The 60948-nt window shown below is 32.6% G+C and overlaps 1 protein-coding gene across 3 annotated transcripts; it reads left to right on the top strand.

Annotated features, from left to right (window-relative positions):
• Positions 1 to 4783: 4783 nt before the first annotated feature.
• LOC124362395 (deleted in azoospermia-like) lies at positions 4784 to 54629 on the top strand. 3 transcript variants are annotated; one of them, XM_046816839.1, is made up of 9 exons: positions 4784 to 4948; positions 15385 to 15473; positions 16660 to 16965; positions 21671 to 21730; positions 22077 to 22248; positions 22573 to 22682; positions 35326 to 35568; positions 37489 to 38355; positions 46715 to 54629. In XM_046816839.1, exons 2-9 carry the CDS (start codon positions 15450 to 15452, stop codon positions 46916 to 46918), a joined length of 1986 nt encoding a protein of 661 aa, XP_046672795.1. In that variant the 5' UTR covers positions 4784 to 4948; positions 15385 to 15449; the 3' UTR covers positions 46919 to 54629. The 3 variants fall into 3 exon arrangements, with proteins under 3 accessions (XP_046672795.1, XP_046672796.1, XP_046672798.1); XM_046816842.1 differs by having other exon boundaries at positions 4785 to 4948; positions 38185 to 38355; XM_046816840.1 differs by lacking the exon at positions 15385 to 15473.
• Positions 54630 to 60948: the final 6319 nt, after the last annotated feature.

Raw genomic sequence — 60948 nt, forward strand, 5'->3', positions numbered from 1 at the left:
ACACTAAATTCCACTATTAAACTAACTAAATAATAGAGCTCACTCAAGTCCTGTTTCAACTCAAAGCAGACGACACTTTCACTCGGGATCAATGAGGATAATTGCGATTACCATTCCCCTTCGACTTCCTCGTCGGTCAAAATAGTATCCAGGTTGGTGGGTTTGGGATCTGATGCAGACGAAGCTAAGGTTAGTAATGAAAATATGATTTTGTTAATAGGGGTGAACAGCCAGTTTGTTGGTCTGAAGAACAAATTGTTGAATTTAAAGCTAAAAATCCATGGTTAATTGTGAACAGAGAACTAGGTTGCAACGTTGCCGTAGTGTGAGTACTCTAGGTGCAGAGAAAACGAAGGGCCTAAAGATTAGCGAAGAGTGGGTTTTAGGAACTGTTACCGCTTATGGAAACAATAAAAAAGACCAGCAATCCTCTCTTAGGAAAAAGATATTTTTACACCGTGGGTCTCGAGCTCATTCTTTAGCTGAAAAAATACTCATTGAAGCTAAGAAAGATACAATGAAAAAAGCTGTTGCTTCTATGCATAAAGAGCAGCAGATTGTAACTGAGCGCATTTTCCGCACGGCTTATAAGCAAGCTAAACTAAATAGGCCATTTTTTGAGTTTGAAAAACTGAAATTGATCTTCAAATAAATGAATGGCTTAGATAATGGGGCGAATCCTACATTCAAATGTTGCTTGCTCCAATATAATTCATCATATTTCTGATGATAATGAAATCAGACTTGATAAATGGCCTAATCAAGTCAGACTCTAAATTTTCCCTGCTTTTGGATGAAGCCACTTCAGTTTCAAACAAAAAATGCTTTGGTGGGTTTATATCAGAACTGTTCTAAAGGGAATGCAAAACCCTGACAGTGTTCTTAACACTTTTTGAGCTAATAAGCACAACATCAGCTGGTATATTACAAGAACTTTTAAATCAGTTTACAAGCATAGGTCTAAGCTTTGAATTCATGAAAGACCATATGATTGCTCTAACTTGTGATGGTGCTTCAGTGCTACTAGGCAAGAAATCTGGCCTTGCTATACAGCTTACTGAAACGTTCCCCAACTTGTTCATTTGGCATTGTTTGAACCATCGTTTAGAGCTTGCCGTGCACGATGCCCATAGAAGAAGTAAGCTGGAATCAATCATTTTAAGATATTCATGGATAAAAATTAGAAACATGTTTAGTTGTTCACCGAAAAACAGCAGGGAGTTGGCAGAAGTTGCTAAAGGACTAGAGGAGCAAATGTTTGAAAATCGGCCGTGTTTTAGATACTCGTTTGGGTAGCCTCCAGCTTGGCGGTGAAGCAGTTTGGACAGATTTTAAAGCTTTGTACAATCATTTCATTGAAGCATCTGAAGACAAACAAAGGGACTCGAAGCAACGTTCAACTTAACAAAGGGCTTTGTAGTACATTATCTTCTACAAACTTTTGTACACAACCTGGCATTGATGTTCGATGCTCTAGAAGTTATCGGATTTGTCCTTACAGCTTCAAAAAATCAAGCCTCAACCTTATCCAAGCCCACAGTGATGTAACACTGTTAATCAAAGTGTTTGAAACCGAGTTGAAAACATGGGTAGACGTTCAGTGGAAGCTAAAATTGCTATTGACGATTTGATGTTTCAAGATGTTTAAACTTTGTGTAAGATCAAGATACCCAGTATTCCAGAAAAACAGTTCTATCGAAGCCTCGCTAACAACTTGACTTCAAGGTTGCTATCATCATCTTCAAATGCGGCTGAAACACTACACCAAAATCATGAAACATCAAAGTGATCCACCCCATGTATTGGCCAAAAGACTTATCCATCACCTACGGAGAATGTGAGATCCAGCGAATCTGCGATAGATTTAAGATTAGCAGCTATCAGGATATAATTAGAGACTTCAGACACTTCAAGCAGGGACTGAAGCCTATGTTAAGTGGAGGAGAAAACCTACTATTCTAGAGCAACCGCCGTGTTTAAGAAACTGATTTTCCTATCATAATAGTATTGCAGTTCTGCTGAATGTGAACGTGGGTTTTCTGCAATGAATCTAATTATGTCTCCTCTTTAGATCTTCACTCTACATTAGCACTGTTTGCGATTTATTGCGGATCAGGCTCCTAGGACCTCCTGTGGCTAGTTACAATCCCGAGCGACACGTCAAAAACCTGGCTGGCGAAGGGACACCAATTACACTTTGACACCAAGTTCAAAACAACGAGGGCAGAAAACTTACCATGAAGACAGCATTGCATTGTGGGAACTTTTTTCCTAAATATGTTGTTTTTAAAAATCTTTTAGATTTAGAACATATAAGAAAGTTTTCATTATTAAATAACTAGCCTATGCCTAACTTATATTTGTTGTGAACTCGAACTCAGTTTTCTGAGTTCTTTTTTGTACTTACAGTTAGTTTTGTGTATTGTTGTTTTGTTTCTTTTGTAGTTTTCACTTTAAAATATTAACAAACAACTAAAACTAAGTTTACCAACAGTCTTGGCATTGCCTTACAATAAACTACTACAAATCCGTACATATTTGTTAAATAACTAATAAGCAAATAAAATAATCAACCTTAACTTTTTAAAACTACACTAAATTTTAAAAAATGAAACCGTTGTTTACTCCACTCTGTGTTCATTTATTTTGTGTGTAATTAAACGCTTCCTTTTCCTTTCCAAGAAGTTGGTTTATTTGAATGTTATTAATATTGTTTTGTATTGTAAAAAGTATGCAATTTTTTTGTTAAAAATATGCAAATAATAAAACCTGTTAATTTTAAAACTACTGTAATGTGTATAAAAAATAAACCGTGAATAAGTGTAATTATTTGTTTTTACTTTTACCATTCATTAAAATAAAACTGTGAATAAGGCTCAATTTGTTTGTAAAATGGTCAATACCAAACCAAATATTTCAAAATTAAAGTATTCAACGAAGGTGTTCAATGGAGTAGAGTAGAGTGAGAGTCAATAATTTAAATTCATTGGTTTCTTATTAATGAATCAAACCATTGGGAAATTTAAAGTAGGCAACAAGGTGTTAATGGAGTAAGTAGAGTAGAGAGTAAACTCAATTAATTTAAAATTCATGTTTTATTTTCTTACATCCTAATCAAAGAAAATAAACAGCATTAAAATATCACTTGGTATTTTATAAAAATGAATTATTATTTGTCTGGGTGGCCTATAAAACAAAGGTTTACAGTTATAATTTTCAAAAGTTTTCCTGGGTGAGGGCCCCCCTCCTTTCCTGGGGTGTATTCCATACCCACCGGTCTGAGCTTCCCGCTTTAAGAGTTCCCACACCTAAAATTTTAGAAATTAAGCACTGCCCATACGATAATATTACCCTTATACCCTTAGTACATTAAACTATTCTGCCCGTTCGGGAAAACCTTAGTCAACTGCGGTTAGAACACGGGCAAGATTTATAACCGTCTAGTACTACTGGAGTCATACAGTAGCCGTGTCGTCCTTCCGGCTCAGTGCCCAACATTTCCAAATGCACGCTTTCATACAATTTAGACGATTTTAGTTGTTTGAGCGCTGTACCTTGCAGTGTGAATTTGTTTTGATTTTAGGTTGTGTTTTAGCTGTGTCTTCTGTTTGTGTGTTATAGTAGCTTATTTTAGCTTATCTAATATTATGGAAGGAACTGTCGTTGAAATTTTGATATCGCTAGTTGAATCAAATGGTATTTATTTAGTGGAATTCGTCAAAATAAGCAACTGACATACAAAAGTATTAAAAATGTTTTGTTGTAACTTCTCGGGTTTTAAAATAATACGTAGAAGGTCCTGAATTCCTCACGTCTCTGATTAATTGGACGAAAACAGAATCGATTGCACCTTTTCTTTTCCGCCGACGAGAAAGTGGCCATAATGCAATGACGTGGTCACGATCCATATTAACAAGGCCGCATCTTCAACAGAACTGAAGTGTTGTTTTAGATTTGTCAGATTGTCTTTTTCCTGTCCAGGTGTAATCGTACAGTGTGAAAATCAACTACTAGGATTTAAAACCGTCCGGGTTTTCTATGGACGGGTAGAATCGTGTAATGTGCAAAGGACCTTATGTTATTAACCGTGTGTCAATTGTGGGGTGGTGTTCCCCACAATCCCGCATCTCACTTGTCACCATCTGACCCTAACAGTGTAAGCCACGCCTTGGACATCACATAGCACCAGGGGTAAATAATTGCATAATATTTGTGTATTCAAGATATTAGACCGGAAAAAACTGTTGCAATCGTTGAATTTAAGTTACAAAAACTCACATACAAAGAAGAAATGGAAAACAGTTCAAATAATGTTCTACAGTATTGAATACTAGTTATATATATATATATCAAGTTTTTTTTATATCATAATCGAACATTACTTAAAATGTTAATAAAGTTTACAAGTTCGAGTGCTTAAAAAATTTATTACTTTTGAGGATTTAATAAAACTCAAATATATACTGTATAGTGTTTGAATATTAACACAGAAACACTGCTGGATCACTTGGTCTACAATTCAGTGGCGTAACACATTTAAACATTAATTTTATATTTACAAATCTGTATTTTCATCGAAGCATAGCACATTTTATAAGTAGCACTATATATAAAAGTGAATTTATTTAAATGGCTGAGAATTATTCACTTCAATTAAATATATATATATATATACACACACACACATATATACATACATACATACCCGTTTTCACCCTCACATACTATTTTTCTTCTGTTTGTTGGTTTCCACTAGCTGGAAATAATAGAGCTCCTGGGGTTCTCTAAATTGCTTGCCGCCATTTTAATTCTGGAGCTGTGTTGAGTTTCGTTCAACGAACATTAGATAATGGATTTGTGAAAAATTTTAAATAATTGTAATGAACATCTAACTACGTAGAATCATCTTTATTTGCTCATCGTTTGAGCCAAATAATCTGAGCTAATGGTAAGTTCCTTGTGTTAGTATTAGTATGTCATAGTGACATGTCTTACAAAAATAAATCTAGTACAGATTGCCCTAGATTTTCAGTTCAACCTATGATAGTGAGTAGTTCAATTTATTCAAGTTTATACTGTTTCATTTTGGTAATTCAACGCAATGCATTGTTTCAGAGTTGCTCTTCAAAGCCAAATTAGAATTCAGAAAACTTATATTAACATTTATTTTATCAAAAGTTATTGCCTGTTGTAATAGGAAAATTGATCTAGCCTGATGGCCTCACTTGGACAGGATGCTGAGATGTGTTGACATTTTCTTTAATTAGTGCATGTAGAATTTTTAATTGGTAGGCTTATTTCTAAGGATTAAAAAAGTTACTACTTTTTGCTAAACATGTATTTAACTTATAGGTAACCAATTTGATTTGTACATTCCTTGTTTCATAAGGAGTTGCACCCAGAGATAATCTGGGGGTGTTTATGACAGACATTATAATTAACAGGTACTGGCCTAGACCTTAACTATTAGTTCTCGAAATAAGGTTCTAGAATTTTTCTTCAAAGGTTTTTCTAATGACACTGACTAATGGGATTTTTACTGTAATAGCCTAAGGTACAATGGACTGCAGTTTAATAAGCGGCACAATCCGATCATGAATATCAAATGATATCCAATTATCAATATTTATGACCCTCCAACCATCTAAAAATATTGAATATTAATTATGGAACCAAGTAACGTAATAAATATTTCAAAGAACAATTTAGATTTCTGGGTTTAAATCTTACAAATTAGGCCTAACATAGGCAGCCTATATAAAATATAAATTCAAAGATAATTATAATTAATTTAATTAAGAGCAAAACAATACCATTTACTTACTTTTAACTATTTTCAAGGACAAACATGACTCCTTGTGAAATAAAGAACACATCCTACGTCATTGTTCTTGCTATTAGTCAATAATCAAACACTTTATTTCACTTTGAATGTATTTCGAATCTTTACTTTGAATACATTTTGAACGATGTTAAAGTGAATTAAATTTCAGGTTTTAAAAACTAGTATAGAGAAGCTATGCTTTGATATGTAATAGAAATGTATATATTTCAAATTGTGTAAAATAACTGTGTGTAAACTACTCTTGAGTCGTGTAATACTTGCAATTAGCCTACTTCACAGGGTGTACATTTGTGAGAGCATTAAAAAATCCTCAATAGATCACCACGAATAATCATTACTTCTCGTCGATATGTATATTCTGCAAGATGATCAACAATTTAATCAATTCTGACACTAGTTTTAAGGATTTCTTTGTAGCCTAGCTCTCTCCAATTAGATTCTATAGTTTGGGTGTTTGCAGAAGTTAGTGAATCTACAAAGTTTATATTTAAAACATTGCTCAATGTTTAAATATACATTTTGGGCCAATATCTGCATATTCATTGCCATTGTTTCTCTCGTCACCAACCTACTACATAAGAAAAATAATCTACTCAGCACGTAATAAAATAAAAACAGCTGGCAATGATGAATAAATATCGAAAGGGCAAAGTTTTATTTGATAGTATTATTAGTTAAAATCGACAATCGTGATTCAATTGTGGTGGTGGCCGCTTATTATACTGCAGCCAACCTAATGCGATACTGCTTTATAATGCGATTTTGTTTGTTGTCTTTTAATTTATTTGTATTGAGCTTGTTATCCCTTTGAGTGCCGCAGCGGTTTTCTATATGATATGCATAAAATGCCGAGCGAAAATGCGTGATTCTGCAAGGGTCTGGTTAAAAATTCATAACAAATTTATTGGTATAATGTCTTGGGTGTTTGTTTTTTTTTAGATAAATATATTTTCTTTATACATATAATACATTGATCACTTATTTAACGGGTACTTTGGGATTATACCAACCACACCAGTATGAAGAACACAAAAATATAAATTTATAGAAATAGACATGATAGAACGAAAAAACAACTCTTTAATTGCAAAATTACAAACTTACAAGCATTTCCAGGTATTGTGATCGGTATTTTTGTCGCTGTTATCTTATCGGTATCAATTTACAAAATCGTGACCATGGAAAGGTATGTTAATTTTTTTTTCCTGAAAACTACAATTTTTCCTGAAAACAATAGTGAAGAAAATATTCGTCGGCAACGAAAATCAAAGGAGTTACGATTTTTTGAAATCCTCTGAAAACTCTGTTTTTGACAGTACCTCTGGCAATTTTACTGAAATGATGACGTTAATCCTGTCAACGATGCCTGCCCGCTGCGCAGTGCTGCGCACTGCTTGCTCTTTTAGAAAAAAAATTAACTCGAGCTTGCAAAAGTCGAATCCCAGATCACGTGATGCCCCTGATCCTTAACCCTCCAAGTGTTGTTCGACAAAATTTTGTCGGTTATTTTCCATCCTTAATGCAATAATGGCCGAAAGGCATCAATATAATACAATGATATACTTTCCCCCCAGTTTATATGCACCTGTGATAATAATACTTGGCTATAAATGCCCAACCCATGAAAAAAAGTCCATTTTTCATGGTCACGGTATTGTAAATAAATACCATCTTATCTTTCTGGAGAATCCCGATTACGGCAGGCCGCGCGGCATCACATGATTTGCACTGTACATAATTGCCTTTCCATTACAATTCAATTTATATTTCTGATCAGCCCCTCTAGAATTTGATATTTTACTGATAGGTACTATCTCGAGGGATGTTTTTCTTTCCTTGACATCAGCGCGGGGCAGCACCTTCGGCCGGAGGCACTCGCATTTTGGGTGGCGGAATGTGATCAAGAATAAAAACAAGTTTTGAGTGTTTTTTCAATAAAGAGTTTAGTTTTAGTTTGGTAATGTTCGTTTTTGTTGAATTTTTGTGTTTGGAGAAATGTAGAGGTAAAACACGGAAGTACAACAAAGCGACGAACCAGCTGAACGGGCGGCGAGACTCTGCAATCACGTTATCTACTAGACCACTCGACTTTGACCTCTATCTGAGGATGGGGAGGGGTTTGCGATAAGACAATTCCTGTTTTATATTGACGAAATATTGTTCTACGCTAATCTAGTAATCAGTAGAAGCAAAATGTCAAATAACGATTCATGTCTGGGTGTGGTCGGTATAATCCCAAAGTACCATTTAACGTTTTTATACAAATAAAAAAAAATCATTAACAAAAAGTTTATGAGCAAAAACATTTTGTTTTTAATTTGACACAACTTAATGTTATTGAAATATATTTTTTTTCACTTTTAGTTATTCTATCTTATACTCCTTTTAATTCTTTACAAAAAGTCATATAAATTTTTTTTATACTTATAAATAAAGTTTGGAAAATAAATATGAAAATATGAACCACTACAAAACTAGAACTTTTCTAACCTAACCTAACACTCTGTGTATTGTCTACATTGCTAATGCTTAAATCTAATGCCTGCAATACTAGGTCTTCCTTTTCAGCAATGTGTTTACGACTCATTGTTTATAAATATCACTGAACAAACACAAAAAACATAAAAACTATACAAAAGTATTTAGTAAAGTTCTAGCTGATTATGATCGCCGCAATTCACGGTCGTCATTGTTCTACTTACACACAGACTAGAACAACATACACACAAACAAAATAATTTGAAGAACTAACACTACAAACCCATTTACACTTAAAAACTTTCAATATCATATGTTAAATAAACAGCAGCGCAAACAAAACATGTGACGGGTCGTCCGCATAGCGGTCGATTCTAAACTCGACTGACGCACTCACTTTACAACCGCTTTAAAAATCAGAAACTAAACAGAATGCAACAAAACCTACATCAAAAGTTACGTTGAAGCCTTTGGAATGCGTATGTATAATCATTGAGCCAATTTAGATAAATACTATATAAAATTTATGCGTTACTGCAGAAGTCGCTAAGAGCGATTCTGGCATTTCTTGCATATAATGCGGGATCGCTGACAGCTATGCTCCGGCACTCAAAGGGTTAAATAGGAAAAAATTACGCTTTGACTTTTTTTACTCCCACCAATTTATTAATAAAGCCCTTGCCCTATTATATAAATGTAATGTAAAAATATATTGACAGTTTGATAAATGTGAAAGTAACAGCCGGAGCTGTAAAATTTGAGTTTCGCGTTATTAACTTATAGGAAACGTTCTACTGACTAAAACAGTATAAAGTTTTACAGGGTGGAAATGAGAAATATCAAAGTTGTAGAACATGGAAAATGGAACCCCTTTTGGCGTCATGTGACCTTTTGTGGCCGTGATTCAACCTCGTGATGACGTCATCGGATACGCTGCCATCTTTGAAATATATATTTTTGTTTAGGAGGATGAGCAGAACACGTTAATAACGTCAAATTCATGATTTGCAGGGTCAGCCTTTAACCTCATAGATACCAAGAGTTTGACCTAAATCTATTCATCCAGGGAGACTAATTTTTTTAAATATTGGAAGTGGAATTCCTTTTCTTCCACAGCTCATTGTGTAATGGTCATCATTGACCTTTATTTGTCTTGTTATCTGTTGGAGTAATCCACACCAAAATAGTCCAATGACATTTGTAGGGGTGTAGTAATATTGTTGCTAACCACTACCTTTTTCCCAATGACGTGGGATTTACTGTTTGATTTACATGTCTGTAAAACAGATGAATGAAATGAACCGATGTATGCTTGTTTATTGTTAATTGTATAACACATTAAACATGTTATTTAAAGTTAAATAAACACAGTAAACAATTAATAATGTTTACAAATTTATCAAATAATTACAACATATCACACAAGTATCTATGAATAAACATTGGAAAATACCTTTTAAAATATCAACCATTACTGAAATCGTGTTGGTTTGTTCAACGTCGTCTAAAGGTTGTTTCACACTTACATCCATGGACATCTGCATATGGGAATAATTTAAAAAAATTGTTTAGCATGCAAAAAATGGGGCCATTGATACTGACTAATTGGATACTGACATGGACGTCTTGGATGGATTGCTTGCATAGTGATCGGCTTTCAACATCTATGTGTATGCATAATCAATGTTGAATTGGTGTAGAAAGGAGGAAATGTGTGTTGAATACACTCTCTTCAAATCTGTTCACAGTTAGTTTGAATTAGCATTTCCATGGAAGTCAATTGGCACTGTAACTTCTAATTCCAGTATTAAAAGGCCTTCATGTTGATTTAATGATTTATGACAGTTGTAAACAACTTCAGACTGAGAAAAGAAATAGTTGTTTTGCTTCTTTGTGGTCATTGAGAAATGGTGATCTGTTGTCATTAGGTATTTTCTGAATTCCATTATTATATTTGAAGTGACTTCTCGTCCAAAAGTTTTCATATTTTTTATTTGTGTTTATAACATTATATAAATTAATATAATGTTCGTACAGAAAAAGTATCTTTAGGTTTAGTAGGTAAAAAGTATTAACAAAACTTCAAACATTATTTCTTAACTTGCATCGTTGAAGTTACCGTGAGAATTTGTTATGGGTTGGACAGCATGTTATGGTAAAGACACAAACACATTCGATAAATACTGTTGTCAACCTGTACCTGATCCCTTGCCACAAACAGTTAATTAATATTACTTTATTTTTAAACTCTAAATAGTTATATAGATTACAAAATTATAAATTAACCCTTTTGGAACCATTACAAAAAATGTCCTTTGTACTGAAATTGTACACTGCCATTTTAGGGATATGCTCCAAACTGCATAGAGGCCTATGTTTTCTTAGAGTTGTATAAAAATTATGACTAGATAGAAAGTCCAATAAAGATACAAAGCAATTTTTACCTAAATCTACAGAAATAATGCTTCAATAAAAAAAATGTTAACCTTTAAAAAATATTAAATATTTACAATATAAAACATACTGGGTTTCTTAAAAAGTCCCCCTCCCCCTATTAACTTTCTTATGAATAGAAATGGAGTGATTTACTTTGGGGGATGTTTATATAACCAACGGAGGAGTTTTTCATGTATGAAAATTTTAGATCCCCTCACTCCACCCCAAATATTGGGTGTTTTGGAGATAAGTAAACATTTTAAAATAAGAATCACTAGCGGCAAGTGATACTTCTTTTTGAAGGTATTATAAGAAGAAGAATGGCACAAACTAATGGTCTCTAATGTTACTCTATCAAATTTGATTGCCAATTAATGTTTGAATTGTTTTATAAAACCCCCACAAGTTATATTTAAAGTTATTGTAAGGCAGATAAAAATTCACCCATTAGTTAATTTGAGAACTTAACGACACGAAATCATAAAAAAAGTTATTACAAGAATTATTAACAAACATCAACAACCAAGAATAACATTTCATTTATTAGTTTTTGTTTTGTCTGTCTGAGCTCAGTAGTAGAAAGTCCTGGGAATACCATTGGCTGGTTTTGCCATGTTATCTCTTATTATTTACCAGTTAGTACATAAGACACATCAGTCCAGTTATTGAGTCCCCTGGTAACCATTAAGAGATATCATTTAAATCACTTCATCTCTATTCATAAGAAAGTTAATATAAGAGGGGGGGAATGTGACTTAAATGACACCCGGTATACAAGAAATGAAAGTTTTTGTAAAACATTAGATGATACAAAATATTCATAAATTTCCAGAAACCTACTAGAAGTTCCGGACTTTATTATTATATCATATAGTACATTCTTGTTGCGACTAAGTACTCAATTCATGGCATTATATGGCAAACTATCAATTGTTACTGGTCTTTCTCTTTCACTGTCTCTTGTTGTGATTTGTTTCATAGCAAAACAAACTAGACCTATGCAATTATTGTTTGTCAGCACGCTCTGCCAGCTACTGCACAGTTTTTCTAGTTGCTTGTTTACATCTTGCTGCTTTTGTGTGTTTTGCATCTGACTTACAAAAACATACCTATAACACAAATTAAAATATTAAGTAAATAAAATTAAATTACCTTTTAGGGTTTAGATGTCTAGGATACTTTGATTTATTGAACTGTCTGATCATAAACTTTTGAGTTAAAAAGGCAAATTGATCGAACTTCCACATATAGAGATCCGCATGGCTAGAACTTGGAAGTAACATAGAGTTACAATTCTGCACTTTGATTATTGAACTTTAGTATTCATTACAGCACCACGTAGTTCATATTTTGGGTTTTGTACACCAAACTTGCTGGGTTTTTTGTATCAAGTTAAAACATTTCTCATCATGTTCATGAGCACTTTAACTAAATTAAAATAAACATTAAAATCTGTATAATGGCTTAAATAGTTATAAACAATCAGTATTAACATTTAAATTAAACATCTGTTTATTATTTTAAAGAAATCTGTTTTATATTAGAAATATCATTACTCTAATTATTGGTTATAAATTATTGATCATTTAGAGTTCCACAGTTCCATGTCGTCATCAAAGCGCTGTGCCGCAAGCCACGTCTTAATTGCTGGAAACAGGTGGTAGTCGCTGGGTGCAAGTCTTGGACTTTAAGGCGGATTTGGAAACACCTCCCACTTAAAAGCATCTAGGACTTCACGAGTCCAATTTGCCATGTGTGGTCGGGCGTAGTACAAAAACGTTCGAACCTAATTGTCCTCTGCGCATGTTTAGTATTGCAAGGTTTCACAATACCTCGCAGAATTCAAGATTGTCACGTTCTAAGAAATCAATAAGAACTCCTTTCCTGTCCCATAAAACAAGTGCTATAATCTTCCGTGCTAACATTGTTTCCATGCATTTCCTTGGTTTTTTGGGGAAGTGTGTGGGTCCCCACTCCATAGACTAATTTGGTTTCGCAATTCACGTATTTTAGTCATGTCTCGTCTCCTGTAATGATTTGATTGAGCAGCGAGTCACTATATTTTTTGTAAGTGTCCAAAAATGCCACCGAAGTAGCCATTCGCTGATTTTTATGGATTTCTTTTAATATTTTCGGTACATATCTTGCTCAAAATGTTTGAAAACCTAATTTCTGCTTCACTATTCTGTGTAACAAATGGCTTGTAATTCAAGGAAAACTAAGTAAGAGTTCTGTTATTATGAATTGGTGGTCTTCTTTAACCTTCTCATTGTCTTAAGAGACAATTTCATTGGTCACAATACTTGCCTGTTCCCTTTGTTCGTCATTATGCATATTAGTTTGGCCATTTTTAAACCTAATGCACACCTCTAGTAATCACATGTCCCCATAAACTTTACAGAGTTGGCGATAAATCTCAATTGGTTTATTATGCTTAGCTAACAAAAACCGTTTTACCGACCGCACTTCACAACTCATGAGAATTTTAATAGCGTGACACTTATTTTAAACTTCTATTGTAAAACAACAAAGAGGGAAAGTAACCTCTTACTAGCACGGCTGGATACCCACTGAATGGAGAAATGCCCTGATATCAAAATCAGGGCTTATGCTCATCGCATAATCAATTTTCGGGATAGCCCTAGTACATTGTACCTGAAATGGTGTTACTGTGACCTAGCAGTTAGAAATTACCCACATTTTGAAAAGAGGATTTTATGTCAGGATACACATTTTGTTCTTTTACTTATATTTCCTTATTTATGAATATTTTATCCTTTAAAATTTTAAAATTGAAACTGTATTATTATAATATAATTATGTTTATACAAATATATAACCAACACTTAATAAAAAAAAAAAAACACTATACACTTTAAATTTTTAAAAAAAGTTGAAAGAAAATGTTTAACACATGTTTTTTAACATTTAAAAAGAAGTATATAACCTTTTCAAAATATACCTATAATGTAAAAAAATTAAAAATGAATAAAACAAAGCAAACATTTCAGCTCTTGGTCTTGAATAAGCGGATTTATGATCGTTTAAACAAATGTTAGCAAATTAGTGAGTTTCTCCAAGCCGTTTTTCAGTTGTAACTTGTCAAGTTGGTATCTTTCAGACAGCAAATTGACTTTGTGCTTGGTGGTCATTGCGCTCTAAGTTGCATATGTCTTTGGTTGTAAAAAGTTAAATAGATTGATCCAGACAAAGCTGTTTTGCAAACATATTTGCTGTGAAGGCAATCGGAAAGATACCTAGGGTCTTGGAAGTCTAGAAGTTTGATCCTGTAAAACCCAAGCCCACTCCTCCATCTTTTATTGATCTACTCCATGTATCAGATCTGTGCTCTCTTCTAAAATGAGAGACTACTTTACGGCTATGCTTGCTGTTCTGTAAAATCACCTGGAAAAGATGGTCAAAGCAGAACTTTCGACATAGTGTCCGAACAATATGTAAAGATATATGAATTTTATAGATTATTTATTATATCATATGGCCAGTCAAGTAACTTGGGTTCATCCCTTGATGTGATCTTGCAGTATTAGGGACCGACTTGGCCTTAATGTACAGGTAAAGGAAAGACAACCTATACAAGACTTAAAGAGTTGCAGTAGGACTGAAACACATGGCTAGATGCTGAACACCATGTAGCACAGTCTTTGTTGCTTTATGCTCCACCTTTTGCCACCAGACAAAGCAACCATAGAGGATCATGGGTCTAACAATGGTGTCATAAAGCCAAACAACAAACTGAGGCCACATGCACCCAGTTATACTGATACTGCAGAACTGTTTGCTTGTATAGAAAGCAATTTCCTCTAAGAATGTAATGTACTGTCAGCTGTACATATACTAGTTTTGGTGTAGGTCAGAATGTAAGGATATAATAAGGATTAAAAATACCATATTATAAATTTATTTGTTTTTCATCTTAATCTCTTTAATTGGTACTAATAATTTATTATTTTAGAGTCTAATCTCAAGGTTGTTTTTAAGCGTTTGTGGTGTAATTTCGATACTCACCAAAACTATCGTGACTGGCAATAGGTCCTTTAAGGACATTCCTATATCGGTTTCGTTATAGGAATTATCTGTATTGATTGACTCCAATACAATATTATCTCCAATATATTGAGATATAAATTGATATCTAAGGATTTAAAACATTTAACCAAGTATTTACTGTAGCAAACCATAAAAAAAAAATTATATGGGTATTCTCAAATGTTTTACAAATTTTGATTTTATAACATAAGTTATTTGTAAAATTAATTTGACAATTCTGAACAGCACATGTTGCTAGAAAAATTAGCACTTACAGTACATAAAACAGTATAAGCAGTTTATCTTCCTTCAATGAGGCAACTAGTCTCTTCTCCCAGTACCATCAGTATTTTATCTTTTACCTTTTTATGGCCACCTATTTAGAAACAATATCCCGCTAGTAATACATTGTGATTAAGTTTAAACCAAGCATGATGTACCAGTTTTGAATGTTTTTTTTTAATTTGTCAGTGCAATCTGGTTTAGTACTAATAGTCTATAATGTCGCATGTAGTTTTATTAACTGTTATGATTGTTTGCTTTTTGCTCTTACACTGAATGCTTTTCCCACTTTTCAGTTAAGCTTGGCAATTGGTTGATGCCTTTTGGCTCTTATTTAAAAAAGTCCTGAAATTTTAATGAAATGGCGACTTACAGAAGAAACAAGGTAAGGACTGCTTATTGTTTAGTACATATATCTTAATATTGATAATTTTATTGTAGTGCATGTTTTTAAGTGAACTTAATTTTTAATGTTCTGTGTGTAAAAGTTCATTAAAATAGTACTGAATCGTAGTTGCACCAAGTTTAATTTATTCTTCCTAAGTAATAGAATTTTGTAAGTAACATTTTTGTAATAATCCCTGTCTGATAAGCTTTTAGTGCTGCTTGCATTACATGTCATATTCTGCTTTTGTTATAACAAGCTATTGTAAGTCATAAATTAACATTTTTTTCAAATCTATTGTTTGTAACTTACAACTTTACAAAATACAAACAGGAGTATATATTTTGAACTACATACTCTTATAATATTAACCCTTCCAGTTGCTCATTTATACTGTCAAGCTCATTTTAACTGATGTACAATACGGGTTTTAATTGATATGAAATACACACACACACACACACACACACACACACACACACAAAACACACACACACACACACATGTGCGATGTATAAAGGGGTCAACCCATATTGATGGGATTTGGTTTGAAGGTAGTCCTCATATAGATTAGGGAAATTGTCAGCACAACACAACATACTTTGTCATAAAATGTTGTTTTTTTTTTTTAAATAAAATTCCAAATTCAGCTTTTTTCAAAAAGTGGAATTTTGAAAAAATTTCTATAAATAGTTAATATTTTTGGTAGGCGAGACTAATGGATTCATAACTAATAATAATTTCGAAAAGGATGTTCACAAGTTTATGTTAAAAGCTCATAATGTGTATCCTCACTACCAATTTCATTATTATGGCGATTATTATCATAACTATAATTTGAGTACTTAAAAGAGGGTTACCCCTAAGACAGCAATTTGGTTATATCATTAACAATTACATTACAATTTTTATTATAATTAATCATTACACTCATAAGATAAAAGTAGCTTGTACCAGTCTCTTTGCACATAATGCTCATAAAGACTGACTAGTGAACAAACCGAGCTACTGGCCAACAATTGTGGAGTTATCAACAATTTGGTGTCTAATTGGTAATTGGAATAGAGAGGTTCTGCTCTAACTACTATTTTAAGACATTTATTTAAATACGGTCAAACATTTATGTTATATAAATATTTGTAGCCATAGCTTGCACACTAAATTAAGTAAAACACTTCTATTTCAGTCTGGAGGAAGCCAAAGTGAAGGTGCGAGTAATTCTGCCTCTCCAGCATCTTCAGTTGCTCTGTCTAACCCTAGCTCTGCACAAGGCATCAATAACAATGCTCCGAAATTTGGAACCTTGGTGCCTAATAGAATTTTTGTGGGTGGAATTTCATCAAGCACCACTGAAGCAGAGCTATGCCATCTGTTCTCAAAATATGGTAGTGTCAAAGCCACAAAAATTATAGCTGACAGAGCTGGTGTTTCAAAAGGATATGGTTTTGTCACATTTGATACTGAAGAAGAGGTTAAAAGTCTCATCCAAGATGTAAGTTTTATGGTTAAGTAGTAATTAATGTGTATATATATATATATATATATATATATATATATATTATATATATATATATAGATATATATACATTTCACGTTTCTAGAGGTATAACATTTCAAATGTTCTTTTTTGGTGGGGATATTATTTTTTCTGATTGTATGTTATCAGAAATAATATTTACTAAATTTAATTGTGATTTCAAACTGTGATTTATAAATTTATAAAACTACATAAGATACAGGCAAAAAATGTGGTTGAAGGTGAATGTATGATGATGGAATCGTATACAATTGGTAAAACTGTATGTCAACTCAATCAGACTTTTATCACAAAAAGAAATATATCTGAAGCTAATCTTCATTGGTTGTAATAACTTTATCTTGAGATTGTTCAACATTTTTCATGTTTTTCACCTTAACAACAGTGTTAGTGCAACACTATATATTTTACATCCACAGTTTACCTTCTTTTCAATTTGTTAACTAAAGACTTTTTAAAAATGGTTTAACTTTATGGATTTATTTTGTATATACTGAAAGTGAATGTAGGTAAAAAATATCAAGGTAGTGCAAAATTAAAATTTTTGTATCTATTCCAAGAAGTATAGCAATATACATGTGTTATTACACAGAACATTTGTATTTTGGTTAGGGCATTCCTGATATGGTAGTAACCTCCCAATGTAGGTACTCATTTTGCTAGAAAGAAAGTGCCATTTGCCTAAAAGTCACAAGTTTTATATATCCTATTTCCAACTGTTTAAACAATTAGCAGGTAGTTTTTTTGACCATCCTGTGTATTGGACATTTTACTGAAAAATTGTCAAAGTCGCTTAATAAAGAGTTTAATAATTTAGTTTGTAACGATTTAAGTTTGTATATTAGATCTGTATACGGACAGAAGATATCTGCTCAACCTTGAAATGGATCATCAATACTTTAAATGTGTTTCTCGTTACTTTATGTGCTGCTGAAGTTCATTTACCTAACATTGTATTTACCATAGATAAAATTATCCTTCTCTTAGTAGATGAATTATTGGCAGCTGAAAAACACAATTATGTATATCGGAATCAGTCAGTCCGGAATGCCATACATCCAATCAGCTGTGAAGTAGTGTAATTGTAGATAACTTCAGTTCCAAAGTATATATAAAGAAAATAATGGTTTACAATTTGAGCAATTAATGGTTTAAACTAGTAAAATCAGTAAAACGTTAGATTATGGCTAGTTCAGAGTGTTATGAAGCTAAATATATTAATGTTTTAGAAAATATTTGGATTTAATTTTATTTAAAAATAAATTGTTAAATTTCGTGAACTGACCCTTAATGAAAGCACTTAAAGCGTGGCTTACAGATGTATACATACCATTAGAATTGCGCTAAATATGGCATATGGGAATATCCGTATAGTGTTTTATTTTGGTTCTTTGCTTACATTATAATTTATGTGTCGAAATGCATTATATGTATTGATTTATGTCTTTCGGTAAGCAAAATAAATATATCAGTAACCAGTGTTATATTTTTATTGTCATTTTGTCGTAACGATACATGGCGTGGCATTCTGGTATATTTTTAAAGTGACGCTTTTGTATATGGCGCATCTACTCGTATATCGCTGTTGTCAGTACTGGTAGAGCTCTTTAAAAATCTTATTCATGTGCTTGTTATTTCTTCCAAGAAATAGAAAGTAAAGTTGAATTTTGACAAAAATTATATTTTTGAACAAATTTCTAAATGCACACCGCTATAAGTGTTGCATTCTCTACAGGGCATTTAAAAAAGGACTTTACAACTTTGAAAATTCATATAAATTTTATTAAACAAGGTACAGAGCTGGTTTTGGTGTTATTTTAAAGGAATAAAACTTCAAGTTTTTTTACCTTAAACTAAAGATGTTCTATGTGGCTTCCGTTGGTTATTCTGCAGACATCCCATCGGTAGTCGATTTCTTCCCAGACTCGCACTAGCATTTCAGGTGTAACTTGCTCAGCAGCAGCGTAAATTCATGCACTAAGTTCAGGTAGAGTGGCCGGCAAAGGAGGTACGTACATCATATCTTTTATTAAACCCCAGAAGAAAAAATCTAGCAGTGTCAGGTCTGGGGAACGGGGGGGGCCATGCAATTGGCGCATCATGGCCAATCCATTGACCTGGGAAGCGGTCATTTAGAAAATCCCGGGCGTCAGTCAGATAGTGTGGTGGTGCGCCATCTTGCATAAAGAAAACATTTCGTTCTCGGTCATCCTCATCGATCTCTGGTATTAAAAATTGTTGCAACATATCAAGGTACACTATCCCATTGATGGTTCTCTCTTGGAAAAAAAAGGGGCCGTACACTTTCCTCTTGCTCAACGCACAAAAAAACGTTCACTTTAGGGCTATCACGAACATGTTGTAATGTTTCATGTGGATTTTCGTTGCCCCAAATCCTAAAATTATAAACACACATAACCTTGCCACTTAAGTGAAAAGTGGCCTCTTCAGAAAAGATTATGCTGTCCAAGAAATGTTCATCATCACCCACTCGATTTAACATATCCACACAGAAGTTCCTACGGGCAATCTTATCATTATCTTTAATTGCTTGTAAAAGCGAATATTGGTATGTTTTCAAGTGCAAACGTTTTCTTAACATACGCCAAACCGTCGTATGTGGTACTTGCAGCTCACAAAATGCACGCCGGGTCGATTTCGTAGGGCTATTTATAAAACATTGTCTCACTTGCTCAACGACTTCGTCAGATGTGCTTGGACGACCTGAAGATTTTTTTTTGTTTCACTGAGCACCCTGTTTCTACAAAACATCTATGCCACTCATAAATTGTAGGCCTACTAGGAGGATCTTTAGCGTACTTGGTACGAAAATTACGCTGAACCGTTGTCGCAGACTTCGATTCTTCAAACTAAAACACACAACTAGCACGCTACGGTCCAGTGAAGACAGCCATGTTTAACGTAACTGTCACTAGCGCTTGTGCGGCACGATTAGGCACTAGCGGACTACGCGAGTCAAAACTTGAACTGTTTTCCTTTAAAACAACACCAAAACCAGCTCTGTACCGTGTTTAATAAATTTTATATGAATTTTCAAAGTTGTAAAGTCCTTTTTGAAACGCCCTGTAATGCTATTCACCGCTTTAAGCATTAACGAATAGCTTAATAATAAGCTTGAACAATAATTTCGTGTCGTTTCATATTTAGTTAGCCTATCAAGTACTTAAATTTAACCAATAAATTACTTAATTTTAACCCTTAACCCTTTGAGGTCACATTAAAAATCGCACAAACTGTCCACAGGTCATATTTATTTTCTTCTATGTTACATTATATAAACCAAATGTTTTAAATACTTTTTTCTGTAATATTTTTTATTTTTATAAAGAAAAGTTAATAATTCCAAAAGAGCCTATACATTCCTTTAAAATATTTTGTTTATAGGTAATAATTTATTAAATATTCTAATTTATAACATTTCTAATCTATTCTAAAAAATACAATTTTCAGAAGAAATTCACTGTAATTCGATTCAACCTCACTATCCCGGTCTTCTCAATAATGTGTTGTTAATTATTGAATTCTAATATCACTGTTAACACTCTCAAAATTGTTTGGTTAATTTAAAATTGATCATCATCAATGAAACTTCTGGTAGGATTGGCCATGTTTACAAACACAGCGAGTGCAGATAACATCTGAGGTAGTGTTCTATTTTTCATTTTGTGTACCTCATGTATCATAAATAAAGATCAAAGTAGTATACATTTAACAAAAATAGAAGTCCAAATTGTCTATAACTCACATGCAAAACAACAATAGTTACAAAAAAGTAAAAACACTACAATATCTGGTTAACCTATAGCACGAGCATTCATCAGAAATACCACGTTCGACCTATAGTTGACAGCCGGCCTCAAGCAGTTAAAGTGCTGAAGGAAATTTGGCCTCGGTTCAATAAATAAGCATGCGTTTAGAAATTGTTAAAAATTTCAGTTTTAGCCAAAGTTGAATTTATTTATTATTTCTTGGAAGAAGAAATTACAAACAAAAAAATTTTTTTATAAAAGCCCTACCGTTTTGTATGTATACCCACCATAGACGTGGGCATGCCATACAGTTATTTTCGCATGCCATGTCTCATATTTTAAGATGAAATGTTGATAAAAGAATAGCTGTGTTTTTTTATTGATATTTTATGTTATATGCAATCCAATTTACTTCTCGATGGTTAAAAGTCAATACATTTATGCATTCCTGCACATTCACAGCATTTTCATGAATAATAATGTAGGCCTACACAATAAACTAAAATATGGCAATATGGATATTACCATCTGCCATGTGTTCCACAATTCTGATGGTACAGACATATCCGTATGCTGTTCTATAAGGGTTAATGGCCTATTTTATAACTTTCTTGGTCACCCTGGAAATATGGCTAAAGATCACTTTTGTTTGCACTAAAATGTTCACTATTAATAGACCTTTAACTACAACTCATGTTTACATTTGAAAATGCCTCAAAAAGCACCTTTTCTCTGATTCTGAGTTGTGAGTACATGAGAAAGAAAAAGTGTTAAAAGTTAGTGTGACAGCTTTATATGCAGCACGGGTGGTCTGTCTTAACCTGTATCTATTGTTGGTTCTGTTACATGGTGAATGAATTGATTTTGTTAAGCAGTTTTTGTTTTTATAGGCCCACAACATTATTTTGAAAGAGCGAAGGCTGAACATTGCTCCAGCAATTAAAAAACAGGTATGTCAAAAATATTAAAAAAAAATAGAATGCCATTTTTGTTGTTACATTTTTTGTAATTCAACATTCAGTAGACAATAATTTCTAGAATTATAACTGCAAAAATATATTGGCTTGGTTTTAAACTATAAAGTAGTATTTAAAATAAAGAATGCCATTATGGTAGTGCATGTACTTATGTTGTTATAGTATTTGTATTTTTGATTTGTTGTTTGTACTTCTGGACCAAATAATAGTATAATTAAGTAGAGCCACAGATAAAACTTACTTAGAAAACAGATATAACCAGCAATTATTTCCATTTTGTGTTATAACCTGTTTATTATTTTATTTAATATTTTGACAGCCATCCAGTCGACCATTTGACACTTCTTCACCCCCACCAACTGCACCAAATTTATATTTCCATAATGGTGTTCCGTACACGTTTCACAATGGGATGGCATTCTTCACACCAACAGCTCACCAGCCAACTCTAGCACCATTGCCTCCCTCTGCAGACCCATCCATGTATCAGAGTAAGTTTATAACATTAATCAACAAATTGGGCAGTTTTGAAATAGATACTTTATACATCCCTTGAAACCTTTTTTCTTTAAAGAACAGTTAATATATTTTTAACACTTAATGGTAAATAATTTTAATTATTATTGTATTATTCTGTAGTTTTTGCTGGAAAAAAGATATTTTATACGTTAAATCTGTTAGTTGTTATGTATTCTTATTGTTTACTTTAAATATCCTTGCAAAAATCTTAAAAACACAGCACTACATCATATGCATAGTCATAGCATATAGTCAGCATTTGCAAGGTTAAAAATAAATTGTATTAATTTTTTTAGCTTATGGGCCAGCACAGAACGCTGCTCCTGCGCCTTATGGAACGCCGGTTCTAGTACCCGCTCCTCCTCCTATGTACATGCCTCAAAATTACTCATATCAGCCTATGCCGGTGAGTTAAGCTATGATAAATGTGTCTCTAACTTTTACAATAATTACTAACTAAATATAAACTATAAAATATATTCAATGACACTAAAAACTTGGTTGGGCTAGTTCTAAGTTTTTTAAAGTTGTGTAAAAGTTTACTATTTCCAAAAATGAGCCTATAACCTATTAGTATAATATTCAATTTAGAATATATGTTATACAGGCTTGTGCTTCCTAGAAATTCTGTTTGATGTTCAATCTCCACATCCGGTATGTTTGGAATTTAATCTCCTCTTCTGTCATATCCTGTTTTAGTTTTACTAGTATCCACAGCTGTTATTTTTGTGGCAGAATTGATAGGCATGTTGAGTGCAACAAATGAGTCAATTGCTAGTGCTTCTTTCAACTCTCTGGCCAACAGTATGGTTGTATCATCAGTAGTTTGCAGTATTTTCAAGATATTCTGGCATATCATTTCCCAGTAAAATAAAAAGAACAGGACCCAAAATATGGAACCCTGAAATACACCTTGATTAGTTTGAAGGAGTTTGGACTTCACCTCTTGTGTTGTCTTGAGGTATGTTTGTCTCAGTTCAACAAATTGTTTTCTTTTCTCAAAATAGCTTGTGAACCAAAATCCAGCTCGATCTTTTATGCCCAGTTTGTCTAGATTGTTTATTATTAGATCGTGGCCCCAGGCAATCAAAAGCCTTATTGAAGTCCAGCATAATAGTTCTTTTTCTTCAAGTGATAAATTCAACTAGTTTTACAATAAAACTGTGGTGGTTGATCTTTCCTTGACAAATCTATGTTGGGGCATTAAAAGATTGTAATAGTTTCAGTGATATATCAATCTCCTCAAAACCACTCTCTCAATTATCTTTGAGAATGTTCATACAAGTCACACTGGATGTAAAATGTGATGGCAAAAAGGGGGTTGAGTTGAGGGTAAAATGGCTACTAGAAACAAAAAATGTAAATTTGTTTACTTACCATTGTGATTTGACATGCCCTAATAATAAAACCACACAAGTACTGCACAACCAGTGCCAGGACGTGTTTGTTGTTGCTTATTGTTATGTATATGATATAGCATGTTTCTTACCCACCATGATTAACTTCAGTAACATCTTCATTTACCAAACTGATGTCAGAATCACATGAATCATCAGGTCTTGGTTGATAATGTGAGTCTACATCCCAATCGTCATCATTCTCAGAAAAATCACACGGTGTTGAGGAACTCAGAACTACATATTCAGAAAAATCTAAAATTGATAAAACACCTTTATCATTATTAATACTACTTCTGCTATACCAACTAAAGCACAATCAAAATATAAAATACAACATTTGTGATAGAATCTTCAAAAATGTGCTCGAATGATTAGAACACAATAATAACTGTTCTGCTTATAATGTCCCTGAAAAGATTTCAGGCGTTATGTAACAAAACAGCTGTTTGGAAACATAATATCACAGGCCATGGCAGTTAAAAGCAAAAGTAGGGCCATCCGTGTTAACACAAGTTGGTAATTAAGAGGTTAATATGATCTTTCCTCATAGAATGTATTTGTTTAATATTGCAGCTGATGGTTAATTTTTGTTTTCTCTTTGACATTATAGAAAGAAAGAGATGGTAGGAAGAAACAAAGTAGTTGTATAAAAACATCCAGTGACCTATTGTCACTTAATTTCCTAAAATATTCCTCTGTATTTAAAAATCTCCGAGAGTTCTGATAGAGAGGAATCTCTTCTCTACATACAATTTCTGCTTTACATCCTTTGATGCCTATACAACATCTTGTGAGTTATATTTTTGCAATGTGGTACCGGGAATGGTGTTTGTTGTTTATCATCTTCCTTAATTTTGCTTTCACTGCCTAAACAGACTCAATAATTTTTAATTTCATAGCTGCTGTAACTTCTTATAAAAATGTCCCAAGGGTAGTTAAACCAGACAAATGGGAGAAGGAGGGCAGGTGGTTTAACTCTTCAGCACTGCTACCTCGGCGCACCATAGTCTGCTTAATAACCAGATATTTCAGTGTCGTACAGTAAAAATCACCACAGTAAAAATGGCAGCTTTTAAACACTCCCTTATTAAATTGCATAACTTTAGTATATATTTGAGCTAGCACCTTAATTTTTTATTTTTATTTATTTTTTTAGAGGATAGATGTATTTTCAATGCAATTATGGAGGTTTCACTGTACTTGTGGGTCATTTTATTGTCTTTGGCATGTGATCCAATTGGTTGTAATGCACATGTGATCCAATTAATTATTATGTATATGTAAGCTAATTGGTATTACAATTACAATTGGTAAGGCCAATTCAGCATATTAGACAGGCCTTGTGAAGCATAAGGCAAATGCATGATAACTATCACATTTATTATTAATGTTTTGATCTTTATGTGTTAATAGTCAATTAGTATTCTTTTAAGGAAGTTCAGACTTTTAATTTTGTTTGACAAACTATTTTGATTGTCTACCTAATTTGATAGGAATACCTATGGTTTGTTCAAATGTACATTGAGGTTTTATAAAACTGGCAGCACATACTTTTTTTACTATTATAAGATGAAGTGTGCCTTCATCTCTCATATAGTGCACACCAGACTGACTAAATTGTAATGCACACAACTGTGAATTATTAGAATCTCAGAATTTAATGTTATTGTTCTAAATTAAGCAATACAACCATCAGTAATTAAGGATTAATTTACTGTTATTAGTGTTTAGTAATACAAAAACATTTAGTATTAAAAATATTTTTTGAAATGCGTGAAAATAGTGGTAAAGAGAATATGGTTAGTGTAGAGTTCTCTGACAGATTTGAACTGGAGGGCTATCAATAACATTGTGGCGGTGGTTTTCTCCAGTGCAGTGTTGGTGGCTACATGGCTGCCAGTGGATTGGTTGAGTCGGCAGGTCAGCTCCAACCGACTTACTTGCTCGTCGACACTATTCCCGTCCCTTACTAAACTGACGCTACACCACTTTTATAGCTAAAGTGCCATCATCCTGAAGGTTTGCCCTCTTCTATTTGCTGTTATGCCGTTTGTGTTGCGCGACTATACATAGTGTCCCTCTCACCTGTTTTGGTTGTGTTGGCTTTGATTGTAGCCGTTGGATTTGGATTGGTTTCAGTGTGTAGCTGCTGGAATTTCACCTTGGCTGAATAACTAGCACTTAATTGGAATGTGCTTCGATATGTTTTAGTTTATTTTTATTTTTTAAACATTCTCTAGATGAGTGCTGTTGTAGTTGACCTAAAGAAATATTAATTAATTTATTATTTTCTTTTAACAAAATATCCTTTTTCAAGAAATATTAAACATTCATTCTTCCCATTTTTTATTTTTTTACCCAATTCATGTTTGTTCTTCCGAGTACCTCTGTTCTACCAATGGCCTATTTGATTTAAGTTTTAGGGAAATTCATTTCAATTCCAGTTGAGTTTATTGCATTTTTGTTAATCTTTCTTCCTGTGGGAGTTGTTTTTATAAATAAATAAATTTATTTGGTACGTATGTTGCCTGTGTTATTGTTAGTGTCCATACAAATATCTGTCTAAATGCCAATTAGTCATTTGATGCTTCTTAGATAGCTAGTCGATAGTTAATTCAATTTGAATGTGGCAGATAAAGACAATGGCTTGGATTTAAAATATTAATTAATGTGTTGTTACTAGTTTGGATTTGATAACTAGTCAAATCAAGAAGTCCAATTTAAATAATCAAGATATGTAACATCAAGATAAAATATGTAACATCTTACTTACCAAGAATATTGAAAGGGTTCCTTTTCTCCAGTTCCATATTGCAGAGTTGTATGTTATTTCGAACGGCAGCCCTTCATCATTACAAAGTCTAGAACTTACTGAACTTGCTAGTCTGGTAGTGGGGAGTTGGGATCACTGCCTATGTATATTCGTTCACTATTCATTATTAGTTCAAAAAAACTTGGCAGCTTATTTACTAAACATTTTGATATTATTCAATAACACATGGTTAATATTATTGCTATCACTGCATAATAATAAAAGTGCAGATTATTACTTTACATAATAGGTTTGTTGTTTATAACATTTGTTTATAAATTCATTGTCTAAGATTGTCCAGAAAGTAACAGATGTTTGGGACTAGCATATCAGTGATTGAGACTAGAGCTGCCATCTTGGGTGAAAAGATTCCTAACAGTCGATATGCATCAAGATGTGAAAGTGGGTAGTCTGTATCTCGTTTACTTTTCTCATTTTGACTACTTAAAATGTATGCTGCAATTGAAAATCATTGTGTAGTGCGTTCAGTGATTTAGATTTTTGTTGACCAAAAATCACTCAAACTAATTGAAATCCATATGGCATCAACTCTATGACATTAATGGGAATGGAATAATGAGTCAAAGAAGAAAGAGGCAGTGTTGTATAATTTTAAAATGAACACACCAATGTTAATAATGAGTATAGCAGCATTGGTCAACTGTTCTCTACTGAAGTCTTGTTAATGATAATCAATGAAAGGTTCATGAAAATCACAGTTTCCAATCATTGAGCTTTCAGAATATTACCCTCCCAAATTCATGATGCTTATGAAATTTTGTGCCAGGTAGGTTCCAAAAACCATTACAGTATACTACAAAAAACAAAAGCTGTGTATCTCTGAATTTTCTTGAAGATAATGATAAAATATGTTAGTGAACTTGTCGATCTTACTGGTGATGAGACATGAAAATTGCGATACAGAAAAGGCAGTTTATGAAATGAAAATTGTGTTTTCCCAAAAACGATTGTGTTTTCCCAAAAACGAATGTGTTTTCCCAAAAACGAACTCTTGTCAGAAAGAAAGATAATAAGGGTACAATTTTGTTGATTTCCTTGAAACGAGGCTTTTTCCTCCACCCAATGCTGCTAACCCACATACTACCAACCCCGACCACAACACCCCCACACCTATGACATATCTTGACAGATATTTGGCTGGAAGAAGTTTGATTATCCTCCATACAGCCCATATATATTGTATTGTCTAGTGACTATCACCTCTTTCCAGCAATTCCAGTGAAACCTGGCTCGCAAGCCAAAATTTCATTTGTGACGCCAAGAGTTACGTTGGCGTTAACCAGTAGTTAATACCTTACTTGGCGGATTTCTTGAAAGTTAGAATTATAAACTATGTCACTCTATGACAAATACTTCAATTTGAATGAGGATTATATTAAAAACTAGCCTAAGAATGGAGGTTTCAAATTTATGTAATACATTTTTATTTTTTTGTTCTCTTAGGACTAGAAGCTTATAAATTGCACTTAGTCCTATAAGAACCTTAGTGCTGCTTTCGGAGTGACAGGATGTTCAGGATGGGTAATGTTAGGGGGTAGGGGGTATCGAGATCCATGAGGAAGAATTAGGGCACTAATCTCAAAGTCGTGTCTCCCCGGAAGAAGGAAGGCCAGCTCTGAACCAGCCCCTCCAGTCAAAGCAGGCAGGGGGTGGCACTGCCTTGTTGAGGCTAACAAGAACCTATGAGGTTAGGAAACAAACCCTACTAACTCCAGCAGTCATCTCCCTCAGCAGACTAGACCTATCGAATTGCCCTTGAACCCCAGAATCTCGACATTTGCTGTTAGTGATGTGTTCCTCCTGGTCATCCATAAGGTTGCCCAGATTTAAGTGACACATCGGTTTTTGCTGTGCCCAGTGGTAGGTTCAACTGGAAGGTATAAATTAGCCAGAAGTAATCCCTGCTGGGTGATGTTTTTCTTTTACTTTGATACATTTTTGTTTAAAAAAACTTCTGATACATTTTTATTTTAAAACTTCTGTTACTTTCTGCACAGCTCTTGCAAACTCATTCTTTAGTTTTGTAGAAAGTTTACGTTAACACAAATCAGTTGGATAACCTACCTGTTCTATCAGTATATCTTACTGGAGCCTGGTATACATTAAAAATCTAGATATATTATATATACCAGATAATTTGGGTAAACTTGAACTCGGAAGACCTATTTTGAAAGCTGGCTGTAGTGAAACAACCTTGAGTTGTAACCCATAAGAACAATATTAAACTTTTAAGCCCTTTTTTTGGTCTTAGAATAATGGAAGATGTCTCATTTTAAAGGCAATTGATGTGCATGAAAAGTTTTTAGCTTTTTTGTACTTATGATTATTTAAATAAAATAAGGTACAACAAAGTTTTGATTTTTTTTTATTAACCCGTGAAAATATTAAAAAATCAATAGTTTTTTTGACAACAAAATTTTGAATTCAGATAATATATCTAAAATAATATGAAATATAGTTAATGAAAACGTTACAGTGAAGAAAACATCAAAAAGAAATTTTATTTCTAAAATTGAAATGAATGGCATTGTGTCTAAGGATAAAAGAAGAATTGTTAATTATTTTAACGAACAGTTTACAAATATTGCCATGAAGCTATTATTACTTGATTCTCAGATTGATGTTGACAGAGAGAGTGCATCCATATCCTCTAGCCCACATAGCATTTACATTTCGGACGTTGCTGTGGCTGAGGTCTGAGGAGTGGTAAGGTGGCTGAGGGAAGTCAGTTCTCCTAGACTGGATGATATTCAATGTTCTATTTAAAAAGTTTTCCTTTTTTAGCCCTTGTCTTCCAGCTCAAGTCATCATCTCTTTTTCTTGCGGAATTTTCCCATCAGCTCTCAAAGTCAGCAAAGCCATATCTATTTTCAAATCAGGCTCAATGTAGAAGGTTGAAAACTTTATGCCTATCTCATTTCAGTCCGTCTTTTCTAAAGTTTTAGAGTCAATAATGTGTGTGTGAAAAGTTGATTTGTTTTCTTCAAAGAAATAATTCTTTAAGCCCTCAGCAACATGGTTTCCATCGAGTCCAATCCACCACTACAGCCATGTTTCAATTCATTGGCTCTGTCCTTACTTCACTGGACAACAAAATGGTTTTTATTGGAATATATTTTGACTTCAGCAAGGGTTCAATTGAGTTCTACCTAAAGCCTTGTTGGGCAAACTTGAGCGTTACGGTATGTGGCTTTGCCCTGACGGTTCATACATGTCTGGAAGGAGCCAAGTTGTGCAACTTGTAAGTGATAAAAATATGTATCAGTCAGACACTAGAGTTCTCAGTTATGGAGTCCCTCAGGGTTCCATTCTTGGGCCAATACTTTTTGTGATATACATGAACGATCTGCATCTACATATTAAACAGGGCCAAATAGTAATGTACACTGATGACTGCACGCTTCAGGTATCTCAGTTATCATACTCTTCAGTCATCCAGCCTGCAAAATTGAGTGAAGAGGAGTGCTACAATTGGTGTACTTGTAATGAACCATCCCTGAACTGTAGCGACATGTCTTATATTTTGGCTCGAAGAATGGATCACCTGTGAACTAATCATCACTTTTTTACCAAGCTACTGGGTCTTCACGTGGACAAGCTACTCTTTCCACGTAGAACATGTTTGTTGGCGTCTTTGTTGCATGTGCTTTGCTCTGTGCCATGTCCCCGGGTCTGTAGTCTTTGGGTGCTTTTTATTGTATACTTCTCCAACATAGAATCCATACTACAGTATGGGGTAATACTTTGAAGAATCTCAAATGGCAAGAACTTTATTAGAATTTTTAGAATGCAGAAATGGTGCATTAGAGCTGTTTTAAAACCTTAATAGCAGAGATTCATGTAGACTCCATTTTAAATCACTTAAAACTCTGACCCTTGCAGGCTTGGTGGGTTATAAGTGATGCATTTTTGTTAGGAAGAACCCTAACCTTTTCACTGTCAGTGGGTCTTATTATTTTTACAATACGAGAGGCAGGAACATGCTGGCAGTTCACAGGCATTCCACCAAGGGGTATGAAAAAGAGCCTTATCACCTATGTGTAAGAATTTATAACGCCTTGCCCACTGATATTAAGGATGTAAATTCAGAGCCGGTGTTTAAACATAAATTAAAACCATTTTTCCTGGAAAGACGATTAAAGAACGTAGCAAATTAGGACCTTTAATAACGTCAATATGTTTTTTCTATATTGTATACTTTAACAAGCATTTACGTGTACGTGTTCATAACTTGTAAAGTGTTTTGAATGAATAAATGCTTTGATTTTTCTTTAAAAAGCGTTTCAATGCTTATTAAGTAGGATTATAATATATTTGAAATGAAACATCTCCTTTAACTATATGATCAAGAACAAGAGAGAAAAAGTGTTCGAAATTTAACATTAATCTTATGGGACTAAAATCAAGATGGTCACCAGTACAATCACTCTTCATTCACTTCTAGTTCTGCTTCCCATCATGAGGAAGAGAACTTAATTCATGACCGTCTCCAAACACAAGTCAAGCCTTCCTTCCTTGATCATTTGACCTTAAGACAGTAATTGTTTGCTTATCTGTGTGATATAAGTGAAAAGAAAGATCTTTGAACTCCTCTGTCCCCTCTTCTGCCACTCTTAGAGTCTGAAGAACTTTTAGTATAGTTGGTTTTTCCGCTTATTTGTTTTCATTCCAGACCCCTCATTGGATATTGTGTTAACTGGACTATTTACTTACTTTGTGCTGAAAATTTCACTTAATTTTGTCTCATAACGTTCCTTATAGTGTTGTATACTTTCCTGTAAAGTTAATATTTCAAACTATCACAACAAAATTTTTTAAGTTGGAGAAAAAGTGGAAATGTCTTTTAGTATTCTGAAATTAAAGTTAAGCTTAATCCAACAAAGGATGGATGTTGCGGGAGTAGTATGTTTTTTGGTTGATCATGACAATATGCTATAGTCAGTATATCCATTTGTGGAGTTAATATTATTTGGCAATTTGAAGGTTCCACAGATTTTGGGTGGAAGAAGTTTGATTATCCTCCATACAGCCCAGATATATTATTTAGTGACTGTCACCTCTTTCCAGCAATTTCAGTGAAAACTAGCTCGCAAGCCAACGTTTCATTAGTGATGTTCCATTATATTCCATTAATGGATATATAATGGATAAATTGGAGTAGGTCAGTAAACAATGCATATCATCTGCATTATCAACAATTCACTCCCAGTGACTTCTCCATCAATTAATTATGATCTTCTGTATAGCTTCCAATATAATCTTCAGCTCTGTGGAAAAATGCTTTTGCTTAGCTAATCTTGATCTATAAAACCATAATTTAAATTTTAACCTACTGATAGTATTAGTAGACAGCTGCAGTAACACTAAATATACTATTACTAAATATACCTGACCAGAATGTAGGTATGGCCACATTTAAGTTTGCTTACATTTTAAATAGAGTACAGTGTCAAGCCAACCTTTACATTAAATTAACTCTGTTAACTACAAAAGCTTGGTACATAAAGTTGTTTCATATTTAGCTGAAATATAAGTTTAGTTTATAATCATGTGTGTATGAATGACATATAGCAATGATCAGTATTTATTATAGCAGATATTTAAAAATATAAAGTAAAAAAAATGTTTTATCACATTTTTTATTGAGAGTATATATTATAAGAAAAACATGTTATATTTATTTTTCTTACATAAAATAATGTTTTTTTACTAAATCTTTATAGTACTCTAAAACTGAAAATATGTGTTGGCCTTAAAAGCTCTGAGTACCTTTTTAAAGATTGTTTTTATCACACATCACATCCTAATTATAAGGATAGCCGTTTAAAGGGTTAACTTTTAAAATATGTGAAAAATTAAAAGCTTAGTAATTGACCCACTTCTGTATGATAAACTTTTATCTTAGAACAGTTAACAATTTTGTCAACAGAAAGGAGTTAACATTTTCCTTTTGTCATGTTATTTTAAAAGTAAACGCATTTTGCAAAAACGAAAATCTTATTTTCAACCACTACGCTATTGAGTTCAACAATGACTTACTAAAACACAGATCTTCTGAATCATTAAGTAATTTGCAATTAGTTTCACCTACAAAAAGATATAGACCTGCATTTTTATAAAAATAAACAAATTATAATAGTAATCAATCATAAATGAATTAATCTTAAAAGAATTGTGAGTACATTTAGTATTAATGGAGAATCATGTTCATCTGATGGAGAGTTTAAATAAAATAGTTAAAATGGAATTTGCATAGCCATCCAGGAAATGCTAAAACTAACTGTGCAACATGGACTGATTTTGGCTGCTCAGCTAGTTGCTTTTGGCCTATCCCTCGGAAGAGGTCAATTGGCATGCTTCGTGATGAGTATTTTATAAAATCTTAGACGTTTTTAGGAAAAACTTTGATCTTTCACAAAAAACATGATTTTTTCAATAAAAAATGTTCGTTACAGATAATAAAAACGTCTTAAGTATTCACCATTGCACTATATTATACAAATGTGTACATAATCTATCTGATTATTTGATTATGGACTATGCTGACATGGTACACAGGGACATCATGAATTTTTCTAGAGAGTGTTAAAGGATTAACAAACATGTGTCATTTGTTTAACTTTCATCTTACTCATTTTCCCCCAAAAAACTGTGATTTACTGCAATATAACTGCTAAAAAAAAAATCCCAGCACTATTTTGCCTGTTTTGCACACCTTTATAAAAGTTATTTTTTAAATGATATTTTAAAGAATTTTTAAGGTTTAAATTTAATTTATTCATAACTTGTCTAAAAATCTGTTTGAAACATTTTATGTCTTTGTATTTATGGGTGTTATATACACAATAATAGAAAGCACTTACATGATCATAGCATCTAAAATCTGACACTGTCACAGACTTAACTTCTGGAATTTGGACAGACAGAAGTGATGAAAAAGCTCTAAACGAACTCTTTGAATCGCTTCAAAATCAGAGACACCTAGACTACAAAAAATAAAATCAAGATAAATAGCCGTTCTCATTCATATGCACAACTGAGTGCACTACGGTGTTCCGGACAAAATCTCAAGTCACGGTGGAGCAACTGTGTTTTATACACATAGCTATGGTGAGAAGGGTTGATTCAATACTAATGTTGAGTTCAGCTCCATTTCATCTTCTGTTAGTGCAACTTCTGAAATCTAATGGTGTCACAGACTTTTTTTGGATCTTTTTAGATAGACGCTTACTCTAGTCTCCTCCAGAGAGTTGTGTTTAGTTCATTTATAGTGTAAAATGATATAAACACTTGTTTATATGATTTTGTATTGAATAAAAAATGATATATATTGAATTTGTTTCTATTAAATCGAATGTTTTATGTTTTGTTACTTTTAACTTACATTGATTTTCTGCTTATGAAACACCTGATGAAACATTTGTCTCAAAACACAAGATGTGTTTTTTAAAATAAGTACTATTGTGAAATTCTGCCGCTACAGTACTAGGGGTCTGTATCTTTGCTTGCACACTGTCTACCTTCATCTGTTAGCAAACCACAGATGCAATTACAGCAAATTTGGACCATTTTTATATCTGTTAATGTATATTTTAAATACCTCCGTCAAGAGAATCCCCCTGGCTGTGAAATATGTGCTGTTAGTTGTTTTTTTGGTGTTAAAGGTGGAAAGCACTTGAAATTCACTGTTATAATTGTGAAGTGTAGGGACAAAACAATGAGTAATGAAATGGCATTCAAATGGGTAATTGCTTCAAAAGATGGCCAAAATAATGTTCATGATGAGAAAAGGAGTAGATGACCCTTGATCACAAACAATTTAGTGCAGAAAATAATAATGAACAGAGATTTCACAATTTTTTTGGTTATTGGAAGTCTTTCTTCAAGATTCAAGAAGTGTCTAGGACATTTTTATTGAGAAACATGTCATACTGTATGGCAATGTTCATTCACATGCGCCAAAGTAAACTTAAGATCTGATCACAGCATTTTGCTAGGAACACGTTTATAATCTCCCAAACAGCCTCAATTTAACTCCCAGAGATTAGCATTTGTTTTGACATCAGAAGAAATATCAGCATTTGTTTTGACATCAGAAGAAATATCTTGATAGTCAGTGCGGCAACGATGACAGTAACATACAAATTATCTGCATTGCAGTCGCTGTTAATTCAGGTGGCAAACTTCTACGAAGACAGTATACAAAAGGTGGTTCTTAGAGATGGTAATTGCCTTAATACTGATGGCAATTATGTAGAAAAGTGGATAAAAGTGTGAAATAAAAGATCATATAAAAATAAAATTGTTAGAAAAGAAAAAGTTAAATATTTTTATATATGAAAACTGTACAATTTACTTAAAACACACCTCATATCTAGCGACGTTTATATGAAAAATTTTGAATGTTGTGACCAGGTAACATATTTGTGTTTATTATCACCATTCTCTGGCTATTACAAACAAGAATTGATTGATTATAGGATTATTAATATATTTACAAAATCTGTAAAGATTGAAAAATGTCTATAGAAATTTTTTATATTTGTATGATGCCTTCTCATTTACCAGAAACTATTAATTTTTCCATCCAAGCCATTGGTATTTTATTTTTTAATGGTACATGTAGTTTTGTGATAATTGATTATACAAACTGGCAAGATATTTTTAGTAATAAATATGTTAATTGGATGAAACCTGCAATTTTCAAGCTTCTACCATTTAAAATATACAAAAATCTAGCCAGAAGTATCAGTGTGACATGAAGAGGACTTATATATAACAGTTATGTAATGAAAATGTGAACTGGATGTTAACAGATGACTAATGGGGCTGCTCCTCAGTTCATCTATGCTGGCTCAGCATCATCAAATAGTAGTTCCAGCTCTCCCATGGCTGCCACTCCGGACACTCCCCACCCTCATCTGCCCCCTCCCTTGCCTCCACCACAGTTCTATGCCCACCAGTATCCAACACAGGAAGCCTACTTCCATCCTCCCGTCTACATCAGTTACTACAACTCTGGTGATTTTGAAGCGCAGGAACAACAAACCACTAATGATGTAAGTTTATATTTTTAATTCTTATATTGTAAAACAATTTAGACAGTTACCAAATGGAAGTTGAAAACCCCATAAGCAGTTCAAAGAATTACAGCTACAAACAGGACTTTAGATTTATAAATAATTGTTCAACCTATGGTACTGAATTTTTCTTACTAATTTTGCTGTTATAATAAACTCTTCTTTAAAACAATTTTACATTTTTATTTTCAAGCTTTGAAGTGTTTGTGAACACGTGTGTGTGTGTGTGTGTGTGTGTGTGTGTGTGTGTGCGCGCATGTGCGTGTACTTTAATGAAACTAGAATTGTTAATTTAAGCCTCAAGATAGTTCTACCTCATTCAAGTGTCAACATGATCAGAGCTTAATAAACCATTGTAGTAGCTTATATTATTGACATTGAAAAATGACATTTCACTTTTTATAGAAGAAACTTCATGCTACATTCCATGTAGACACATAACAGGGTAGGATCCAGTATAGATTTATAATACTAAGGAAACAAGTGAATAATCAGTAAAATATTTAGTGTAGAAGTACTGTAGTTAATTATTTCTGTTATCTTGGGTTTTTACTCAAATTGAAGAGTAATTCATAATGAATTGTAAGGTTAAGTTTATTAAAACATCTTAACATTTAAATCAATCTTGAATTTTAGTTTAGCTAAAGTTTTATCATTGGTATTCAAAGAAAACAAAAAATAGATTAATAATAGATTGTAAGTTAAACGCTTGTAAAATGGTTTGGAGTGTGCATATGCATGCTAGTACATTATCAGAAGAGCCTGCCTTTCTTTGTTTGAATTTCCAAACTATATATATATATATATATATATATATATATATTTTGTTATTAGCTAATAACTGTATTATATATATATATATATATATATCACTTAAAATACAGGTAATCAATTATATTTGTTTTAAGCATATACGTTTCTTAAATTGTGCTAGTAAGTGTATTACATTTCTTATTAAAAAAGTCACTTTTTATAATATCTAGTGTAATGGAACCTTGATTCCTACTTTTTAACTATCAGTTGTTACTAATCAATACATTTTAACAATATTATTTTTATGTTGTGAAAAATTACATAAATTAAACATGACTGGATAATTTGGATAGCGTGAATCAACATGTTGTAAGTTCATAATAAATGCTGAATTTCACTGAATTAATATGTTTTATGTCATTTTTGTATCTTGGAAAAATTACATTAATTAAATATGAGTGAATAATTTGGCTAACATGAATCATGCTGCAACATGCAAGTCAATATTAATTAACTGAATTTAATTGATTTATCAAGAAATCAATTTATACATAAACTGAATTTTATTGGTTGATCAAGAAATCAGTTCATACATAAAGTTAGCAATTCACAGTTACTTAATTGATAACCCGATTCTGACTTTATTCAATTCTGCTCTTTGTTGTAGTGTCAAGGCATATAATACAAATACAAAAGAAAAGGGTAAAAATTATTATTAACATAACTGAAATGCATCAATTCAATAAAAACGATCAATCATTGCACTGTGGTGGCTTACACCATACATTTTTAATAGTGAATTATTGTTGGGCTTTTAATGTACACATACATCTTAGTGCTGAAGTCTTTATCTGAATTCGAGGCACCCATGATTCAGAGTGATAGCTGGGATGTTAGCACTCAAGTGTTTATACAATGATAGTTCACTGTCTCTGGTAATACATAATGTTGTTAATTTTTATGAGGAATAAATTTAGGATTCTTTATACTAGTCTGGAGGTTTGTTTTGAAAGTGTTATTTGTGAACCATTCTTTTATCATGCAGTTGTCTTTTATAAATCTCATGTAATTGATCTCTGTATTACAAAGAAAATATTGAAAGTGGATTGAAGCCAATGCATGAAAAATGAATTGTTTGTTTGTTAGGAATGCAGTTCTACTGTATCAACACCACACTCTGACATGAGTGAGAGAAGCAGTAACAGGTCACCAGCAAGTGTGTCAGTGCACTCCCAGTTTGTGATGATGAAAAGTAAAATTGAGCTCTCTGGAGCTAGACCGCCAGTGGCAAGCAACAAAGGACAGACTGGTACCCCAGTACAGTCCAGTACTGACAGTCAAGTGCCGGTGGTATCCTGGCAAAACTTGAAAAACCACGGTGAAGAGAGAGAACTATACATCAGAGACGGGCGTAGAGCATTCCATCCTATGATTCCCCCTCCACCCCCTCTACCACCACAATCCATGGTTTACCCACAATCTCCATTTCCTAACAGCTATTCCACACCCAACATGGTGTACCAACAACAACCCAAGCAGAGCCAGATGGCTGACAACTCTCGGAGTCAAAGACCACAGAACTTTAGGGGTCGTGTGAGACCTAATGTTTCAGCAAACAACATGCCTTTCATACCAAAGTTTCCAGCGAATTTTAATAATAACAATCCATTAATGATGAATAAGAATTTTTATGATAAGAAACCAGGAGATTACAGCAATGGAAGACCACAGAGGTTTACGAACAACCGGGGCAGGGGTACCAACAGAGGTAATCGTCAAGTATCTCCCCCTCCTTCCACACCTAAACCTACCAATTCCTATGTATCCTCTCCTTCCCCACAGATGATGCAGCAGACTCAGCACTATGAGCGCCAGTACGCAGCTGTTGACCGCCCAGTCGTGGTCGCAAACACTACAACTGCTCCTCGTTGGTCCTCCAACCCACCAATTAATTGCCACCAAATCAAACGTTTGGTCTGCAACAAAAGACAAAATGGATCTGCTCCTAATACAGTAAGTAATCGCCAATTGTTGCTTTTAATATTACATTAGTGATAGTTTTATTATTGTTTTATCTTAGTCACTGTAGTTAATTATGATTCAATACTTGTATTTATTTTAACCCTTTACAATTCAGTGCCTTGAGTTTACTTTTTGAAGCCAGTGATATTCTTTGGAATGTCTTGTTTAGTAATATAAGCAATCATTTCAATAAAAAATTAACTTTAAAACATTATTTTAGCATTCTTTTTCTGTATTATTTAACAATAATTAAAATGGTACAACTATAATTTTTAATAAAAAAAAAATATTAAAATAAATCAGGTTCCTTATATCTTTTTGCCATTTTTGAATTAAGGAGTTTTCTTTGCCTGATTTTTGAACATTGATTTGTGCTTAACTTAGCGTGTTCTTCTTGAAGTTTATTAAAAAAATTTTGAGCATTTTTACTAATTAAATCAAGTAAATTTAAAATACAAATTATTAATTTATTTATGTTTAAAATTTCACAAATATTGTTCTTACCATTGTCATTATTTCTTAGTTTAACCCTTTTAGTGCCAGAGATAAAATCAAGTCCATGTTGAAAAGTTAGTGTTTAGTTTAGTTAAAAGTAAATAATTAAGTAAAAACTTAAGCAAATACATAGTGCTTAGTTTATTTAACCCTTTGAATGCCACAAGGCAAAAAATTTAGTACAAAAGAAATGCACTAGCAACTATATTGCAAGTCATATGCGAAAAATGCCAGGGAATAATAAGAAGTATTACCGGGCTTCCGGAAAAAGAATATATTTTTTTTATTTTTCATACTATTTTTTATGAAAGAGGTATCAAAATGTTTGTAAAAAACTGTATTACAATAAAATGTTACAAAACAAATGAAACAACATAAAATAATATTAGTTTTGGCATGTCAAAACCAAAAAAATGTATAAAGCAATTTTTTATTTTTTAGTTTTTATTTTTTTTGACAAATTAATAAGAAACAATTTTACTATGGGAAGAATTTTTTTAATATTCTTTATAACATTGTTAATGTGAAAAAAAATAATGGTTGACTTTTTTATATAATTACTATAGTTACATAACAATGCTTGAAATTATGTACATAATGAAAAAATCATTTTTCAGTACCGGCAACACAACACTAAAACAAAAATAATTAATGCATTACTTACATTTATCCTTTGTTTCTAAAGTATATCTAATATATGGTCTTCATATTTTCCCAAAAAATATGTACACACACACACACAAACACACACGCTCGCATGCGCACGCGCACGCTCGCACGCACGGGAGATATCAATTTAACAAAATCATTTTAGAGATCCTAACCTCAAAACGATGTATACACAACCATGTGACCGAACGTATTATTTTAGATATTACGCATACTATACGTAGCGAGTTGTTTACGCGCCAACGATGTTACGCGCCCGGTTGATCACCGCCAGCTGTTGTTGCTTCTATTTATTCTGTGTTTTTTTTTATCTTCACTAATATAAAGTATTATGTGAACTATTATTTATCTATTGCAGGATAGTTAACAAATAAAACAATATTGGTCGTGAAAAGAATTCATGAAAAATAAAGCGTTAAAAATTACGATAACAGACGGCGACGACGGATCGTCGCCTGGCACTTTTCGCACAGTAAGTCGGCGACGATAGATCGTCGCCGTGGCACTTTTCGCAAGGGTTTTTGGCGACGATGTATCGTCGCCGTGGCACGCAAAGGGTTAAAAGTTAGTATTAATTAGTGCAGAGTTATTTTTTGTGTGACTATGTGAAAAGTGCCAGAGGATTTTGGACGAAAGCGCAAGATGTTAGAAAAAAAATGTACATAAAATTTATTTTTGATCATAAAAACCTCCTTTTTACTTCATTTTAAAGGAAAATGAATTACGTATCAGAAACTATTTATTATTTAAAATGTTATATAATTTTTTAAATTAAAAAAAGACTTTAAACAGCAACATTTCTACGAAAACAAAATAAAAATCAAGTTTGAGGTAAAATAACTATTATAAAAAAAAATTATTTTGAAATTTCAATATTTTCATGATAGAGAGAACTTAAAAATAACCCAAAATCATGTGTACTAACCATAGATTACAATAAGACCAAATAGATGGGCTATGCCTATCTTGCCAACATTGGGACAGGTGAAGCCAGGTCCGCCATGTTGTCGTGGGATAGAAACTCAAAACTACGCTCCGATTTGTGTAAAAATTCAGTTCTCCCGTTTCAATCAACTCGTGATCTACCCTACTTAGAATAAAGAAAATACTTTGAAACTTTGTATGAGTGAAGTCAATAAGCTATGAATGCCTGTGGTATCATTCAAATGTTCAAAAAACTTAGTTTTGCAATTTAAATAATTAAATAAAGTTGAGAATTATGTTTACATTTTAAAACTTGACATAAAAAAGTTAGTCGGCTGCTACGTTTGCCGTTTTTTGGTCAGGCAAGTTTAAAAACGGTGGAAAATGTTGTTGAATAGTTGAAGTTTTCAGAACATATTTTCTTTTTTAATTAGCTCGTATGGTTTGGCCAGAAAGTTATTGTTTGTGAGACGTTAGTTTACGAGTGCCGCGACCGCTTGGAGCTCAACGCTCCGTGCGGTCCGTGTCGGGCCATCTGTTTCCTCGTATCGTACATTATAGCATATTATAAAAAGTGAGTAGAACGCGCTTTATTTGTACTTGTTTACAGTAATTATTTCAAATAAAATCACATAAGTTATGTAATTAAGGAAGGAATTCAATCTGAGTCAATACTCTAAACAAGTATAACTAAGAGTTTATTTGCTATTTATTTTTTGCATATATATACTATAATATGAGCAAAGTTTGTATATGCGGGTAAATTATTAGATGAGTGAAACATGACTTTAAACCTTATAATCCTTCAGCTCAAAATATCCCAAAATACAATATCTAAAGTTTATGTTTACATATTGTAACAAAGTGTATAAAGGTTTAATAAAATATTTTGTAAAGTCTGTAAACATTTATTATACAATTAGTAAGGCAATAAGTAAGATTTATAGATGAATTATAATAAAGTATGGAAAATTACTTAAATGTACAATAAAATATAGTTTCAACTTTACAACTCAGTTAATTAATTGTAACTAATCTGTAATACACAGTTGAGAAGAGGAGGAAGTTTTAAGTCATATATTATAAATGTTGGTTTATTGACCTTCGTTTATTGACGCTTTATCAAACAGTCCGAATTCTGAGAAATTGATCCTAAGAAGGTGCAATCTTCTGGTTGAAAGTTGAATTTTTCCTTTTTATTGAAGCATCCAAAAGCAACACATGACATAGGCATTGTGTGTTTGTGAAGACAACATCATCCACAACATAAACAAGTTAAACAAGAGTAAATAACAAGATGTTTAGCAACACGCGTCAGTAAGCAGAGTGTATAGCAGGTCACTACAGTAAGCTCGACAAGGGCGAAGTGAAGAGCGGGGGTGCAAGGCGACGCTCCTCAGTAGGGTGACTCACGCCCGCGCCGCCATATTGTTGAGTATTAGCCGCTCCGCAGTGGCTTCACCTGCGAGCACCCGGTGTCCTATCTATTGGTCTTATTGTAATCTATGGTACTAACCTAATATTGTACCTTAAATAAAATTTTTATAAATAATTAATTGCTAGAGATTATTTTTACTAAAATGCAAGGTGTCAGAAAAAAATTAACTTAAAATTTATTTTTGATTACTAAAGGCTCCTTTTTAAATCGTTTGAAAGTTAAATGAATTTTCCATCACAAAATATTTAATAATAATAAGATGTTTAGATAATTAGATAAATTTTAATACTTTTATGATAAAGAGCATTTAAAACACCCTAGAATCATGTAGTAACCTAATATTGTACAATAAACACAATTATAAAAAATATACAAGTGCTAGAGGTTGGTTTTGCTAAAAAAGACAAGGTTTTGGAAAATATTCAGTTAAAGTTTATTTTGCACCATAACAAGATTTTTAAATCCTTTTTGGAACTTCAATACTTTTATGATAAAAGCCATTATTCAAACAATGCAAAATCATGTGTAATATAATACTAATTACTAAAACGAAACTCAAAACATAAACATAACCTTGTTCAGGCAATTTTCAAACAAACTCTACAACACTGTCTTCATGTACACTGGGAAGTGAGTGTCATCACTTTTTTTTATTAATTTTAATATCTAATATAACTTAGAAACATTTTAAATTAATAAAAACGCACAATTATATTCATTCTTTCACAATCTGGATGCTGTAAAAGAAGTTTAATGTTAAATAATTGGAACCTCCGAACAGGCCATGTGCCTTGGAGACCCTAAATTTTCTCTTCTGATATTTATATAATTCAGTATATTTACAAGTTTTTATAACAATTTTATATGTTAGGAGACTGAAAGAAAGTTATATTAAGTTATTTTTTAAGTTACGTTATGTAATTTTTTAAAATCTAAAAACACGTTTCATTTAGTGCATATAGTCAGTTTTGGCAAGTATAATTATATTGTTTATGATTTTTAATTATGTAAGTTCTCCATATATTTGATGTATGTTTTGTGGCAGAATGAGAAAATAAATACATTTCTTTATTTATATAACCTAAAAAACACTCCGCTACTCGTCACGACACCGTGATCGCGATCCACCTAAGAAAATGTGTTTTAGTTATTTGTTTACATCACCTAACAGCATTAAAAAAGAAAAGAACAGTTCTTTACAAATAATTTAATATTCTATTAGTTTGAAAATATTAAGTTTTCTATTTTTAGTGGTTTTTTTTTCCCGAACGTTCGGTAAAATCTGACGTTGGCATTTAAAGGGTTAAGTTTTGTTTTAACAATGAATGGTTTAATAAGGTGACAAGATCTTTAAGCATATGCCATCGTTTAGTGAAACCAAAACTCAGAAAATCGGTTTCTTGAGATCTGCAATCTGATCTCCTCAGATGGATAACTAACCAAAGATATAACTATGAATGAGATTTAAATAAAAATATATCAGTAACAATTCAGTAATACCAACAAACATGCGTTAATTCCATGCATACTATCATTAAAAAATGTACTTAATAAAAATAAAACTAATTATAAATTGAACTAAGTATTATGTAATACTTCTGCTCAAAATCTGATAACTGGCAAGTAGCCAATTAAGTAAAATAGCAATGTCTCATCAGAGACGAGAAGGCAGGCTAAAGATAAAATAAAACCATAAGGTGCTGCAATCAGTTTACGAGGATATTAATTCTTAAAGAATATTTTGGTCATGGACTGTTACTGAAGACAAAATTTTGTTGATCGATCTACAAGGAGTGGTAGGCATTTGAATTTAGGGGCATCTTATAACCAAGCACAAAAACAAATGATTCAGGATATCTACATTTTTTTACACTGTTCATGAAAAATGGCACTTATTTTATTTAACCCTAGAACTGGCACATTAGACATTATGTCTTTGTCAAGTGCTAATGCCACATATGTAGCACATTAACATAATCTCATATTATGTAACTTTTGATGTAGTAATATTTATATTATACAGGGTGTAACTGAAATACACCGAGAAACTTCAGAAGGTTGTTCCTGGAGTCAAAACAAACCAAAAAGTTCCTATAAATGTATGTCCTTACATGTATAGTTTTCTGTCTGTTTGTGTTTTTTAAATTAACATTTTTTTATAAACAACCATTAAAGGTAAAAAGTTAAAATTTTCAACATAATCTAGTAATATGTCGTCAATTTATAACAAGATTAAAATTTTTAGTCTACAAAATTCAAAATGGAGGCTTGTTAAAAGTCTTTGATGATGAATTTCTTAAAAACTACTTCCTGTATAAAAAATGTACTAGAATCAAAAAATTGTATACAAAAACAAACTGTACCTCATTTATTGAAATCGCTCAGGAGATAAAAAAGTTTTTATACCGCCTAAATACTTATATCAACTTTTGAAGCAAGAAAAATACTTTAATTTTCTGAAACTTAGAAAAACTTGCAAATATGATATATGTTACTTATATGTGTGTACACACACACACACACATATACACACACCCACCCACCCACACCAATTATGTATTATGAACAATTTATTTACTAAACATTTTCATAAAGGAATACAGTAGTGTTGGTAATTCAAATCTTGATAGTTCGAGCTTGTAACTCTAGGGACTGTGTGGTTAAAGAAAAACAAATATAGAGCAATAAATAACACTTGTAAACAGAGCCTTCAACTTACAAACTGTGTGTAAGAATTGTAAGGATTGGGTAGGCCATTCAGTAGGGCGCATAATTCGTTACGTGACTGGCTCAAAACTTAGTGATGAAGAAACTTAGTGACTGTACCGGCAATGACTCACAGTGAAAGCTACATCTAGGCTACATCACACTAGGTGTAGCTTTATGCTATGTAGAACAACAAGTAGAAACAACTGCAACCGACACGATATTATTTCGCCACTGGTGGGATATTGCTACTTGTGTAAGCGTTGCAATTGTGGTTGTACAAAATCCTATTTTTGATCATTCAAGGTAGGCTTGGTTCCGTGTACCTTAAATGATCCGTGTACCTTGATTGAAGTAACTCTACTGTACTTCTAGTTGCCTGTTTTTATTTAAATTCACTGTTATTACTTTCTTAATTGGAAATGTGTATAAAGATTGATGATATTTATTTTGATAATATTTAACAAAGTTGGCATTGTCGCAAGCCAGTGTATCTTGCTAAAAGTTTCAATATTCTTTGCAATGCCGGCATTGTCGCAAACCAGTGTATCTTGCTAAAAGTTTCAGTATTCTTTGCAATGCTGGCATTGTCACAAGCCAGCGTATCTTGCTGTGATACTTGCATATCTCTTTGTAAGCTTCCACCCTCGCTGTGTAAAGGTAGAAGTATGAATATATTTTAACTGCAACGACCTCTACATCTACTGGTAAACAATTTGATGTACTTAGTATAGCATTGTGAACAAAATTGGTAGTTAATTGGTAGTATTATCTCCGTTGAATGAAATTACATTCAGTTTTAACTGATACTTTTGTAACAGATCCATTTAATAATTAACAATAATATCCTATGTTTCTCCTGGAAATTAATATTTTGAATTTAACGCCATCAAACTTGTCAAAAGTATCTCACTAAAACAGGATATATTTTTTGTGATCCATGATTGTGTCTGTCATTACTGAAATATAGTTGTAATCATTCAGTAATTTTTTAAAGCCAGATTCAGCAAATGGCACTATTACTTGTGTTACAATAGCTTGTTTATTCGTTCTCGTGCACTGAAACTTTTGTTCAAAATATGTAATAATTACTTTGGACCGGATGCTGTGGTTTTCTCAGACAGTTTGGTAGGCCCAGACATCCTCGACAGCAGAAACACCCAGATTTTTTTATTTTATTCAGGACCTGGCTTTTGAAAAATAAGGAATGGTTTTGCTGGATCAAGCAGCTTGGTTGGAAGCTTTATGTTTCTTATATTTTAAATGTTTTATCAATCTCACTAAATCCTTCATGATCAACACTAAACTCCATGCAACATTTTTCACAAACAACGTCACTACAGTTTGTATAATATTTCTGTTTTATAAAATAATATTTAGCATGTAAGTCACTGTTAAATGAACACTTCTGTTTAGGCATTTTAAAAAACGTAAATACACAACAAATGTTAACGAAACTAGAACAAAGTCATAAGAAAGCGGTCACAAAAAACTTTGAAGCATTGTAAACAATTTGACAACGTGCGTCACCTCGTTCAGTCAGCGGTAGTACAGCACTACATATTTGAATTTGAAATTTGAACAACTTCTGTAAAAAGCTTGCAAATATACAAATATCAGGCCAGCAATTTAATGGAGTAACATAATATATGCTATTTTTATGTAGTTGCACATTAGCAACGGCACACAAAGAGTTAATGGAGAAAATTACAACAAATAAGTTAAGTATCTTTGCCTTATGACATAACTTTTATATAAATTATAATTTATGAATTTAGCTGCTTAACTAAAAATATTTTAAGATGCATATAAAATTAAAAACTATGTAATCTTCATGAAAATAGAGCTATATGTTAGGCCTCACAAAACCAAATCAACGTTACTCCTTTATTGCCAAATACACGCTTAAGTTTTGTTAATTTCATGAATTTTAAACAGTAAAAGCACTGTAAAAAATATAATTATAGTGAAAATTATTTGAATTAAGAATACCGAATACCATAGATTTTGGAAAGTTCCATGAAAATCAGATGTCTTAAAAAATAAAATACTGGTGAAAATACATATAAAAAAAGGAAATTTTTAATACCACTAAGGAGTGATGTGCAATGATTGCAGGGGGTGTGTGGAAACGGAGGCGGCGTTCGTTTGACAAAGAAATCTCAAGGAACAACTGATGTGGAAAACGATTTGGGAGGTGGTGGGGATGCTCAGCCCCTGCTACAGCTGAACCTGACTCCCCCTTCTAGCCCCTCTACTACTGGAAACAACCCAGAAGTCACATCTAAGATGCAGTCTCTGTCACTTGGAAACAGTAGTTAAGAAGACGCAAAGAATCGAGAATGGTGCCTTTTTAAATACACCTGTGTGACAGACAATATTACATTAGCAGCTTCTCTTTGATTCTTAACCAGTTGTGTTCAGCCAGGTGTACATGTAATATTTAGAATTGTTTGCGTCATCCACCTGGCACAAGTGTTGTATATATGTTTTGTTTGCAAATAGTTATTACTTAAATGCTGCTGTACTATTCCTCTAGAGGCCAATGGAAGCGATTCTAGTGACAAAGTTATTTAGTTGTGGCTTTGTTAAGTGTTTTTCAAACTGTATATACAACTAGAAATTAGACTTTTACCCGGTACGGACTAATAAAAATGTAGTGTGAAAGTGAAACATGTAAAATACAAGTCTGATTCTGGTTATAGATTTAGTAGAAAACAGCAGTGTTTAAGTTTGTTTTTCTTGTTTAGTTTAAACACCTGAAGGTGTATTGTTAATGTTACATTGTTTGTTTTGTTGATACTTAATTTATTGTTATAAAAAGCACTTGTTAAAAAAACACAGTTATATGTGTGCTAAAATGTCTAGTCTTTCGTTAAAGAGAAAAAGTATATTACGTCTAAATTTAAAGTGTATCTCGTATTCAGTACATAGTGTTAAACAGATAAGGAGTACTGAGAATGGCCTGTGTGTCAAATGTGGTGGCTTGTGATGTAAAGGCCTAAAGTTGTTTAAGTGCGTTAGTAGTGCTTCTATACAGAAAAGACTTGCTCAACGATTGTTACAACATGTTGTTAATGATGCCTTTACTCAAAAGCGGAAGATACACAGTAGTGAAGATCTACTGTACATCACATAGTCTCAGTAACATTATGTAAGGAGCATAGTGTTAGATTATCAAGTGTAAAAGACATTGATATTGTGCTTTATCCTACCTGCAACTATTTATTTGTCATGTTCCTCTTGCATGGTATTTACTTTTGTACACCTGACCTTTTAATTTTGTGTAGTGTACCTCCATATTTATTTATGTAAAATAGAAGATTGAATGTCACTTAGCATGTCCACAATATTATTTACCTTTCTATACAAAGCTCAAGATACTACCCCCTAACAAATCCATGACACTAGCTAACACACTTGTAAACAACTTGCACTTTTCAATTCAAGTTTTTATAATTATTTAACAAGAGAAAAATTTGCATTTTCAAAGTACTAAGTTTTAAATTGAACTAATATCAGAATTTAATTATCTTTGCTGTCACTGCTGCATGTTTTGATTTATACTGTATTAATTTATAATTCAGTTTTCATACAAACTGTAAATTATTGTGTATGCAAGTCTTTGTTATAAAATAAAATAATTTTATACCATGTTGTGTTATGAGTTTTTAAATAATATCAATTTTAAAATTACACAACAGGTAAACATGCTGTAAAACATTTTTTCCATTGACCAATGCAATACAATGTTTTGTGAAAGTATTAAAATTCGTTCTGTACAATGTTTACAAATTATAGAATGTTTCGCAAAATATATTTTTCTCTTTTTATAATTAATGTTTAATAAATTTGCCTGAAGTAAATGCATTATATAGTTCAGTTTTCAATAAAGAGTAAATAACTAATCTTTTTGGGATTTGAATAAATTTCAATTTATTACCCGTTAACTTTATAACTTTAATAATATGTACAAAGAACTAGTCAGATATGCTTTTATTCCGGTGTGGGAGTGTTTTTGTTTGATCTGCACTGTAAAACAAATTGATTGGTGTTAATTATAGACTTTTTTATCATGCTACAAAATTAATCACTTTAATATACTATTAAATTTTGGAACTTTTATAAATTTTTAACACAATCAAATGAAACACATTTCTATGTTATATTGTTGCAGTTGCGGTTGATTAGAAAAGTATTTTACAAAATTGTTGGGTATACATAAAAAAACCCCACTTTTGTCTTCAGTTTGTGACCTTGACAACTGAAAGTAAAATTTTATATCAGACGTACTTTAAACTTTAGAGTTGTACATTGTAACTCAACTGTTAAATGTTGAATTGAAATTTAAATTAAGTTTAACCCTCTGATTGTTTATTAGACATAAAAATACATAGTACAAAGAAAGTATGGGTTAATGTACATAATTTTCTTTAAAACATCCATACAGTTTTAGTATGATTTAAAAAAATTAATAACAATTTAGTTTAATTTATTTACTAGGCATAATATGAAAAACTGCTAAATGTTCCATTTCACTTACCTTTTGCAAAGTCACATATTTTAGAAAAATTAATTAATAGCCACTTTTTCACAACATATTTTATCCATTTCAGAGCAATGTCTACTGTATGAAAGAAGTTATATATGTATATACTGCTGTTCGAACAGTTCTATGTTGTTTCTGCAACTGTTATTCATTATAACTTTGGTGGCTGAATGAAGAGACAAATACACAGTTTCTACCAGTACTGAGTATAATGCAATCAGTGAAATATAAACAAGCTAGAGCTAGCTGTTAATGTCAAATTGCAGATGTGTTGACAATAAATCTTTTTACTTAGCATAATTGCTACAGACGCAACGCAATGTCAATGAACCACTGGAGGGTTAAGCACTTTTATTCCCATAGCAATTCATATTCCAGATGAAACAGTCACACTAACAGTAATTGACCCCACCACCATCTTCTTCAGTCTCCTCCTGCTAACAGTTATTTGACCACTGTACTTTCTGCCTCAGCATCAGCCATACAGCTGTTTGGGTCTCAAGTAGCTTTATTCCTTTACACTTTCCAAATTTTATCTCAGTCCAGCACATCTCTGATGTGCTGCTACATCGCTATTTCAGTACAGTTTTTTATTTCTCTTCTGTAAGTAGTTACAAAAAATGTATTAAATATTTACCACCCTTATTTTTAATGTGTCATGTTAATTATAACTGGGTAACCACTGAGTAAGGAAGTGCAGTCACTGAACTGTGGTAAATTGACAGAGTAATATTGCACATTCCTCTGATGCACACTTGGTGTTATACGATTGTGGAATCACCCTTAAACTTCTAGTCTAAGAGCCCAGAGCCAATTTGCATTGTATAAGCACAAAACATTGTTTTTCTTGAAATTGATAACATGATTTTTTTATATAAAAAGTTTAGTCTTTACCCACAACAATGTTGATGGAGGTCGAAATGGAAGTAAAAAAGTTTAAAATTATTAAATGAGCAATTTTTAGATCATATTTTTTTAAAGCAACAGCAAGATATTTAGAGAAATGTCTGCAAATTGATTGGCTGAAAGAGGTGACTTTCTAGTTGTCTAATCTTGGTAAACTGTTAATAAAGTGTCTTAATGGTGAGTTTTTACTGTTTCAGGGTAAGAAAATTATTGTTGTTTTATTCTTTACCATTTTGGGGCACTCTGCCACAAACAGCACAGCTGATGAATGATTCCTTTCTTAGGGGAATTCCTTTATCGGTTTCAATATAAACTACATACAGTATAATCCAAATTGGTTCTCGGCTCCTAGACTGTTCAGAATGGCACAAACAAATCTGTTTTAGTTAATCTGTTGGTCATGTTACATATATGCCTAAACAGACCAGGCCTAAAATGTTGTGTTTTTAAGAATGTTAAAAGTTTGTAAAGAATTTTAAGTTACGTTGAATTCATAATAACATTGTATTAATATATATTGAATTGTTAGTTAAAAGTTAGTCTGTAGACCTTTCATTATTAAAAAAATTTAATTTTAAAAGTGCAAAATATTTAATTTGAAAAAGATTTTAAAAATCAGGTTTGAAACTGTTTTCTATTTCAAAGCAGAAGAATCAATTTAATCATCAGTTTTCTCTGAGTAGTTTTCTTTAAATATAAAAAGAAATTATACACATGTAGTAAAGTTTGAAGTTTCTGGATTAGGACAAGTTTTGGTATTATGTAGCTGCCTGAACAGCATTAATGTTTCAGAGTCCAGATCATTCTGAGCAATGGTCAGTTCCATCTAAAGTTAATTTACATCTGAGATCAAAGGATTGGCTCTGACTAATTTCTGTTATCTCAAAAGTTGAGGTATCATTAATAACAAGATAATTGAATTTATTTTATACATAGCACATCCTGTAAATTAATTTCTTAAAATAATATTGTATATATTTTAAGTGATGAAAATAAAAAAACAAATTGTGGACAAAGTAATATTTACCAACAAAAGATAATAATGTACTAGATGGGATTGACACACATCTGGCGGTACTACCATGTTCACTGTAGTCTGTGTTTTGTTGATAAAATGTATTTTTCAATAGATCACTCAATGTTAAAAAGTGATAAAAGTATTTGGCATTTAAGTCGTAGTTCAGAACATACGACTCGTAAGATAATACGATGTGGTAACGGTGCATTTTCACTATGGCTCTCAGAAGTTAAATAATACTGCTCTTGACTCAGTGATGCTATGCAAATTGATGTTTTTGAGTTTACCGGGGAGTGTTTACCAATGTAATGCAGGCAGTTGTATTTTAGTTTAAGTTAAATTTTTAGTTGGAAGTATTGTAAATTCAAAGGTGCTTTTGAATTTTCAGATCACATTGGTTTTATTAAATAAAATACCTCTCACTCACTGAGAGCTACAAACTAATTAAGGTTTACGAAAATGTTATTTTATGTAGAAATCCACATCAAACTACTATTATTTCAAAACACATTTAAGGCACATTTTTTCTGATAATTAGGCTTATTAGCATTAAGAGATTATGTAATAATTTTGTCATCAAAAGAGACTGCAAGTTCAAAATATGGCCCATCTAAAAGATTTTGATCAACTATAATCACATTAGATTAAAAGATGTTGATTTTAGTCATAAAACATATAGCTTATGCCAAATAATTGAGTTATAGCTCTCAAGTAACCTTAACAAATAAAGTTGACTTGTACAGATTATTTATGCTTCAGTAACAAGATTTGGGAAGGTGAGGAGGCATTTTCAAAAATTTGACTCCCATCATGCTGGTATTTTTTTCTGTATTGCATGTGGTGACAATAATTGCATCCTGCATCATCCTCTCTACAATTTACATGACTGTAGGTTGAGGATTGCCACAATACCATCAGTGTGTTTTGTACTTGCTGCCATAGTTTTGCAAATGAAAAATAAAAGCATTCATCCTATTTTAGAAATGTTTCAGAATCACAATATTATTAGTTATTTGAATAAATTTGTTATGGAAGTTTGTGAACTTGGTTGAGGTAGACAGGTTTAAATGCCACATAGCTTTCAACCAATAATTTGTACAGTGATTGTAGTCATTATTTTAAGGAAAGGTGCTATATTTAAAAAGCAATACCTGAAGTAAGAAATATCAGTACTTTATACTATCAGAATAAAACTCAATGACAAGAGCTTGTTTAGAAATTGGTTAGAATAGTTTTCAGAATTCCAATGAATATTTATTTAAAAACTTCTGACAGCACTCTTAACATATGAGGGTGTGGCACATGCTCCCTACAACTCCAGCACTTGACATCATTGTGTGTACCTATGCAACTAAGTTTTGAGCATGCAGTGTTGCATGCTGCAATTTTGCAAGTTGCATAAAATGACATACATCACTTAAAGCCCACACACTCATTTATTCACTCATCTCAATGCAATGTAGGAGGGAATCTACAGTCATGGATTTGAGAGCTGATTTAGAACGAGGTCTTGAAACAGGAAAAATAAATAAATTGTGTACAAAGAAATTGTTTTAAATTTTTCTATTAAAATAGTCAATAAATGTTATATAAATGTGATACACCACAAACTTTATTATTTATAAATTTATTCTATTTGATTTGGCATTTTCAGTTGCTTAAGCACTTTAATTAATTCAAAATTTAATACAATTGAGACTTAATATAACAAATCTTAAGGGCCAAAGAAAAAATTGCGATGTCTCAATAGAAGTTAGGTTTCTTTACACTCTCTCCAATGTGACTACCATTAAGTACAAGGGGTTTTTAAAACAGAATGAGAACTATGTAACTCATATCTCTGAGCCTAATTCCCATTTCATGATTGATAAAGGGTAGGCCTTACATCTATATACACAAACTGTGCTTGAAAGAGTTTAAAAAAATTATATAATATTTTTCTTTTTACAAAGTTAAGATAGCCCACCCTCAACCATGCTTCTCTTTATTCTTAATGATTCTAAGATGAAGGAAGTGTTGTCAGATTTCTTAGCAATGTATAATTTATCCTTTAGGCTGTAAGAAATAACTTGTAAAACCTTACATGTAGATTATACTGCAAGAGATTTCTTCAAGAATTTGACTGATAGCACACTCGAACGGTCAATAAAGACACTCAAATTGTTAATTGGAAAGGCCACAGACAGATGGTTAGAGAAGGGCACGGCAGTAGAAAGCAGGTCTAAAATGGTTTTAATGTCAAGGCATGATCAGAACAGTTATATTGCGACATGGTTTGGAAGCTTGGCAAATGTGATACTTATAGATTATGTTTGTTATGCAGGGATATTGAACATTGAGTATTTGTTATAAATTGAGTATTTGTTTTTTCTCTCCTCAAATCATAAAACATTGTTTACTTAAAACAAATAACAATAATTGGTAATACAGGGATATTGTTTACATTGAGTGTTACTGATGTTTTAAATGAATTAAAAAATTGTTATATCAGAAAATTTGTTTATTGGTTTGCTCTTATTTAGAGACTCCACCGTAATCTCTAAACAGTTAAATAATTGTACGTATTATAAAATTCCTTTTGACTAAAACTTTCTGAATTAAAAATACGTTTTATTAATTTTATACAATGTGTTAATATAAATGATGGAATGTAATTTAACTCCATCCTAATAAGTTTTTAAAGATTTAGACTTTGTAATATTAGTACTTTTTGTAATAAGTCATTATATGACTAATATATTTGTGTCAGAACTTATAAACCTCAAAGTAAATTTTATTTGAAAGAAAACTATGCCTGTAAGAGAGAACGGTCAGGGTCATGAAATATACAAAAATGTATTTAATATTATACTAAATTATTATTTATCCTTTAAAATATATTCAACCATGTTTTTAACAGTTATTTACAATAAGTTAATCTAATATTAGTTCTTTTATGTGACTGTTTATAAAAAGCCTATTTAACATTTTTTATGAATAATTTTTTTATTCAAGCCAATTTTAAAAGTGCTATTACACTCGCACACATCTGTAACATATTTTGCTTTTCTTATTCATATTGAATATTAATTACTTTATTCTTTCCTGGGAAAAGGGACATTTTCCTTAAATAACAAGTATTTAACAGTATTGCTATATTGTACTTAAGATTCACCCTTTTTAATTTAAGACGTGTAGATAGTGTACTGCATATTAATTTATTTATTGTTAAACGAAATGATATACTAGTGGTGTAGGCCTATTGTTCTTGAAGAGGCTGTGAACTGAAAGTTGTGTTAGCTAGAGCAGAGTAACATCTGTATTATTTTTGAAATGTCATTGTATAGTAACTAATTGTCTATCATGCAGTGTGTATTCATGTAACTATTGTCTTTAATATTTTATTGTCAATCCATCCGATGGCCCTGTCTTTGTATACGTGTTATATTTACTTCCTAAATTTATTTTAATTTTGATCTCCTATTGTAGAAAATATTTCATTTTGTATCCTCTTCCCTAGAGAAACTGTCTCAGTTTTTCTTAAATAACATTAGCTGATAATAAAAACATGGCAAGGAGCACATTGATGTTTTTATTGTATACCTAATTGTTCCTTTTAATGAAATGGAATTTTGGAACGGCGGACTAATACTACAAAACAAAATTTTAGTTGTAGTATATCAAAATAATGTGTATTTATTTACGCAATGTAAGGAGACAAGAGTATGCTCTTGCACAAATGTAGGTGGTGGCAAGGTGACATCAACGAGTAAGAAGATCTGAATGTTGCACTGTGTGAGACTAAACTGTCCCATGTAGTCACTATATATAAAAATTTGTTCGGTTTAGTTCTTTGGATTTATTGATAGTATTTATGTTATTAGGAATTGAAAATAAAATGTTATTTTTGTAATGTCCAAGTTAGCTGGATTAGTGTTTAGTTTACATAATTTCTAGAGTTTACAAAGGAACTAATTATACCTATAAATAAAATTTAGAGAGGGGATTATTTCATGTTTATCGGAAAACATACAAGGTATTGCAATAAAAGTTTGTATAATAATCTCTTAAAAAGTTGTCTGGTAAAGACTTTATTAAATTAAAGTTATTAGGGAATTATTTTGTCTTAGCAGCAGTTATAGTATGTTAAAGAAAGCAAATTTTAATACCTTTTCTTATGTAAAGAACTGTATAGTCTTGCAGATGTTGAGCCTGATAGTCCCATTTAGATTATACATGTACATAGATTACATGTTGCACTCATATTCAAAATGTTATATCCATCATGAAAACAATGCTAAACAAACATAAATATGAGATTCACACATTAAAAAACAGAAATGAAAGAATTTGTAATTGAGTATTTCTTTTTTACTGTAGACTAAAAAGTTTTAAAATATAAACTTGTCCTTGCCAATATAATTGGGAGTAAAGTATCTATCCTGGTAATGTAAAGGAGTAAATGATTAAAACTAAACAGAGGAAAACCACATTTGTTGTGCACTAACAATAAGGATAAGTAAGTACCTGTCTTATTTACAGAACAATTAGTATCCACTGCCTATTAGAATTAATTTTGATGGCAGGTTATGTACCTTTAGTGTAAACAGAGAGTGCGAATTTTATGGAATTTATTAAAAGAAAAGTAAACTACAATAGATTTTTGCTGCATAGTACAATAAAATGAGTATTACCGATAAAAATGTTTTGAATGATACGATACTTAAATGTTACTTAATTACAATATAAGCACATTTCAGAAGAAAACAGCTTATATATAGTATAGTATATATGGTATGAATGTTGTATAATAAAAATTTAACAATTACATGTTTTAGACAATAGACAAGAATCTTTATTTGTAGTTTCTTCAAGAAATACAATGGCGTCAACAGAAATGAAATGATATTTTATGTCTCTTGCTTTACAATATTGTAGAATTCGTTGATAGTGTAGACAGGTTGTTCCACTAGCCAGTCCTGGAGACATCTCTTCAGTTCATTTCCTCTGAGGTTTTTGAGGTTTTGTGGAAGTGAGTTTAGAACTTTACGGCCCAGGTAGGATGGTTTTTTGCTAAAATGTGTTGTCCGATGGGTAGGAAGAGGATAGTTTAATGCTCCTCGTGTATTGTATGAATGAATGTCTTCATTCCTGGGAAAGTCCATCTGGTCGGTGTAAATGACTGCTGCAAGAAGATAAAGTGCTGTTACGGTTAGGAGCTTCAGTGACTTGAAGGCATCTCTGCAGCTGTCCGTATGATTCAGGTTTGCAAGTGCTCTGACTGCTTTTTTCTGAAGGACTAAAACTTTATTCATGTTGCACTCAGATGTTCCTCCCCAAGATAGTATTCCATATCTGTTATGGGATTCGACAAGAGCATAATAAGCTGCTTTGGCTGCATCTGTGCTTGCAATCCACTTTATTCTTCTTACCACGTAGATGCCTGATGAAAGTTTTTTGGTGAGGTTGTGTATGTGGTCATTCCATGAAAGAGCACTATCTATAGTTACACCCAGTAGCTTTGTTGTATTGTCAACTATAATATTGGGAGTTTCCGGGATTTGCTCATGTCTTCTGCTGAAGTTGATCTGAGTGGTTTTAGACGGATTTATTGCGAGATCGTTTTGAAGACAGTATTGCATTGCATTGTCAGTTGATGTTAAAATGTCTATGTGTAGTCCGAGAGGTGTGTCATTTGTAAAAAGTAGAGTTGTGTCATCTGCATATAAAATGGGTTGAACCCTGGGGTCATTAATGTAATTAGAAAAGTCATTGGTAAAGAGTATATATAGAAAAGGACCCAGGACTGACCCTTGGGGTACTCCTCTACTTACTGGAAGTTGTGTAGATCTATACACACATTTTTTCTTGTTTGCAATTTGTTGAATTTCAACAATTTGCCTTCTACCAGTTAAATAGCTGCCCAGCCAATCTTTTGATAAACCTTTTATCCCCAAAGTTGGTAGTTTTCTCAAAATGAGATCATGGTCAAGACAATAGAATGCTTTACTATAATCCAGCAAAACGGCCGATACAAGCTTCCCATCTTCCAGGTGATCAGTTATTTGTTCAATCAGACTTGTGAGAGCTGTGGTTGTTGACCTTCCTTTAAGAAAACCGTGCTGGTTATTTGATATCAGGCTGTTTTGTTCAAGGTGTTTTGAAATACGTGATAGTGCTATTTTTTCTGCTATTTTTGAAAAGGTTGATATCAATGAAATTGGGCGATAGTTTTCTACTTTTGTAACTGGACCTTTTTTATGCTTCGGATATATTTTGGCAATTTTCAAAGAAGATGGAAAATGACCAGATTTGAAGGATTTATTTATAATGTTTACCAATGGTGGTGCTAATTGTTTAGCACAGTGCTTTACAACTTTTGAAGGGACTTCATCCAGTCCACAAGAAAGCTTAGATTTGAGGGAGGATATCACTGATAAGACTTCTTTTATGGTTGTTGGTGTAAGATTCAATAGCTGTTCGTTTAAAGTCTGGAAAGGTGAGTGGTTTGGTTATGGTTATGTTATCCAGTTTTTTTCTATTTTCTTTTAGTGTGGAATCTGCTATTGTTGAAAAATGGTGGTTGAAGAAGTTAGCTATTTGGGAAGGATTACTTAGCATATTCCCTTCTACTTCAAGCATGAGTTTGGGTTCTTCTTTTTGTTTAGACTGCTTTTCTGAATTTATAATGTTCCACAAGGCTTTGGGTTTGTTGTCTGAGTTAGAGATATATTCAGCAGTGACATTTCGCTTAAGATTTCTTAGCTTTAAATCATAAGCTTTCTTTTTTGTTATCATAAGTATTCTGTCGTTTTCACTTCCAGTAAGTTTGTACCTGCGTAGAGTGGTTAAAAATTCTTCTTTGAGCATAGCTGTCTCTTCGTCGTAGTGGACTCTCAGTTTATTTCTTGTTTTTATTCTAACCTGTTTTTTGGGGCATACTTTATCTAATGTGTACCTTACAATTTGTTGAAAGCAGTCATAGGCCTTCTCTGTGTCATGAGTTTCAAACACACTTTCCCAGTTTTCTTCTGCAAATTCACTTCTCAGACAGTTGAGGTTCTGAGTAGAAAAATTTCTCTTTTCACAAGCAGGTTTCTTGGAAGGTTGTTCGAATTCCACTTTCAGAAAGCAGATTTGACCAGTATGGTCTGAAATACCAGCTTGAAAAATTGTAAAGTCAACAGTGTCTTGTGAGATGTTTGTACAAATACAATCGATGGAGGTTGTTGATAGGTTGGTTATTCTTGTAGCTGGAAGGGGTAGCCGTCTAATACCGAAGGTCAGCAGTTCGTTTTCTAGAAGTGTGCTGTCTGAATTTACTGTTAGGCGATCCATATTTATGTCTCCTATTAAAACAAAGGGTTTGGTTTCAGGTTGGATTGAGGTAAGTATATTTAATAGAAAGTCAACGCCTAACTTTGTTTGTCCAGCTGGTGAACGATATACACCTAGTAAGTAGAAGGACTTGTTCTTGATGTTACATTTTGCTGATGCAGCTTCAAAAGTTAGTTCTAGAGATTTGTCTGCTATGTCAATGGCTTCTACCTCAATAATTGATGTTTCACGGATATAGATAGCAACTCCCCCCCAATCTGTGGTCTTCCCTGCTATATTCTGTTACAAGATTGTACCCAATGATGTTGGTAAGTGACAATCTATCTTGGCTGAGACCGTGCTCTGTTAGGACTACGAGTGTTGGATGTAAGTCGTTCAAAAGGTGATTTATTCTTTCCACCTTATTTTTTAGTCCTCTAACATTTTGGTGTAGGATAGTGATTGAGGTGGTTTGGTTTGTTTTTGTGCTGTGTTCCAAAAGGTTCTGGTGTTTGGCTTGTTTGTGATCGGTTTGTATTTTTCTCTCTTGTGGATTGTACCTAAAAAATGAGAATCATTTAATAGTGAGGTATGGTCTGATTCTTTGGATGCTGTGTGCGAGATATCTATGTTAAGATTGTGTGGAGAGTCCTGCCCTGCAGTTTTTAACAAAACATGTTCAACTTGTTTACAGGCAGGGGATATTGTCCCTAGGCTATCTATATATTTGTTCAGAAAGTCTTCATATGTTTCTTCTTTTTCCAGTTTAGTAGCAGTCATTGGTGGCTTCCTGTCTTTAACTTTGTGCACTGTCAGAGTGTTGTTTCTTGGTGGTCTAGTAGCCGTGACTTCCTCATAGTTTGAGTGTGTATTGTAATGCATTGCATTTGTGACAGTATTGCTTTTTTCTTTTACATGTTTTTTGTTTTTTGCTACCTGGAGAGAAATGCTGAACTGGTTTTGGCGCTGAACTGGTCTTATTTTACTTGGTGCTAAGCTAGTTATTTTTGAAAGAGACCCTTTCCTAATAATAGGTGTGTTTTGTGTTACTTTCACAGATGTGTTTAGTTCCGGCTTATTTTGATTTTGCATTTGTTGGTGTAGCATCTGTAACTGATGTTCCACTTGGTCTTGACGGGTAGTTAGCTGAGTGAGTTGGTATAGTACAAGAGCAAGATTGCTTTGCTTGTGCAAGTCTGTACCAGTAGTTTGCGCTTCTGGAGAAGTAAATTCTATCACCTTGGTGTGTAGGTCAGCACTTAAAGTTTGCGTTTCCACATTTTTACTTACTCCAATTTTTTGATTTCTTGTATCTCGATTTGAGGTAATGTTCTTTTCAAGATTTCTAATTGTATTCTTTAAGTTACTAATTGTCTTTACATAGTCATCAATAAATTGTCCTTGTTTATTGTCGTGCTCTTCAAAAAAGGCTTGTGTGTCTAAGCGAAGTTTCTTTTCTTTTTCCAATTGGACTTGCGTTTCAGAAATATTCTGTAGTAGCCTTTCTATTTTATTGATGAACTTATTTTCTTCACTTTCCATCTTCTCAATCTTTTCTTCCAGATTTTAGCTTCTAGTCTAATATTTTTCTCCTTCAGGAAGTTATTTTCTTCTAGAAGAGCTGCTCCTATCTTTGCGGCCATTTTTAATTTTTCATCATTATCTTCTAGATTGTGTAGAACGTTACTCTCATTCAGACTATGTTCGAGTTCATCTAATGAGGTATACAAGACATCTGGGCTTTTGGAAGAGCTAGCTTTATATGCCACTTCTGCTTCAGCTAGGGCTTTGTTAAATTTTCCATTTTTGAAATTTTCTGTTTGTGGTATACCGTGGATATGAACGTTTGTAGAATATAAAGATAGACAGGACTCTTTCACTGTGGCTGTTGTGCTGTCGCCAAAAAATGTGACAGAAAATGTTGAAGCTTTGTTTTCATGTTTTACTATTTCTGTTATTGTGGCAGGCCAATGACGTATTCCTTTTAGTTTAGCGAAAACTATGCCCCCCTCTGAGAATTGTTGTTTATTGCAAGCCATATCTAATAGGCTCAAAACTGAAGTGGGTCAGTTTTTACAGCCTTCAGTTTTGACAGAATCCTATTGCAATACACTGTTGTTGTCTGGTTGCATTCTTAAATCAGCAGGCACTGACAGATGTGGTTGATATTGGATTGGCTCAGTCCTCTTGGTAAATAATACAGTCCACTTCCTAAACTAAAAATTTACTGAGCCAGTTGCCTTCGGATTCTTGGATGTGATTCAAGCAGTACACTGTTATAATCGTGTTGCGTCGCTGAGATGCAGGCACCAGTGAGTGTTTGCTCTTTAGCGTAGAGTGGTAGTAGTCTGGTGTTCTGGTTTTGAAGGATGTCAAGTTATTGAAGATATTGTAGAGTTATTGATATATTATTTGCATAATATTTCTGTCAGAAAAGAAATACTTGGGAATAAATATTAAGTTAGTTAGGAATAATAGTTAAGGATTGCAAGTAATCAAACTTGTTCATTATCAGATAACACAAGATGCATTAAACAACCTCAGTCAAAGTTTCAAGGTCAACACAATCAAGATAATAATCAA

Source organism: Homalodisca vitripennis, chromosome 5 (genome assembly GCF_021130785.1).
Source record: "Homalodisca vitripennis isolate AUS2020 chromosome 5, UT_GWSS_2.1, whole genome shotgun sequence".
Classification (NCBI taxonomy): Eukaryota; Metazoa; Arthropoda; class Insecta; order Hemiptera; family Cicadellidae; genus Homalodisca; species Homalodisca vitripennis.

Coding starts and splice junctions, on each gene's coding strand:
- LOC124362395 (XM_046816839.1), top strand. CDS start 15,450: ATGGCGACTTACAGAAGAAACAAG. Junction 16,966..21,670: donor TTAAAAGTCTCATCCAAGAT/GTAAGTTTTATG, acceptor TTGTTTTTATAG/GCCCACAACATTATTTTGAA. Junction 38,356..46,714: donor ATGGATCTGCTCCTAATACA/GTAAGTAATCGC, acceptor CAATGATTGCAG/GGGGTGTGTGGAAACGGAGG.